This window comes from Rhamphochromis sp. 'chilingali', assembly GCF_963969265.1.
Source record: "Rhamphochromis sp. 'chilingali' genome assembly, chromosome: 17".
Lineage (NCBI taxonomy): Eukaryota > Metazoa > Chordata > Actinopteri > Cichliformes > Cichlidae > Rhamphochromis > Rhamphochromis sp. 'chilingali'.
This window is the reverse complement of record NC_137944.1, coordinates 18,408,075-18,479,502: the sequence shown is the minus strand read 5'-3', so window position 1 is coordinate 18,479,502 and position 71,428 is coordinate 18,408,075. Positions and strand designations below refer to the sequence as shown.

General features: G+C 41.1%; 5 protein-coding genes across 6 annotated transcripts in view; 1 reads left to right on the top strand and 4 right to left on the bottom strand.

The window, feature by feature from the left end:
• The window catches only part of LOC308385125 (zinc finger protein 385D-like), a 16,794-nt gene extending 4,546 nt beyond the window's left edge, over positions 1–12,248 (bottom strand). The window contains exons 1-4 of the mRNA XM_080863899.1: positions 12,125–12,248; positions 9,873–9,988; positions 1,102–1,209; positions 404–566 (exon numbers count right to left, since the gene is read on the bottom strand). Coding sequence (XP_080720025.1) covers positions 404–566; positions 1,102–1,209; positions 9,873–9,988; positions 12,125–12,134 — 397 coding nt within the window. The 5' untranslated portion in view covers positions 12,135–12,248. The remainder of the gene's footprint in view (positions 1–403; positions 567–1,101; positions 1,210–9,872; positions 9,989–12,124) is intronic.
• An 8,745-nt stretch (positions 12,249–20,993) lies between these two features.
• LOC308384942 (ras-related protein Rab-25-like) lies at positions 20,994–23,714 on the bottom strand. Its single transcript, XM_080863618.1, has 5 exons — positions 23,417–23,714; positions 22,687–22,882; positions 22,265–22,458; positions 22,006–22,086; positions 20,994–21,917 (listed from the first exon to the last, which is right to left on the bottom strand). The coding sequence occupies exons 1-5, from the start codon at positions 23,451–23,453 to the stop codon at positions 21,793–21,795; spliced, it is 633 nt and encodes a 210-aa protein (XP_080719744.1). The 5' UTR covers positions 23,454–23,714; the 3' UTR covers positions 20,994–21,792.
• A 2,240-nt stretch (positions 23,715–25,954) lies between these two features.
• LOC308384670 (ubiquilin-4-like) lies at positions 25,955–34,504 on the bottom strand (the record flags this gene model as incomplete). The annotated part of the gene is given in 12 exon segments (XM_080863224.1): positions 25,955–27,402; positions 28,618–28,783; positions 28,862–28,977; positions 30,541–30,624; positions 31,056–31,195; positions 31,351–31,573; positions 31,736–31,894; positions 32,052–32,314; positions 32,414–32,562; positions 32,741–32,892; positions 34,309–34,482; positions 34,484–34,504. Coding segments are annotated over 12 exon segments (1,800 nt in total). The 3' UTR covers positions 25,955–27,249.
• Positions 34,505–36,750: 2,246 nt separating this feature from the next.
• LOC308384864 (lens fiber membrane intrinsic protein-like) lies at positions 36,751–38,953 on the top strand. 2 transcript variants are annotated; one of them, XM_080863497.1, is made up of 5 exons: positions 36,751–37,026; positions 37,644–37,852; positions 38,055–38,204; positions 38,303–38,437; positions 38,554–38,949. In XM_080863497.1, exons 2-5 carry the CDS (start codon positions 37,678–37,680, stop codon positions 38,613–38,615), a joined length of 522 nt encoding a protein of 173 aa, XP_080719623.1. In that variant the 5' UTR covers positions 36,751–37,026; positions 37,644–37,677; the 3' UTR covers positions 38,616–38,949. The 2 variants fall into 2 exon arrangements, with proteins under 2 accessions (XP_080719623.1, XP_080719622.1); XM_080863496.1 differs by lacking the exon at positions 36,751–37,026 and adding an exon at positions 37,090–37,211 and having other exon boundaries at positions 38,554–38,953.
• Positions 38,954–40,711: 1,758 nt separating this feature from the next.
• Positions 40,712–64,297, bottom strand: tinagl1 (tubulointerstitial nephritis antigen-like 1). The gene is made up of 12 exons (XM_080862899.1): positions 63,868–64,297; positions 61,079–61,389; positions 59,271–59,337; positions 53,297–53,389; positions 53,090–53,204; positions 50,602–50,728; positions 50,256–50,406; positions 49,984–50,170; positions 49,021–49,066; positions 48,114–48,237; positions 45,266–45,311; positions 40,712–44,258 (listed from the first exon to the last, which is right to left on the bottom strand). Exons 2-12 carry the CDS (start codon positions 61,380–61,382, stop codon positions 44,091–44,093), a joined length of 1,428 nt encoding a protein of 475 aa, XP_080719025.1. The 5' UTR covers positions 61,383–61,389; positions 63,868–64,297; the 3' UTR covers positions 40,712–44,090.
• Between the last annotated feature and the right edge of the window lie 7,131 nt (positions 64,298–71,428).

The following is a 71,428-nucleotide window of genomic DNA, read 5'->3' as shown; positions in this document are numbered from 1 at the left end:
ATAAACAAACGCTGGAAAGCAGTCTGTGCTTTGACACGCCGCCACACTTGCATGCCTGCAGACGCACATGTGCCCAAGGCCCTTGAGCAAACGTACACTCATACATACATAGTGGAGGAGAGCTACCCACAGATCATATTCAACGCATTTTCAATGCTCTTTTGATCTCAGGAGACCACTGAATGAGGTCAGAAAATGTAGACACGAAGAAGAAGCAGAGGATAATGCCCAACCTTTAATCACTTCACCGTGCAACCCAAAGCAGCAGGTGGTTTATCACATCAAAGAGTTAAGGTCGTGACTAGAAAAAGAAGGTCTGAGCCGTGCATTCATATGGCTAACGGTGTCATGCGCGTGATGTCTGTGCACATGTGTGCATGCATGGTTGCAGAAATGCACTCACCTCCTGATGTTGTGTCAGAGCTGGAGGGCCGTGAGCACGATGACAACAGGACTGCAGTTTCCTTGGAGACCGGTTCACAGGTCCTGATCTTTGAATCTGGGGCGTCCAGAGCTAACAGCTTTTTCGCATGCTTCGTGCCGGTATAATGGGAGGACGCCTGAGCCTTGATGCCCAACAGCAAAAGAAAAAAAAAAGCTTTTGCTTCATGCAGTAAAGTGGCTATCTTTACTTTACACAACAATGCATGACTTGAATATGAATGGAAAAACTGCAGAAAGCTATCATTCTCTGACTTGCTTACTTTTGCCAGTGTAGTAAGTAATCAAGTGGTAAGTCGTTAAAGTAAATAAGTGCAGCACTATGTGCACTTTTTCCACATTTTTACAAAGATTTCCGTACAATACGTGACAGTACTTTGCAGTTGTTGAGTTGCTTTCTTATGAGTCATGCTATGGCACAAATAATACAAAATGATACAGAATTTTCTACCAAGATCAAATATCAGGGGAGTTCACATTTGACCCAGTAATTAAGTAAGAAAGCTTTAAACCTTCAAAACCAGTAAGACAGCCATGTGTAAGGGCAGGTCTTCTCTGTGGTTCAACTGTCATGTAAGGGTGTGTGTGAGAAAAACAAGCGCACCTTGAAAGACAAAAAACTACTGACAAAGCATGTGTTTCCCACACAGCATCGCCCACCTCAGAGTTGAATCTAAGACGACAGACGCCGCAGGAACTGGGCTTTCTTATTAAGTGTGACGTTAGCCCGAAGCCTGGGCCAATCAGAGCTTTATGTATATGATCCATCTGCAACAAGGAAAAGTGAAAAGTTATGTCTGAACTGGTTTTGGATTATGCTCTAACAGACTTGACTGAGTTAGGTAGTAAAAAGTGATCTCCTCTTTAAATGTCATGCTATCAGCAGGTAATTTTATCTTTTAGGACCTACTAAGGGTGTTGGTGCCCATAAACATAACAATATTGATGTTCACACATCTATCAGTGAAATCAACAACACAGCAAACCACGTGCTCTCTGCTGCCTCGGCTTGCCCGAGACAAATACCAACATATCATCTTGACTGACATGATGTAACGTGACTTAGAAAAGCTTTCACAGTGCCGTCTGTTTGGTCATTTCAGCTGGGATTAATTACACTGACACTGAACTGTTTTCATGGGATAGAACAGGATTCAAAATGTTTATATGAAACCTGTCACACCACTCTGCAGCATAACGCACTTGTCTGCTGCCCACAGGTTTTCTCCACATGTTCCAAATGGTCACGTGTGGTAAAGCTTTTTGCCCTTGTGGCCATAAGCACTCTGAAGAGCAAAGCCAATCCTGAAAAATTCAGTGCACTGTGTTTAACGTATTTTATTCACACCACAATATAGAAAACACATCAAATGTTAAACTGAGACATTTGGTATTTCATGAAAAATATAGCAACAGATCTCAAAACAGTTGGCACAGGAGCAAGAAAAGGCTGGAAAAGTAGGTGGTGCTAAAATGAAACAGCTGGAGGAACTTTTTGCTAGTAATTGGGTTAACTGGCAATAAGGCAGTAACATGAGATATCTTAGTGATGCAAAGTTTCTAATCTCTAAAACTGGGCTGCGGTGCACCAACCTGCTGAAAGATGTGTCTACAAATTGAGGAGTAATTTCAGAACAGTGTTACTCAACGTAAAATTGTGAAGGGATTGAATACCACATTATCTACATTGCACAATATCATCAAAAGATTCAGAGAATCTGAAGAAATCTCTGTACAATTTCTGAAGTGGAGGGAGGATGGATGGATGGATGGATGGATGGATGGATGGATGGATGGATGGACAAAAAACCCCACAGAGGACTGTTGAACAGCAGCTACTCTCCTCAGTTCCCAGACATTTACAGACTGTTAAAATAAAAAGGGATGCTGCACAGTGGTAAAATGGCCCTGCCCTTCTTTCTGCACATCACTGTTGCAGTCCACTCAGACCACCTTGAAGCCATGTGCCACAGCCTTTGCTATCCATAACAGAGAAAACACAAAACCTTTTACAGGCACCTTTAAAACCTGCAGGGGTGAGAGTTTTACTCACACAGCCCTGTTCCAGGAAGACTTCATAACACCAAACGTGCAAATGGTCTTTCCAACTGAACAGCGAGAAACCATTACCATATTAAGAAAACTAAGTTAAATAGCTTTAAATTGCGTGCAGCATAATCATGTTTGTGTTGCCTCGTACTGCAGATCAGCTAATGAAGTTTCAGACTTTTTCACCCCCCCAGACTACTTTTATTTATGCGTGTAAGAGAGAGGCAGTAAACCTGTCCATGCCTTTGCATATATGCGTGAACACAATACCATTATCTGACCACACAACACTGTGCACTGCTGGACATTGCTGGAAACTGTAATGAGCAAAACTACTCAGTGTAATAAAACCCAACTGGCCTTTGTGGAGCAAAACAAGACTATTACCTGAGATGAAATGTAGGAGGCCATATAAGCAGCCAAAGTGGGCGGGGAGTGGGGAGTGTGGAGTGGGGGTTTTATGGAAATCTGGTTAGTGGTAAAAGTAAAAATTTATGCATTCTTATGGGTCAGCCAGCTAGTCCTCTAACCCCAGAGAACCCTCAGTATAGCACTGCAGTGGAGATGTACCTTGTTTCTTTAGAGCCAAACCTGAACACGTTCTTCAAAAGTGAAAAACTCAACATTGGGTGTGCGTGTCTGTGTGTGTGTGTTCTCACTACTTTTCTTTGATCATCACTCTGGGCTGCTACACTGGAATGTATCTGTGCAGTCGCAAGTCTCTTATCTCCCTGTTTCCCTGCAGCTGTTTGTCTATAGAAAACTCCAGCAACCTTACATAAAAACAAACATATATCACGTGTATCATGTGTAAAATGCAAAAAGTCGTAGAAATTTAAGAAACAAAGCAAAGGACTAAATCTGTCATGTAACGTGTGACAAACATCTTTATGTGAGAGTATTTTTGACATCTTTTTTATGTTTCTGTGAATGAGATCGAACAGTTTAACATCAGCTAACAGCCTGCTCGCTCCCTCCTTGCTCCACAGCCCCAAGGTTCCTGTATCTCCTCCTGACCTTCCATCACACGTTCCTCACTTCACCCCTCCATCTGCTTACCTCTGAACCCTCTCCCTTCGCCTGCGTCTGATCAAAGTCACCTTCCCGGCTCCCCGTGGAGTCACCCTCTTACCCTCCACTCCCACTCGGCACTACGATGGACTAGCACCTGCAGCAAAGTCAGTTTGCCCTTCTTACTCATTGCCTCTTCAGTTTTGTTTTGCACAAACACTCGCACAAATACATATATCACATGCAGAAACAAATCTGCCACTGTGAGCTCATGAAGAGAAAGGAAAGCAGTACATTCAGTGGATTGTACACTAAATAAAGGCATCACATCCACCACACAGCATCAATTATATCCAGCATATTCCCTCCAGAAACCTCCTCGCACACAGGGTGTCAGCATGTCAGACATGCTCTGCTCCAGGGAGTCAGTTATGGCTGAAACATATGGCCAAGTGAAGTAAAGCAGACTTCTAACTTTATAATGATGAATGCTCCTGGATTTACACTGTGTACCAGCATGACAGGTATGTGTGAATGTCTGACGTTAAACACCTAAAGGGAGTGAGTTCTGACGAATGAGCTGCTGCTTTTGGGCTCTTTGTCATTTCAATTATTTTATTCTTGGAAACAATATCTGGGTTTTTTTGTTTCCAAAACGAAAGAAATAAAAAGAATGCGAGCCAACCAAGCTTCTGAAGTCCAAGTTTTAAAAGCAGAGGTCCCTGAATCACGACAAGCATCCGCACACATGCCTGCAACCCTGTAGTCATGACAACGCACATGTGGGCACCAAACAAACTCCTGTGCAGAGTTTAATGGAGGCCAAAGCACACAAGTGAATGCACTGCTTACACACAAATACACACACACGAAGAACCCACACATAAAGAGACACATTTCAGAAGAAAACACAGGCCGTCAGAGTTCAGCTGCGTGCCCACTTACTTCACACCCACAGGTTCGATTCAGAGGAGCAAGACAATTCTCTGACAAAATACGTTCTAGATGATATTTTATTTTCGTTCAGCTCATTCCAAACACTCAAAAGCAACTGAAGGATATGGGGACCTCAGAGGTTTAATTTATTTAATAAAGACAGCAAAACCGAAAGAGTTCAGCGATTCACAAATGAGATTATGTCTGCATAACCCAAAGGGAGTACAGCAGGATTAGTTCAACTAAAATGACAAAAGAGAAATTAAAATGCTCTGAATTTTTTTTTTTAAAGTACATCTGAACAGATTTGAGAAGAAAAACTAAAATTAACACATAAGTATTAGAAAAAGATATCCAAACTTCATTTATAAATTATGTTAGTTTGTTTCTGCCACTGAAGAAAATTTTAGTTTGTTGTCCAAAGTCAAAATTTAAGGTTTGTACCTTCGAATTTCAACTTAACATCTCGATTTTTGTTACATTTTGAGATAGTGAGCAAGTTGAAATTTTGAGATATTCAGAAATTTAAAATTATCTCTGTATGTCAATTATTTTTTTCCCAGTGGCAGAAACAAGTTTCCATAACAAATGATAATAGATTGTAGAGGTAGCTAAAATTAAAGCTAAAATTTTCCAATCCAAAATTCCAATCCAAGCCGTGTAACGTATACGCACAATTCAGCCTCGAAAAACAGTGAAAAAAATGAAGTGACCATCAAGCAATGATGAATTGGTCATGATGTTTCTAAACAAGGAAAGTAAGAAACTAAGATTCTGGGTTCATCTAATTCTCACAAAAAGACAGCAGCAGGGAGAATTTTATGGTTTGATCCAGGAGTTGAAGCTTTACCACGACTGCTTTCGTACATATTTCAGGATCTCAGTGGGGCCATTTGAGCTCTTGTTGGCAGAGTTGGGGCAGAGTTTGAGGAAGGAGAGAAATAATTTCAGAGAATGATTGACCTGGAGCAGCATCTAGCAGTGTGTCTGTGGTATAATAGAATATTTTAATATTTCCATCTCAAATACATTCAGTACTGGTATTAATTTGAGTTATGAGCGCACATATTGCCAAATGCAGTGATTGGTCAGATTTGGAAAAATAAATGCTACAAAACATCCAGTGAAATTACATGGTCGGTAGGGTTGCCAACCGTCCCTTAAACGGGCGATCGTGGCTCAAGAGTTAGGAGTTCGCCTTGTAATCGGAAGGTTGCCGGTTCGAGCCCCGGCTCGGACAGTCTCGGTCGTTGTGTCCTTGGGCAAGACACTTCACCCGTTGCCTACTGGTGGTGGTCAGAGGGCCCGGTGGCGCCAGTGTCCGGCAGCCTCGCCTCTGTCAGTGCGCCCCAGGGTGGCTGTGGCTACAATGTAGCTGCCATCACCAGTGTGTGAATGTGTGTGTGAATGGGTGGATGACTGGATGTGTAAAGCGCTTTGGGGTCCTTAGGGACTAGTAAAGCGCTATATAAATACAGGCCATTTACCATTTAAAAAACGGAATCGTCCCGTATTTAGAAACAAAAGTACACGTCCCGTATTGAGCTAATAAGGGACGCACTTTGTCCCGTAATACAGTGAGAATCAAAAGTAGTCTATAAATGTTTATGGAATTAACACTTTGTTTGAAAACATAATTCCCAGCCCCTCTCCTGCTTTGTGACCAATGAGCTGACACCACACTTATGACAATTCGAGTATAACAATTCAGATTACCGCTCATCTCATTGGTCGAGGAAAGGTCGCTTACAGAGAAAATACCGGAAGACAACAGATGACCACAACAAGAAGCATGGCCAACAGGGAAACAAACGCCGACACTGCGGTGCAAGTCTCGGATGACAGTACACCTAAAGCTGGGCAGACACTGTGCGATTTTTTCAGTCGCGTTATTCAGCTCCTGCTCAAACTGCACGATTGACTCGCAGGGGTTAGAAGTTCGTATGTCACGATGTACTCTCACACTATACCGCCCGATGCTCTGATGCGACCTGAGTGCGCACACTGTGCCTCCATAACATGAAGGTTATAACAGAAAATCTGTCGCTCGCCCTCTCTGTCTTTCACTCACACAGACACGCACACCACCACCATCAACTTTGCTAAATTGCTAATGAAAAACATTGATCAGGCAGCTGTGACTGAGCAGCAGTGTCGATCCAACTATTTTCACGGTTGTTGTGGTCGTGATCATTTTGTGATGCCACATCGAAAAGGCTCGGATGAGCTTTCCAAAGTTCTCCAAGTTGTGCCTCCGTCGCTTGTGTCCAGATCACACGCTGCACAGCCGTGCTGCTCCATCTTTTACACCAACGTTTACGTGTTTGCGCGTGAGCAGTGAGCCCCTGTGGTGACACCCTCACGAGCGATTGATGATCGGGAGCTGGTCGTGAGGTGTTAATCACTTCTCGTTACCCCAGGTATACTACACGATGCACGATGAAGATCACTCAAAAATCGTCTCAAAATGGGCCTAAAACCGCACAGTGTGAGCCCAGCGTTAGAGCAGCAATGTTTGTTCCCCTCAGAGAAAGGGAAGAATGGGAAAAGGAAAACACCTGGCTGGAAAACGTTAATATGGGCATGTGCAATGAATATCAGCGCTATGTGGCCAGAAGTGTGATAATATAACTTATTTTGTGTAATAAACAACTGCAAGGATAGATGATTACAACAAATTGATGACTAATACATAAAAGTAATACATAGATGAATAATGATGATGAGTTATGATGCGTAATCATGGGAACAAGCAGGTTTACAAACAGGAGCAGCTGATTAGCATTAGAAAAGCTGAAATAATACCTCAAAATAATACCTCGAAATAATTTCCCCCAGGGATCAATAAAGTATTCTGATTCTGATTCTGATTCTGAACTGAAGCCAATTGTACTAAATGCACTAAATGTGCACTGTTACAAGAATATTTTTCTTTCTATTGTTTTCTATTATTTTAAGTTAAGCAGGACAGAGTTCTTTTAAAGAAAGATTTACTTATATTCTCAAAAGTTAAGCATGACAGGCTTCTGTTTAAGAAAGAGACCTGTTTTACTGTGTTAATGTTGTCATTTTGAGCTAAAAATAAATGGCTAAATGATCATTTGTTTCACATGTGTTCATATCACAAAGAATACACATCTACTTAAATCAAATTCAAGTCAAATGGTTAAAAAAATAATTTCACACACAAAAAAAGAGCTAGAAAATTCACCACACTGGGAAGGGTGAAGACAACTGGGTCGCCCGGCCCTGGCCACGAGGTGTCCCTTATTTATTTTTCAGGGAGTTGGCAACCCTAATGGTCGGTGTGAATGGTTACATTAAGAATAGATGAGTCTGAAAAATATTTCTAACGAACAAAACATTTGTTTAAAGGACCTCACTCTGGAAACTGTTAGCGCACAATATGGATGAACTATTGAAGCTACTAGCTACTAACTACAGTCCCTCAACTTCTACTCTCTTTTAATGTTTCTAGTAACTTAACAGTATAGATTAAAAAATGCATAACATAATAAACTGTTAGTGGAATAAACAAAATGAAAAGTTAAACAGTTGAGGAGCTAGCTAACATTATGAATCAAAAGTTATCAATTATAAGCTAAAAAAATAGCTAAACAGTTGAAATTATAAGCGAAACAAGGATGAAGAAACAAGCAAGAGTTTTGTCAAAACATCACTAAGCACTATTAATATCTGTTAAATAGATTAGCGATTAAAAACATTGGCTGCCAGTTATGACTGAACTGTTGACATAATGGCAAGCTAATTAGCTAATGTAAATGCTAAAATGTAATGAGAAGCTAATATTTTAACCACATATCAAATTCTCTTATCATCAGTGAGGGCATTCACTGCTTTCCTCGTCATTTCTGACAGTAAAATTACTATATGTGGGTTTTTGACACTGTCACTATTTTCTTTAACTTTACAGAGATAATGATTAGCAATTAACTGAGATAATAGCCTGTAGCTAATTGCAGATTTCAAGTTTACAGAGGTGGCAAAGAGGGCTTTTAGTGTGGAGATATGCTGGATTTTAAGTTTTTAGCCAATACTCTTTCTCTAACCTTGTTTTCCAAAAAAGGAGTTAAATCTCCAACATTACTCATTCAGCATTAAGAGTAGTGAACAATGTAGCGCTCAGTCACTTTTTACAGGTGTTACACTATTTCTGTGGCTGCCAACTGGGAGATGTGTTGAACATGGGGTAAAATCAAAGAAATGACAGAAAGAGACAAACAGGGAAAAGACAGCAGGGAGAGTATGAGTGAGATATTTAAAAACATTTTTCTGTCCGTGCTATATTAAGGTCACCCAGCAATAGCAACAAATATTGTAATATTAAGTTTCTTATTATGTGCCTTACATTTAGTAGTGAACAGAGGAGTTCAAAGGAAGGTGAAGTGGATCTGAAAGCTGCAAAAGGGAGAAAAAGCGCACAAGAGGATGAGCGAGAGGAAAGATGACAGCAGGGGACAAAGTGGAAAATACATATGAAGAGAGAGCTGAAGTGAAGAGGGCATTGGAGCACAAGCAACACAGAAAGTGGAAGGGGTGGATGAAAGCGAGGTGAAATGGGAGGCAAGAGGGCCGAGACCTAGAGCAGTGTCTCCCTGGGTGGCAGATGGGCTTTTTGACAAAGAGACGGACGCTACACACAATCCCTCACACATGCAAAATAACTGCTACACTGTGAGAGGCCACAAAAGGCAGACAAATACACTCTTTTTGAACCCTCACGTGTCTCTTCTGAGACATCTTCTAAACATCTGACAGCATATCATGGGAAAGAAGAGTAAAGACGAGGGAGGAACAAAAGCACAATTGTCAGCTCTGCTTCCGAGCAGTTATTTGGTCAGACTCAATGGAGTTATGAGCATACTCTTATAGACACAGCCAAGGCATTTAACACCTTGGATTATACGAAGAGATATCACACGATTTCCGTGTAAACCATACATCAACCCTCAGCCTGACACATCTACAGTCCTCTGGGCTTAGACTTGGCCTGCCTTGGTTCTCTCCACCTTCACCTTTCACAAACACCGGGGCAGACAGCTCTAAGAAAAGCTCTGCAGGAGGAATACCAAGGATTCAGCTCCACACCCCCCAGGTTGTGTGGAAATGTCACAGCTCTCTGCATTAGGGATGATATATTTGGAAAGGTGTAGGCAGCGTGCTCATACATCTGTGCATTGAAATTTTACTTCATGCAGGCAGACTATTCCACGAAATTAACTCCTCCGCTTGAGGCAAAACATTGGTATGGTAAAATGAACAATTTTGCTTTTGATAATAATAATAATAATAATAATAATAATAATAATAATAATAATAATAATAATAATAATAATAATAATAATAAAAGGCATGAGAGTGCAGGTGGTGAGAGCTTTGTTGCCATGACAGCTACGATGACTGACAGTACTCACGTCAGTGAATCCAGGCAACAGGTGGAGGGGGAGGAGGGCTTTCGGGTCAGGAGAGGGCTGGGTCCTGCCCAGCGTGGGACGAGCCAGCGGCGGCAGAGTGCTGTGGCACACATTACCTGAGAGACATCACAGGAGGAAGGAGACAGGCAGATAGATAAACATATGGAGCAATGACTCGATGGTGATGAGGTGGTACCTTTGAGATGATGATGATGATGATGATAAAAGCTAATAGACCAGAGCGAACCATTCTGTGCTCAAAAACTTCTCTGGTTGCAGTGTTTTGATACATTTTTTATGCTTTCTTACATCTTTGTCTTGTCTTATTTGAATTTAAACCTTATTACATAAAATGCTTTTCATCATTTGTGTTAATGTTTTCAATTCAAATAAGATGTTGAGCCAATTTGAGTGCATTTGGGATCAGTCCAGCTATATTGTAGCCCAAAACATGAAATTTGCTTTCATGGGCTTTCTAACTGGAAAAAATATACCAATATTTGATCCTAGTGGTCTTCTCTCACTCACAGATCCTGGAAATTACTTAAATAGGCACAGCTTCTGTCTGAACAGCTATAAATCATCTTATGTTGCTTTGAAACACCCACTTTGCTGTAAACTGTAATCAAGTACAACTTCCTAAGTTCTTAGAGTGGCTCAGTGGTCAGTATCTCCATTCTAGCAACAGCAGATGGCCACCCGTCCCTGAACCTGGTTCTGCCGGAGGTTTCTTCCTGTTAAAAGGGAGTTTTTCCTTCCCACTGTTACCAAGTGCTTGCTCACAGAGGGTGGTCTGATTGCTGGAGTTTTCTCTGTATTATGGTTGGGTCCTGACAATGAAATGTGCTTTGAGGCAACTGTTGTTGTGATTTAGTGCTAGATTGAATTGAAATGGATGTCAAAGTGTCCTTGTGTAAGATACTGAACCCTTGTACATGTTTTGTTTTTGTCATCCATAAGTGAAAAATTTAGCTCATTTAGCTCAAATTTTCAAGAACTAACCATCTGAAGAAAAGAACTCAAAACTGAGAAACTAACTTTATCTAACTTATTCAAAATTTTGAGATACTTGCCTTAAATTTGGGTAGCAAAAAGAAATTTAAAAAGAGAGAGAGAGAGAAAACTGCAGAATTTGAGTAAAACTGTACTTTTCATACTTTTCTTCTTTGACTAAATAAAGGCTATGCAGGATTCTTCTACCTCTTGCTGGGGGGATGCATTGTATGCTGTAATTATGCTGGGTACAAATGCGGCCTATTATTTTCTTGACAACCTTCCCAGTTTCATTTTTCTTTGTCATTGGTTTTTTTTTTTTTTTGTTTTTTTTTTTTTTGTTTTTTTGCTTTTAAAATTATTTACTCAAATAAATCATTTTAGAGGGTTTTTTTTTTACACATACGAGCAAGCAATCAGCCCTTTCAAAACACTTTTTGGTGACGGGGGGGGGGGGGGGGGGGGGGGGGGTCTAATCAAAAACAAACTCAAATATATGCCAAGCACGTACATAAGTGCACATGCAACCTGAAAAACAGTGCACGAGTATGTTGAGGCCATGGCTGATAAGGGTCTTGTTTGTTGTGCTGAGTGATTATAGAGCCTTATTTTCTATAGTTTGCATGTTCTCTCAGCTTGATTACAGTTTGATTTAGGACCGTGTGTAATCATCGCAATCACAATCATAACACACCCATCCGCTCTGCCATTACTCTGATTAACTGACTAAAGTCTTGTAGGGTGCACGTGTGAGTGCGCGCACGCAACGTTGCGCGATTGATCTGATTTGCTTTTGGGATGGATTACTTTAAAGAAGTTATTATGCCTTTGAGAAACACGTGACAGACTGCAGTCTGTTAAGAGCAGCGGAGTGACAATCAATAACTTGCAGGCAACGATCAAAAGCAATCAAACAGCCCAATCGTGAAACCCGTTTAAAATGCAAGTTATGAAATCTAAGAAACGCAGTAAAGTAGCTTCTGTCTTCTCTCAGCATGCTGTTACTATATTTTTGCATCTCTTTTATGCATAGACTAATATTTTCGATACTTATTTTTGCGTAAACGGACTTTAAAGTCAAAAACACCGTGATATAACCTGTGCGCTGAGTCCCTCTGTCTATACCGCTGTGCAGGTGACTGACTTCACGAAGCTCACGTCCAATCCAACATAGCAACAGGTGACTCCGCTTATTACCAGCCTATTAAAAAACTAATGTAAAACAACAATAATAATAATAAAAAGCTTCGTTTACATACCAAAATACATTGCGGCACCAAGTGAGATCCGATTGTTCAGTGTGTGATAAAAGTGTCTTTCATCTCCGAGCAGAGATGAGGCTTCGTGTCTTCTGCTCCAGTCTCTCTCCCTCTCTCTCCTTCTTTCCTGCGGCGCCGATGCTGCTCCTTCCCATCTGGATTCCCTCCTCCTCCTCCTCCTCCTCAACTACTCACCCCTCCTCCTCATCTTTACACAATCCGTGTAGAAATCTGTCCGTGTATCTACATCTCCCAGAAGTCTGGTTTTAATTTGGCAAATACCCGGAAATTACCTTAATTGGTACACATTACCACCCAGGATTTGTGTAACCCCCACATACACCACTGCACCCTCAGTGCCAGCATCCACAAACCAACAGGCACATTTTTAACTCGTTGGAACAACAGAAATTATTTAGGTTTAATTTGAACTTCTAGTTGACACATCCACAATAAAAGTGCATGGGAAAGGTGCGCACGGGAAAGGAAAGGAGAGACCTGTGTTCCACTTATTGCTTTGGTAAGTGCTTTCCCATCCTCCTTTTCCTCTCGGGCCTATGGTATTTTTAGATGCATCCTTTCGCTCCATGGAGAGGAAACTGCACACGGACACATACAGTAGGTGAAAACATCACAGTCTGCCACACATACGTGCAAGCACACTTTAATGTGAGCTTGCAAATTCTATAATCATTCATCCTTAAAAAGAACATGGATCGCTCCTGTCTGTCTTTCTGACTTGCATGCACCCGCAAATGCTTAGAGAGCTCAGATGTACTGTATCTTTTGGCAGACTGACTTTCTTGTCCTCGAGCCCAAACATGTTTTCTCCCTGTGCCAATAAAGTGGACAACAACATGTGTTTTCCCACAATCCAAAAACTCTAGGGAGACTTATCTCAGAAAGGCTGTCAGTTCAACAAGTGCTGTCCTGAAACTACACACACACACACACACACACAGAGAGAGAGAGAGAGAGAGAGAGAGAGAGAGAGAGACTTTGTGTGCTCACAGGCTATTTTAATTGGTAATAAACAGACAGGCACACACAAATGTGTGATTAACAAGTGAAGCAAAAAGAAGCCACACAAACCAGGCATTAAGTGAACATAAATAATACAAAAGCGTGGCACGCAACAGGCCTCACTCGGAGTCATTCAGTAGTGTTTATTCAGTGGAACAAAATAGTGTGTGATGTGCTTGTTCGCAAATAAATGCGGTGTCTTTACACTCAGGGCGTATCTCCAGCCTGAGCCATTTCATGTGGACTGCGCCTCCATTCATGAGCCACATGGAACAAAAGCTGAGGAGGAGGAAAATACAGACATGGAAACATCTACTCATAAACTCAATTTCACGCCCCTTTTGTCACTCGCCGTGCTGCCAGGCGTTTTGTGCTCCCCTGAGAAAGAGCCGAGGGCTTTTAGGGGGCTATGTGCGCTAGCTGTTATTGCCTGTCCCATTCTTTTGCTGGAGATGGCTGAAAAGTTTTGCTTCATCTCAGTGTCACACATTTGGAAGCCCGTGGTTTCACATTCTAGTTTTAGCCACGTGGCTTCTTCTCCTCCAGTGTAGGAGTGGTGCCAGGGTGAGAAATCACCTCTGAAATATTGGCGCCAAACTTTTGTCAGGCCACCTTGAAGAAAATGGATCAGTGGAGCTGTGGTCAGAGCAGCAAAACTACACAAAAGTCAGGTGTTATGACTGAGGATAGAAGACTTTATTGTGCTAATATATCAATATGTGGCTTTACAGCTGAAGGCCCCATCCAAAGTTGTGTTTCTTAATGTTTACAGGCCTCCCAAATACTGCACAGACTTTTTTAATGACCTCAGTGAACTGCTGTCTGTGATCTGTGTTGATTTTGACTGTGTAATTATTGCTGGGGATTTTAACATTCATGTGGACAACCCTCAGGACAAAGGGACTAAAGACCTGAGTAACACTCTGGGCAACTTTGGGCTGACTCAGCATGTAACAGAGGCCACACATAATAGAGGACACACTCTTGACCTACTGATCTCCAAAGGCCTGAGCATTTCAAAGGTTACTGTGTCTGATGTGGGCCTGTCTGATCATTACTGTGTTTTCTTTGAAAGTAAAATCTCAGCCCACACAAATATATCAACAACAGTGATCACAAAACGGTGTATAACTGAACACAGTAGTGCAATTTTTAACCAGGTCTTCCCATTAACACCTGACCTGCCCAGAGGGTCAGTCAATGAGCTCGTCAATAGCTTCAATGCTAACATGTTAAATGTAATGGACACTATTGCTCCCATTAAGGTGAAGGTTATCTCTGGAAGGAAAAAGTCTCCATGGAGAAACTCCACACTGGTGAAAAAAGAAAAAAGAGAGTGTAGGAAAGCTGAGCGCAGATGGAGAAAAACAAACCTCCAGGTTCATTATGACATTTATAAAGAGAAACTTCACAATTATAATTTACAACTGAGGAATGCAAGGAGGTCCTACTTCTCTGACATCATCACTAAAAACAGCCATAATGCTCGGGTCTTATTTTCTACAGTTGACAGGCTAACAAACCCTCCTGTGTCAGTGGCAGCTGAACTTCATTCGACCATGGCCTGCAATGACTTTGCCAAATTCTTCACTGAAAAAATCCAAAAAATTAGACAAGCAATTGGTACATCAACAGCAGATCCAGGATATGTACTGTGTCCACCAAAAAACTGTTTAAACACCATGAAACAGTTTCAACCTATTAACAGCAAAGACCTGGAGGACATCTTAGGTAAACTGAACTCCTCCTCCTGCTGTTTAGATGTCCTGCCAACAAGTTTTTTCAAAAAGGTCTCAAAGACTTTAGAGTCAGACCTGTTACAGATCGTCAACTTTTCTTTATTATCAGGTGTGTTTCCAGAATCACTAAAAACTGCTGTAATCAAACCTATACTGAAAAAGGACAATCTTGACAAGACACAAATGAACAACTACAGGCCGATCTCAAATCTCCCGTTTTTAAGTAAGATCATTGAAAAAGCCGTTTCTCAACAGCTCAGTTACTTCTTAAAACAGAATAATTGCTACGATGCCTTCCAGTCAGGTTTTAGACAGAACCACAGCACTGAAACCACTCTGACCAAAGTGTTTAATGACATATGTCTGAATACAGACAGTGGAAAAATGTCAGTCCTAGTTTTACTGGATCTCAGTGCAGCATTTGATACAGTTGACCACAACATATTACTCAAACGACTGGAGAACTGGACAGGTCTTTCAGGAACTGTACTAAACTGGTTCAAAACATACGTAGAAAACAGGAAATACTTTGTATCAATAGGTAACTTCACATCTGAGCAGACAAGTATCACATGTGGAGTTCCCCAAGGTTCCATCTTGGGACCCCTTCTGTTTAACATCTACATGCTCCCACTGGCACAGATTATAAACAACAACAAAATAAACTATCACAGCTATGCAGATGACACACAAATATATATCACTATGTCACCAGGAGACCGAGGCCCTGTACAGGCTCTTGGTAAATGCATTGAGGAAATCAATGACTGGTTGTGCCACAATTTTCTCCAGCTAAACAAAAACAAAACTGAGGTAATAGTCTTTGGCGCCAAAGAAAAACGATTACAGGTCACCAGAGAACTTCAATCTATACATCTAAAAACCACAAACCAGGCGAGAAATTTGGGTGTAGTGATGGATGCAGACCTAAACTTAGAAAAACACATTAAGACAATAACAAAGTCAGCTTACTATCACCTCAAGAATATATCAAGGATAAAAGATCTGATGTCTCAACAGGACCTGGAAAAACTAGTCCATGCATTCATCTTTAGTAGGCTTGATTACTGTAACAGCATCTTTACAGGTCTACCTAAAAAATCAGTCAGACAACTACAGCTCATTCAGAACTCTGCTGCTCGAGTCCTCACTAAGACCAAAAAAGTGGACCACATCAGTCCAGCTCTGAGGTCCTTACACTGGCTGCCTGTCCGTCAGAGGATAGACTTTAAAGTTCTGATGCTGGCCTATAAAGCTCTGAATGGTTTAGGACCAAAATACATCAATGACCTCCTGACCCAGTATGAACCATCCAGATCCCTCAGGTCATCTGGATCCGGTCTTTTATCAGTTCCCAGAGTCAGAACCAGACACGGAGAAGCTGCATTCAGCTTTTATGCTCCTTATATCTGGAACAAACTCCCAGAAAGCCTCAGATCAGCTGAAACACTCAGTTTATTTAAATCCAGGTTGAAGACTCACCTGTTCTCAGCTGCATTTGAATAAAGCACCAAATCCACACTTTAAGCTTAAATTTCAAAATTTACATTTAACTACTGATTTTATCTACTGTTCTGATTTTATCTGTTTTGATTTTATATACTGTTTTGTTTGTTTGTTTGTTTGTTTGTTTGTTAATTAGTTAGTTAGTTTATTTGCTTGTTTTAATCAATTTTAAATCATGCTTTTTATTTGTTCTTGTTTCTAATGTCTCTGTAAAGCACTTTGAATCACCTTGTTGTTGAATTGTGCTATACAAATAAACTTGCCTTGCCTTGCCTTGCCTAATGTGCCAGAACAGCCTTGCCTGCTTCCCACTCTCCAGATGTCATCACTTAAAGCAAAAATTCAAACTTGAGAGCAGGCAGAAAGCTCACCTGTGACAGCAGAGCTAATCTGTTAATGGCACTCCTACTTTACTTTGTTTCTGGACTCAGCTCGAAGCAGCCCACAAATAGCAGATCGATAAATAATTAATAATAGAAATAATAGCTTTACACCTGCAGCTGTTTAGCATCACTGACTCACAGACAAACACTGAGGCTGTCATGGCAACTGAGGTATGTAATATTATGTTAAGTGGACCGATGCTGAGGCTTTCAGCCTCGTTTGTGGCTGTCAACCTGTTTAATTGCATGCTGGAAAGGAATCTTGTGACCCCAGCTGGGCCTTGAGCACAGACAGCCAAGCACAACGGGCTCCGTTATGAAATTAGAGGCTTTTAAAGGAGTTAATTGACTCGAGTATATGGGGAGGCGATACAGCCAAGCACGAGGGGGCAGACAAATGTGCAAACACTAATCTAGAGAACTGAATTATAGGACGTTTTAATTCCACGATAAGCCGAGCCGAGACTAAAACACCTCCGGTCTTCAACAGAGATCGATGAAAGCACTCTTTAACAGTTTGCTTGCGATGAACTCGAGGCAGTAACCCACCTCTCTGCCCATTTTCAGCTTTCTTTTCCTCCACTGCGCCTTTTTATTTTATATTTTTTTGAGAGCACACACAGGCACCCATCAGCTCACCTCTCTTTTTGATTGGTCGCCATAACAACATCACCATGGCAATCAGCGGCATCGACTTGGATTCTATTTATGCGATGATGTCAGCTGATGTGGAAATATCAGTGTGTGCTCTTTGCTGACAGATGCGGGATGATGCAGGAATGTAGGCCGTCACACACACTCACGCCCAGACATTGTTTTCACGTCGTGCACATTTGTAGCTGTGAACCCACACAGTAAGGCGCGAAAAAAAATCTGCAACAGGTGCAAGTTATGTATTTAATGCGTTTTTAAGCATGCCCACATGATGCTGCTATTCAGTGAAAAGCATGTAAGTGGGTGACATGCATTCAAACCACTTTATCTCTTCTTTTGCTCATTCAGGTTCAGTCTTGCTGAATGGCACTTGTACATGTGGAGGCACTAAAGGGCTAAACCTCTGATTAGTGCATGACCTTGTCTGCCACCTGCACAACAGCAAACTAGCATGCATTTCTGTATTTGAATCTCCCCCCCAAAGATAACTAAAAGTCTTCCTTAATGAGTCTAAACATCCTGCTGAATAAACATTAAAAAAAAAAAACTGCTGTCACTCTACTGCAAGCATTGCTGCTTTTCTTGATTCAAAAGCTGACAATTTATTTTTCAAGTCATGTGCATGCGTGTGTGTGTTTGGAGTACTTTAGATGTGAGGAAGTGAAAAAAATCCATTTTTAAAAATGGCTACAGAGGACAGCTGGGGGTTTTTGTTCTGTTTTGTTTTCTCTTTAGATGAAATGTAAATATGAGTGGGATTGTGTTATGATTGTAGGACTTATATCACTGCTGATCATGCGTATAAACAAACAAATACAGGAAGCGGATATAAACAAGTGAAAATGAGCTCTGGACAGGCAGAAACCAAGTGAGAGACACAATTTGCGAAAGCGGGATTTGGAGAGCAGAAGAGAAACTGCAAGGCAACAGAAATGAGAGTTAAAGGTCATAAGAAAAACATAGTTTACAACCCAAACCGTACAGATTTGATGCTCCGACTTAAAACTCCAAGATTTCCCTGCGAAACAAAGTGCTGCAGGGATGGAGAGGGGGGCATCGTAAGCCGGAGATAAACAGATCCATGTTGGGGTCAGAGGTGCCATTGCACTTATCACTTTAGCATATATACGAGTCCTGGTTTAAGACACACTTTTTACAACTTACACATGTCTAGTAGCATGCGAGTAATAGCCACCACATGTTTGTGCTAAATCCATTTCTTTCCAACCATGATGAGAGCCTTACTTTCAAGGTTGGGTCAGAAACACACTGACACACTAGGAAAAAATTGGAACAATCAGCAGAAGGAAATGCTGCTTCCCTGTTCAGCCCTCTTCATTCAGAAAAAATAAAGGAACCTGTATTTTTTTATTTTATTTCTTTTTTAAAAGAGATTTAGTAAGTATAAACCTTCCTTATAGGCATGGGATGAAGCAAAATTTACAGGTTTGGTGACCAGGCTTTCAACCTGTGCAGCTTGCTCAGCCTGTGTGGATTATTACACCAGATGTCTTTCCTCAGCCTATAAAATATCCCCATTCACAAGGTATAATTAAACATTTACTGCCTGGTGCAGAGCCTTCCTATCATATTTTCACGAGAGAAGCTTAATAAAAGCATTTGTGGTCATTTCACTGTAGCAAAATCATCTCCGGCAGAGAAGTCTTGCTTGGGGACACAGCATGCACGCAGCACACACGCACGCTCATACCACAGCAAAGGCTCCTCATGCACATCTGTGAACCAGAGATAGAGCACTATCTGTCCAGAATGTCATTAACTACCACTGCTGTAGATTTATATTCACTCAGTTGTGCCATATGAGCTTGTACAATTACATCCATAGTCTGGAGATCTTCTGCGAGTGGACACGTTGACATAAAATTACCAAGTCTGGGGAAAATGTAAATTAATACCCCACATCATAGGCAGCAAAGGTTGCTAACTTAATATAATGAACGTAAATGTGATGCATAGTAAGAGATGAGACAGGAGTATGAGACATGTAGGCGTTACTAAATGAATGAGAGGGGGAACAAATGTATTTCACTATAGTACCCTCGGGCTGTGGTTTCAACTTGTAACATCGGCAGTGCCATCTACAGGTTGAGAGGAGACATAGCACCTTCAAAGACCATCTCAGGACTATCATTGGGCAAGATCTGAAAACCAATCGTGCTGGTGTGACACCATCTCTCTGCCACTTGGGGAAAAACTACTACTTGACCTATACCTCAAACCTGGAGTTTTGTATATTATATTAATCTCGCCAAGCACTCCAGGTTCCTCCTGCAGTCCAAAGACATCCATGAGTTTAGGTTAACCAGGGGTCCTAAATTAACCATAGAACGTGAGAGTGAATTATTTTATCTATATCTCTGCATTACCCTGGGACAGGCTGACAGATTGTCCAAGGTGTACCCTGCCTCTTGCTTCGTGACAACTAATATAATCTAGAGCACCCTGAAATGATTAGAAAATCAATGGACATAATTCATACTGGTCTATTTCTGAAAATGCTGATCTACTGGATTTTCCTACACAACCATTTCTAGGATTCACAGAAAATGGAATTACAGCGAGAAAATATCCAGTGAGCAGCAGGTCTCTGGGTGCAAATGTCTTGTTGATGGCAGAGAAGAATGGCCAGACTGCTTCAAGCTGATAGGATGTAATAGTAACTCAAATAACCACTCATTACAACCAAGCAGAAATGCATAAAACATTGAAGCAGATGGGCTACAGCAGCAGAAGACCACACTTGGTGCCACTTCTGTCAACTAAGAACAGGAAACTGAGCCTAAAACTCACACAGACAAAAATTAGACAACAGAAAATTGAAAAACCTTGCCTGATCTGACAAGTCTTGATTTCTGCTGCGTCAGTCAGATGGTAGGATCAAAATTTGCATGGCTCCATCCTGCAATGTTGTGGTGCAAGGTTATTAAAGTTAATTTAAAATAGGCTAAAAACTGAAACATTTTGTGACCTTGGAAAACTAACTAACTAAAATAACACATATATAGAGAAAGGAAATGTTCTTACCTTTGGTACCTGTTAATTAAGCAAAAATGTATTATTAACCTGCCTGATGACACATGATAAATGTGTTTATTGAGACTTGTGAGATGTTTACAAGACTGTTAGTCATCTGCTTTCAAAGCATTGTGTTGTTATTGGAATACCAATATCTTGCCTCAGACAATAATAACCATAAAAGACTAAAACTAACACTGAAACTAATGAAAACTAAACTAAAACTAAATCTTTTCCAACAATAAAATCTAAACTGAAACAAGAAAGTACACTCTGTAACCTAGCTGAAACTAAAATAAACAACAAAAAATTAAATAAAACTACTTAGAAAACACAAAACTTTAATAACTCTGGTGTGGGGGATATTCTCTTGGCACACTTTGAGACCCTTATCACCAACTGAGCATTGTTTAAACACCACAGCCTGCAGGAGTACTGTTCCTGACCATGCCCACCCCTTCATGACCACAGCTTACCCATCGTCTGACGCCTTCCTCCAGCAGGATAATGCACCATGTCACAAAACTCTAATCATCTCACACCAGTTTATTGAACAAATCAACAGTGACTTTTGGTTTCAAGTAGGACAACCTGCTCCTTACATTGATTTTGATGCTCTTTTTATTACCTTACTTCTACTTCAGTGTTTGTCAGAAAGCAGTGAAGACAAACTTACCCCACTTCAGTCCCACCCCCCAAAAGTCATATATCTGACAACACATGTGATTGGTCCTAAAATAGCATTAACTATGATGATGTAGGAATACCATCGGTCTCACTGATCCCTCATTTAACTCCACCAATACAATTTTTTAAAGATTAACTTATCTAACAGCATATGAATTGATTCAAACTGGACCAGTCTTATTCAGCTAGTGTGTTAACACTATAACTTTATTTATTTCACCTCCTTTTATCTCCTATTTCCACATAGCTCGAGTCTCATGGAGATGTTTCATGACTTTTTGTTGCAAGTACAAGCAAATAGAAGAAGCATAAATAACTTATTCCAAGACGTTCCCTCTGGATTCCTTTATAAAAGCAATAAAAAATTACAAAGTATTTCTAGAAACATAAAGGAAAAAATGTCATCTAATGCAGAAATTGCCCGTCAGCCATCAAAAGAAATATGTATAAAACATGAAAGTGAATTACCATTTGCAACACTTATTCAGTAAATTAGATACTGTACAGATGGTATACTGAAAGACGCCTGAACACTGAGAGCTCAGTGTCAAGCAGAAGCCTCGCTTGAATGACAGTCAAGCATGGTGATGCTTCAGTATGTACACAGCAGATCTTTCTGGGGAGGTGCCGCAGTCTGTTATTAGCTCCTGCAGCAGCCTTTGCGCTCCTCCTGTGCCTCGCTGCTTGGCCCAAGGGGGCTGGAGAGGGTCACAGCACTGATGGAGCCACGGGTCACCTCTCTGCTGGCCACCTTCTTATGGATCGCTGGAGAAAACGGAGACGAAGAAGATTGGCAATCAACACAGACACAAGTCCAAGTGAGGGTGTGAATGCTCTTTCTGGGCACCTTTACCTGTGAGAACTTCACTGAAAGCTGCTTCAACATTGGTGGAGCCCAACGCTGATGTCTCCATGAACATCAGACCTTTCTTTTCTGAATCGCACCGGGGTTTGAAAAACAAAAAAACATTAATACAGAGCAAAATGTATTCAGCAGTGAAAACACCATTTATGAGAATTTTTGCAAAACATAGAAATAAAATCAGTCTCATATATTAGAAATATTCCAAAACAACATTAAAGAAATAACTATACAACACTACTTAACTTACCTGCAAAGTCTCTGGCCTCATCTGTGGGTACAGTCCTGAGAGTGTCCAGATCGCTTTTGTTTCCCACCAGCATGACCACAATATGAGGGTCTGCGTGGTCGTACAGCTCCTTCAGCCATCTCTCTGCGCTCTCATAGGTCAAGTGCTTGCTAATGTCATAGACCAGCAGCGCTCCAACTGCTCCCCTGTAATACCTGAGGAGGAACACACATGGGCTGGGTGTTACATTCAAACAGGAAACAATTCCTTTAAGTAGGTGTTGTGCATGAAAGAGGTGTGACCGTTAATTAAACACAGTGCAATCAGTGTTACTTAAACTGGCAAACATGTGTGAGCCAACACTGATAATCTCATAATTCCCACCTCAATTGTGTCTGTTACTCATTCGTAAATGGTGTGTGTGCTTATGTGTGTGTACCCACGCTGAGGTGATAGCTCTGTAGCGCTCCAGGCCAGCCGTGTCCCAGATTTGAGCTTTGATGGTGAGGTTATCAATCTGCACGGTCCGTGTGCTGAACTCGACACCGATGGTGGTACGGCTGTCATGGGCGAACTCATTCTTGGTGAAGCGAGACAGAAGGTTGCTCTTTCCTACGCCAGACTCTCCGATCAAAACCACTAAACAAACACACACAACAGGTATTGAAATGGCTCTTAATCCTTTATTTGATTAAAAAACTAGATACCAATAACACTGAGTATTAGAACAAATCAAGGATAAACCTATCTCATGGTAACTTGCTGAAACATATTCTTTTATATCCAGACTTTCTGTCACCCTCAAAAGATACTAGACACTATGACACCACACAGACGTGGCACATCTCCCCTGGGGCTGATTTCACTTTGGAATGGATGGAAGTTTATTTTAATAAGGAACATGCACATGCTCATGAGGCTCTTTGTAAGATTATAACGTGTAGATTATATGTTTCTACAATAGGTCAAAGGTTAAATGGTTTACAGCCGAATGGATACAGAGCGATCACTTCCTACTTTCCCTGCTCTATTCACTTCCTTGGAAATAGCAGCAGGCAGCTACAGCCGGAGTTGTACCTGCCAGCTTCATTGTCTACAAATACGCAATAATACACAGAGAAAAAGACATTCATGTCTTCCTACACAATCACAGCTTAAGCAAACATGACTCACCTTTAAAGACAAAATTGTACGAATCATCAGACCCCATGCTGCACTCAGAGGCGAACGGTTCCTGCTTTGCTAAGTAAATATCCTGAAGGCACTTTAAATATTAGCTCCCAAAGTAGAGTTTAAAAAAGAAAGAAAAACAGAAAGAAAGAAAAAAAATCCAGCCTCAGTCCTGAGTCTCTCTCTCCGATGTGGAGAGAGAGCAAAGGTGAAGAAAAGAATGGAAAGAAAAAAGGGAACTGGTTGAGCCGCTTGCTTCTTTATCTACGCATAGTGGGTAGCTTCAGATTGAGGGCAGGCAGTCCTGAGCTCTCATCAGCTGACACCCAAAGGAGGGCTGGAGGGAGGAGAGCAGGTGGAACAGGTAGAACCACTGGCAGGTAGTCATGAAGCGTCTCCACCCTCTGCTGCTCTATTCACGCACTGATTCTGATCATTTGTGGTGTGACCTCACTTAAAAGGTGGTTTCTGTGTGCAAACACACGTCATCATTCCCCACCTTTCTGATCATTAAACTTGGAGTTAAGAGTGCTTTATAGTGTACTAACTATTATGTAACACACTGCTTAAACAGAATTTAATAAGCATATAGCAATAAGTCAGTTAAACTTCTGGGATATTTAACTGATCAGTTAAGTAGCAGCGGGGATTGTTATTCAGTTTCAGCTGCTTTAGTGTTGATGAGATTAACAACAGATGCACTAGAGAGGCAACAGTGACAGTTGTCCCTCATCTAGTTTTGCATTTGACAGTGTAAATATCTCTGACCGAACGATCAGAAACGGACTTCATGAGGGTGACTGAGGGTTCTCTATGGACTGCGGAGCCGGAGCCCAGCTGGCATTTAGTGTAGAAAACCAGAATTGCCAAGTACACCACTCGTGAATTGTGCTTATCACAGATCAGAGCAGGTTCACCCTGACAGACCAGCTGGAGAAGCTGTGACAAACTTTGTTTCCTGTAACAATGTTTAGCACGACCAGTTTGGTGGTGGGTCAGTGATGTTCTAGGGAGGCATATTCATGGAGGGACAAAGGCTGACTGCCATTAGGTATCAGGAGAAAGTCCTTGGACCTGCCATCTGACCCTAAATTGATGCAGTGGGTCCTGGATTTCTCCTGGTGCACAATACTTGGCCTCATGTGGCGAGAGTACACAGGAAATGGGAAATGGCCTGTATTTGTATAGCACTTTTTACTAGTCCCGCCTAGGGACCCCAAAGCGCTTTACACACCCAGTCATCCACCCATTCACACACTGATGGAGGCAGCTACAGTTGTAGCCACAGCTGCCCTGGGGCAGACTGACAGAAGCGAGGCTGCCATATCGCGCCATCGGCCCTTCTGGCCAACACCAGTAGGCGGTAGGTGAAGTCTTGCCCAAGGACACAACGACCGAGCCAGGGCTCGAACCGGCAACCTTCCAATTACAAGGCGAACTCCCAACTCTTGAGCCACGATCGCCTCTGGGATGTATGAACTGGTATCAGTGACCCCACCCACATTTTCTTGACCCAAATCCAATAAAACACCTCTTGGACATTATTATCATCATTATTATTATTATTTCAGTCCGTCTGACACCATCAGGTTGCACCTCATTCTCCAGATCATGGATGCCCAGATCTAGATCCGAGAGGAGACCATCCAGTCTCATTAGGAGCCTACCCTGACATTGCATTTGCAGTATGCATACCTGATAAACTGAAGCTTTGGTCAAATTGACTAGTCTGCCACATCTTTTTTTCACTTGTGTCTTTAAATTTAGCCACCTGTAGGCTAATAATTACTATTTCCTTTAAAATATCTGGCATCCTTTCATTCCTAACCAATTACCCAGTCTATATCAATGTAGATATCAAGCATTTCCTTTTTTTTCTTCATAGATCTGATGTGTTCAAAATGTTCCTTTACGTTTTTTTAAAGTATATTTTAATTATCGTGATTAGCAGAACACAGCTACAATCGATCCTATATGAATACAAACCAGGAAACACAGTTCAGGCTCACACAGTAATTCATAACTCAGCACTCTAAGAAGATAGCGTGTTATCGTTATAGTGACATGTTTGTCTTACAGACTATTTGTGACTGTATAAAATCTGAATTACCACGTTATTTTTGTAAGAAATACAATATTTGAATCAATAGAAAAGATAAAAATAATATACAGTAAGTTCATTTTTGACAAGACATTTCCTTACAAATAGTGAAAATATTGATTTTAACTGACTAAATTAATATCAGAGATGAAAACACTTCCTGGAACTTTTAAGCATCATTAATAGTAATCTGTGTACTTTTCTGCAAGCTTCCAAGGTATTTAAAATTAAAATATTTAAAATATCATCCAATTAGTGGTACCAAACTAAAACCTTAAAGGATGGCCAACTGTGTTTAAAAACAAAAAAAATAAAAAAACCCTCCAAAAGTAGATTTAATCTTACAGATTTCAACATTTCACATTTAACAAAAAAACAGAAACAAAGTTCAATGACTTCATACAAATTAACTTTCATAATCAACTGACACATGTGTGGGCTGTTTTTAAATCATGTTTTATTTTTTTAGTACAGTACTGTTAAAAGTTAGTTCCAACATGTTCAATTCGGAGATGGATTTTCTTTTTTTCCAGCTGAGGTCAACAGACAAAGCAAAGCTATAGCAGCAGTTGCCAAGGTTACCACAACTACATTGCTGAGAATTTCAAAAGGAAAAAAATAAAAAAAATAAAATATAACAACCTAGGCTTGATTTGAGAAATTTATGATGCCACTGTACCAGAGTTGTTTGTAAAGCCATTCCATCGTTCATTTTTCGTTAATCATTTGATTTCCATTTTATTTTGATGAGACAAATCACCTCTAGGTACTAACTGCACCTTGAAAGAGAAATTAAAATGAAGAATAAGATTAAAACGAAAGGAAAACTTGTTTCATTCTTATTCATTCTAACTGCGCCCTCTGCTTCAGAGACGCTGCGATGTGATATCTGATTATGGCTAAAGTTCTGGATGGTGCGTGAAATTTTCTTAGTTGGGGCAGGGTCCTCAATAACCCACTGAGTGAGGCAATTCACTGATGATAGGGCAGTGGAAGACAGCAGGCACAGCAATGGTGCCTCAGTGGGGAAAAGCCACTGCACCTGTGAGTGGGCACTTTTATCTTGAATGACGTATTATGTCATGTTATTAAGAGCTTGCAATAAATAGTGAAAGCTGTTGGGGAACGACAGCCATTTAAGTAGAATCTTTAGAACAAGGAAAGGAGGAAATAAGGTGGATCATCTGCGTGGACAAGCTACCTTCCTGCTAACACTCAGGTTTGCCACCTGTAATCAGAAAATCTTCATTTATCAATTTGCTAGTTAAATACCAGCAAACCTCACAGTAGCCATGTAGGAAAAAGAGCCAGATGCCAATCACATCACGTGGGTTCAATTTGTATCATGAAAATGTTAACCTGTAGCACTCTACTCCAGTTTTACATGAAGAAAACAATATATAGTGAAAATGGTAGGGAATCCCTTTCCAGGAGAGATTTTCACTCTTATTCTCTGCACCAGAATACCCTTTACGGTAAGAGTGGTTCAGTCCAACTCTACGGCAGCACTCTTGACAGAGATCTGGTTGGATGGTGGCAAAGAGTGAAAGTATGGGAAATGGGGCATGATCTGAGAACAGATGTAGAGTGAAGGTCTTATAGATCCTGCCCACGTTCGTTCCGTTAAGTTGGGGACAATACACTGAAATTTATTTTGGTTCTCTGTAGATGCTGGGTGTTTTTGTGAGTTAGGTATGTATGCGCATGTCTGTGTATCACTAGGTACTGTATGTCTTTACGAGGGCTGTGAGCCCAGAAGTCTCTCGATTGCAGCATTGATGTCTCCTCCAGTAGCTATGAGCGCCTGCAGGTTGGCCTCGCGGTTGATGAAGCCCATAGCATTAAGCTGGTCCAGCTGGGACTGGAACCGAACCTCTGGGGTCTGGGTCTACAACGACAAAATGAGATGCGAGACAAATTATACTAGTACCATACTGTGACCATGTCCATTCCCCCCCCCTTTTTTTCTGTAAAACAGTCATTTCATCTGAGAGCACACATGTTCACAAATTGTACAGTATTGTGCAAAAGTCTTGAGCCACCATTTCTTTATATTTTGCTTAGCCACTTTTCTGTCCTTTTAAAAAGCGTCCTCAAGAAGGCTTTTTGAAGGCCTTTCAATGTTTTTCTTTGGCTGATTTTCCACTCATTTCAGTCCAGTCCTTTTACCTGACCATTTTCACAGGAATGTTATTTGACCACTTAACACAGGCTGATAAATCATCCACCCAAAGATAACAACCTAACTCAAGTGTTCCACCTAGTTATGTTTATGTATGTGACTAGAGAGCTAGAGACCAGTGAAACAAAGCAGCACTTGATGACAAAAAAGTTCAGGATATCCTCAACTCATCACACTATTGCTGTCATTTGCCAGAAGTACGCTTCAGCGACTCATCACCACGCTGTGGACACCTTTTACAAAGTTTATTCGTTATTCATTTCTAAGTGTTGACATTATTCAAATATTTTAAAGTGTAGTGTGTACCCCAGTGCTCACTGTACCTATGATTACACACTTGAATTAAGAGGGGTAAGAAAAATTGAATTCAGTTAACTGCAATTTGCAATCTGACATCTAGTGATATTTTACAGACTTTACCTTTAAGACAAAGGAAAAACTCCAGCAAAGACCTGACACAGGACCAGCAAGGTACATCTGGTCCTTCAGTGGATCGCTCACTGAAGTCTCATCATATATGGTCTAAACGGAAGGCGGCTGTCAAGAAGCCATTTCATAAGGAGGACAAACAGTGAGAAAAGGCTGAGGTATGTCAAAATCCAGTGTGAGATGATCTTGACAGAGGATGGAACAAAAGGCAGCAAACATCCATAGAAGAGCTTTAAATGTCCTTCAAGAAGCCTAGAGATCTATTCCCGAAGACATGACAAAACAGCTGCCTAAGAGAGTTCAGACTATGTTGAAGAATAAAGATAGTGAACCCAAATGTTGACTTTAAACCTTGTTAAAACTGAAAAAAAACTCAGTTTTTATACTTTTCCATGTTTCAATAAAACACTGGAACTATGTCCTATTTTACCACCAAAATATAAAAAGAAATGTGGCTCAAGACACAGTACTGTAATTCCTATGCATGTGTACCGTTGCGCTTCCGCCTCCACCTCCTCCTCCAGCAAACATCTGGAGCATCTGTTGCATCAGCTGCTGCTGGGCAGTGTTTGTTCCAGCACTGCTGGGTGAGGATGCAGGGTTCTCTGTGGGCATGGCCCCTCCTGTGGGTATTCCAGGAATTCCACCTGGCATCAAACTAGGATGAAAGAAAAATTAACAGCAGAGAGTATATCCACCTCAAAAATGAACGATGTTTAAATGTGTGTTAGCATACCTGGGCATGAGGCCTGGTGCTTCTGTCTGCAGTGTCTGTAGGCCCTGCTGGATCTGCATCAGAGCTTGCATGGCCCGTGGATTGGTCATCACTGACAGAGCTTCTGGGTTCTGCATCTGCAACCCAACAGTTCATTGAAATTGTCACAGGATTAGCAGTCTAAATTGTGTGAGCGTTACAGCTGTTTTCACACATGCACTGCAGGTTTGTTCAGCTGACAGAGGTGCATTGGACAACCTAAAAGTCAGACTCAAAGGAGCTTGCAAAGAAAAGCGTCTGGACTTCTTGTTGCTTGAAGACGTTTCACCTCTCATCCGAGAAGCTTCTTCAGTTCTAAGGTCAAATGGTGGGGAGTCCCAGATTTAAACCCAGTGGGAGTAACCCCCCACAGAGGGACAAAAGGACCCCTGATGATCCTCTAATCGCCTGAGCCAAGGTGTGAAAATGGGTGTGGGTCCCAATCAGCCAGAGTTTCGGGTGAGCTCTTTGTGAAACCTGGCCCCACCTTATCATGCGAATTCCTGAGGTCAGATGGCCCAGGATGTGAGTGGGCGTTCAGGCGTCTGGGGAGGGAACTCAAAGCTGGATTATAGATGGCAGACAGTTGGTGTCGTAAACCACTGCCTCTGTTCAAAGATGGTCGCTCACAGTGGACATAGATGTAGCTCAGGCGATTAGAGGATCATCAGGGGGTCCTTTTGTTCCTCTGTGGGGGGATATTCTCCCACTAGGTTTAAATCTGGGACTCCCCACCATTTGACCTTAGAACTGAAGAAGCTTCTCGGATGACAGGTGAAATGTCTTCAAGCAACTTAAAGAAGTCCAGACGCTTTTCTTTGCAAGCCCCTTTGACTACGATGACCTGGATGACTGAGAACCTTCACAGACTAAAAGTCAGACGCAATTACATCAAACATTTTCCAGCTACCTAGTACAAAGTTCATGCTATGTCAAATGGTGCTGCTGTGTCAGCACCACAGGTAATATTCTGCTACATTTACTGTTAGCAAATATTTCCTGCATGCTAGGTCCAGTAGTTCCCTCAAGTGAACCCTGTGAAGTACTGCCAATAGTTTGAAAGCTGACACTTTGCTGTAAATTTGTGACATGTTGTGTGGTACATGTGAGAAAGAAGAACAGTAGAAACTGTATTGATGCAATTATCCAAAAACTGACTCAAGTGGGAAAGCGACTCAACTAACAAATAACAACTATTCAGGAGATTCTTCTAATATTCAGATTTCAGTTTTATTTAAAGAACCTGGGACATTTGCCAGCACTGCTCTAAGTGAGCGCAGCAGCACCTGTGAGGGAGCCGTTTGTGTGCTGTTGTCTTGTGGTTTGGTTGCCCAGATGGAGTCTGTTAACTATGAAACCGACAGTCACTTCCACCCTTCTGGGTGATCATTTGATATACTACTGCCAAATTCACTTCTAATTAAAAATGAAACACGTAATTTCCTCATATTTCAATGTGTTTAATGTATTTTAACTTCTAAATCAGGTATTAAATAGATATTATTTAATGATATAATTCATCATGTACCCTCGGCAGATACATAGACTGAGGCTCATTATGCCACCCTGCAGATCTAATCAGCTCCATTCTTTGTTACAGTCTTTTATAGAAAACATGCAAATCTAGAACTGCGGTACTAAACTAAACAAATATGCTGTACCTGCTGCAGAAAGATAGGCAGCTGAGCTCTGAACTGTTCCTGCAGTTGTTGGTTTCCAGCAAACAAGGGGTTATTCATCAAAACCTGGTAGAGAAAAAGGGAAATACAGTCAAGCAAAATGATCATTCCACATCAGGCTATGCTGCTTACTCACTAAAATAATAGAAAGATTTAAGTAAATTCATTTTAGCACCTCACCACAGCTTTCAAACTGATGCTGTAACCTAATCAATATGTCTTTAGTATCACTCAGCAGCACTTTATCATGAAGCTGCTCTGGTCTAAATATGAGCTTAAAAGACAATCTCTGTATTGTCTTAATGCCAGTGGCTAACCTGATACTGACAGTACATTTAAACCGAGTTGTTCATTATGATCCACTTGTCTATGTATAAACATGTGCACCTGTCTGATGCACATTCTGAACAGAAAAATATTTTAATCTAATTGTTTTCTGCATGGCTGTGCATTATATGTATGTTTAAATGTGTGTGTGTATCCATCTTTAAGCTTACCTGGGAGGCCAACTCTGGGTTTTGAGCCAGTGACTGCATCATGCTGCGCATGTAGGGAGCAGACAGCATGTTCTGCATCAGCTGAGGGTTTTCAGAGATCTGCTGCAGTAGACTCTGCATGCCTGGGCTGTTAAACATGCCTACAATAAAAAAGAAAACAATAGAAAATATAGACAAGAAATTCAAAAAAAAGTAATGTATACATAATTCACTACATCAAAGTATTATTTACAAATAAATAATTTGATAGTTAGATAATATTAAATTTAAGGAATTCAGGCTCGCTCTGGCTTACCATTTCCCAGACTGCCAGGATTGATGCCCAGAGGGTTCGACACACTTGGGGTGGTGCCTGCGGTGGTACTACTGCTCCCCGTGCTGCCCCCTCCACTTTCAGAAGGGTTAGAAGAAGTTGGTGGCCCCCATGGATTTGGTAGGGGCTCTCGGTTCTCTGTCCGTGATGGCTGGGCACCAGACTCGGAGCTCCCTCCCAGAGCTGAGAATGGGTTGCTACCAAACTACAAGGAGGCACATTTGGAAACACAACTGTCAGAATACTACTAGCTATGCAATGCTGACAAAAAAGAGACAACAAATACTACAGAATGAGTGAGAAGTTCAACAAGCACCAACAGTGCACAAAAACAAAACATTTGTCAGCAAGTATTCCTCACAGATACCTGTTCTCTGGCAGCGCTAAACATGGGCTCCTGGATGTCTGTGTACATCCTCCGCAAAGCATTGTATCCTCCTGGGATGCTCTCCAAGTTGCTCAAAGCCCGGTCCTGGTTGCGCATCATTTCTTGCATCATGGCTGGGTTCCTGGCCAGCTCCATGGTCTGTGAGGTGTTATAAGAACAGGAAAGGAAACAACTGAATCAAGGTATCATTTTAAACAGAGCTTGTAAAATCCTTTTAAAAAAGGCAGATAATATAGTGGGAATCTAATATTGTGCTACCTGAATGACACATTCAGCCCTTCTTAGTTCTGTTTACCTGTCTCATAAGCTCAGGGTTGTTGAGCATGTGGGAGATCTCAGGGTTGCGTTCCATCAACTGTTGCATCTGAGGATTAGCCATAATCATCTGTCTCATCAAGTCTGGGTTTGACATCATGTTCTGCACCAGCGGGTTCTCCATAATTTGAGAAAGCATCTCTGGATTGGACATAAGCTGCCTCTGCATCTGCTGCTGCAGCTCCATGAAGTTAGCCGAGCCCATGCCCAGTCCAGCTAGACCACCCAGGTCACCGAAGCCAGCTGAAGGAGGAAAGATTGGAGAGTGCTGGTTAAACACACCACATTTCTCAAACAGTGAAAGGTGTTTGCCTGTATAAAATTACACAAAGTTGCACTTACTCAGTATGTTGGGCGTCTGTGTGGGTGGTGGGGCTGAGCCAGTAGAACCTGTTGTGGTTGAGGGGTTGGTGCCTGGATTTGAAGTGGAGGTACTGCCTGCTTGGGTGGATGTTGAGCTAGAGGCTGATGTGCTACCACCATCTGCCGCCCTACAGAGATGATTTTTTTGGGGGGGAAAAGACAAACTTAGTAATGCTGTGAACGCCTTGTGCTTTGAAGAGAAACATGAATCCAAATGCACAAAAAAGACTGAACTGTAAATCTAATGAATCCTTTTTGAAGACAGACACGAAGCATTTGGTTGAATCAGCATGTTTGTTGACTTACTTGTGTGCTGTTTTTATGACCAAGTGCACTGTCAGGCCATCTTTGATGCCATGTTGGCTGAGGCTGTCGCCATCTTTTAAGATTTTCCCTGCAAAAATCAGAACCAGCTGGTCCTGTTTGGCTTTGAATCGCCTCGAGATCTCTTCTTTAAACTAAAAGACAAGAAAAAAGTAAAAACATAAGAAGTGAACCAGAAAATGTCTTACAAAAAGAGAAGAGATGGAGACAGAAACTGGAAATGAAAATTACAATATAAAGGAAGAGATGATTACTCACGTGACATGCTGCTATTATCTGGTTCTGTTTTGATGCAAACCTCTGGCATTACAGATGCCATTTCTAAATATCCCATTATCTGGGACCATGCACTCTAAATCTATCAGATTACCACTAGTCTTTCAACACTTTGTGAAAATTACATTGATAAAGTACACTTTTGATGAGTATTTTAAGGACAAAGGAAAAAGAAATCACTAGCACCCTATAATCGGCCTTCCTGACTGCAATCAGCCCTTTAGAAAATCAGAATGGTCAATGTCTACCTGTTACTTTTCATCAACTTTACTCTGTTTGATAAAACATGAAAAGCTTTAAGACCGCTTTCTGTAAAAGAAGAATTTAAAAAAGGAATCAGTACCATGGTTTAATAATGGCCCAGAATTGTTGACTACTATCGTTTCGTTCACAGGGGCCTAGCAACCTCTGTGTAAAAGCAGCACAGAATCTACACAAGTAAATACGCATGATTATACAATGCAACTTAAACAATTTAATACTTATACATGTAACCTGGTCATTGCACTAAATGTTATGTACACCAAACAAACACAGGCCCGTGTGCATGAACAGATTAAAAAACATGGCTAGCATGTATGAACAGTGAAACCACAACCATTCAGTGGCAACGCAGCCATAACAAACACATCTGAAGAGATTATCCTTTTATTGTGATTAAAAAGACTGCGTTATGCTTTCAGTGCCCCACGTCGCCAAGCCAACAGTAACACTGAGAAACTGTATATTCCCAAGAAAGCCCAATGACTCAGGGGCAGCACTGAGAATGTTCTAGAGGGAAAGCAAAGTTTAGCTTTCGCTAAAGCCGTCGGGCTGAAACAGAAAATTAAAGTATGTTGTAAATCCGAAACCCCTGTCGTGGTTACATCAACTATCGGTTATATCGGTTCCTACTTGTGGTAGTGGCATAACTAAAGCGTCAGCTGACACTTGTTTGGCTACATAGTTAGCTAATGGCTCTGCTAGCAAGTTGGCTGGCTAACTTGCTAAGTGCTAACACTTAGCAGGCTAACCGGTTCGCAATTTCATCTATTGTGTGGTCATATTCCTCGATTGGATGTCACCAACGTTAATATCACCGAACATTTGTTACCCTAAGCGGCAACATTTCCGCTACACACAGCCCCTTTAATTTCACAAAGCCCCTGGTTGCCGGCTAGAGTGACGACAAATGCTAACAGGGCTAGCTCGTTAGCTTCCTAGCTGAACTTGTGGGCAGAGGCATGACGTTAGAGGCGCAGCAGCTAGCTCCCCACCAGCAAAACCCAACCAACCTGAGTAACAGAGGCATCTTCTGCGATGGCGATTTCTTCTTTGTCTTTAGGAGTTTTCACTGTGACCTTTATAATAGTTCCCTCGGAGGCTTCAGGTTTATTATTGTTGTTATTACCAGGATCTGCGGCGCCTTGGTCAGCCATCTTTACTCCGCCGATGGAACAGCTCGGGTCTTGGCGTCGGCTTCCGGATCATGAGAGGTCAAAACCTCTTTCCAGAACGAATTTCACAAGCTCCCGTATGTACGCTGTCTCTGCCTGGTCATCATTGGTCATCACATGTATCACCAGAGGAAACGGATGTTCTAAAACATCACACGTGTGATTAACATCCCCACCCCCCAAATAAACAAAATCGGAAATGATTTTCTAAAACATGTCTGCACTATAATCAGGCTTTTGGCAGCACATCGGGTATCTTACATACATTCTTTATTTTAGACCGGCGTATTCTTATTTATTTATTTAGGTATTAGGTGAGAGATAAGCCACCCAAGCTTTCATACATTTATCGATTTTCTCTATTCAAACTTTACAAAAACAAAACAAAATTTATTTAAACTTAAAGCATGTAGAAACAAAACGTTCTGTTTTTAAAAGTACAGTGCTGAGCCATATTCGTCCATGGAAATACAATATATACGGAAAAAAACAAACTTTGTAAATAGGAAAAGTAATAGTAAACAAATCAAGTGAAGGTCCAGATGCATCTCTCAGGTTCTGTATCAGGGCTTTACTGGATTTTTTCCTGTCCCTTAAGGACGTGACTTTCATCCATCATCTGCTGTGTTTTCAGCAGTTTAGCTCTTTGGTAATCAACTTTTTATTGCAAAACTGCTGTCTTATGCCGATCAAATTGTGTCATCTTTGGCCCTTTTCACAGATTCAGCTATAGAAATGTAAAACAATCATGTGTTTTTGTGATAGCCTGTGCCTAAAATAATATGTAAGGTATCTATTAAGTGTAGACAAAACAGCGATTACTCTCGTGAGTTTAGGTGCCTCTTTAAGCTTTAATGATTCATAGGTCAGTGTTAGGTGGCTTAAAAAATGGCCAGGCACTATGGCTGGACTGAAAATGAGAGAAAAAACCATCAACGTTCAAAGAATAAGTTAGAAAGGCCTCCAGAAAGCCTGTAGAATTATTGCTCAAGACCACTTATAAATTTACAGGAAGGTCTGGCTCTCTGGAAGCAAAATATAAAGACACGATAGGGTGATCGATACTTTTGCACAGTGCTATAGGTTTTTGTTAATTAATTAACCCTTGTGATGAACCTTTATGCAGTGTTTTTTATTTATTTATTTTAGGTAAAGTCCTTTAACATTTCCTTTATCTGTTGGTTTAGTGTTTTGTCTATTAAGGATATGAACTCTGTCAGCAGTATTGTTAACACCTGCTTCAAAGTCACAGGGGCCAAGCAGAGACATCTGTGCTCACTCTTTGGGAAATCAGATAATGAAGCAGGCAATAAAAATTATTAACATATTTTTCATCTGATTTCAGGAAGTTCCTCCTAGGTCACCATTTCTGTGTACCCCAGAGTGGATCAAATGTATACTTTAAATCCTTCACTCCCGCGGCTATTAGATTACTCAACACTGACAGGGTCCATTTAGATTATTTTTTTCTATGATTGTTCATTTTTAGATACTTGTCCTGTTTATTTATTTTATGTTTAATGTATTTATTTTAATTCTTTTCCCATGACCTCATTCTTTGTTGATCTCTGCCTTGACATGCAACAGTGTTTGTGTTTAAGGACTAGGTTGTGTGAGCAGGTTGTGTCCGTAAGATGCAAACAAATAGTCCTTTTTTGGCATTAATAAAGTGATCTGAATCTCAATCGACTAAGCATAGATGATTTTCATGTATGTACCCCTTTTCCAATATACATGTAACTGTATCTAGAAAAAGTGGACAGATTTTCTAAAAAGCATCATAGGTTCGTCATAGGTAGGTTTAGGATAAGGGTGTGTGGGTGTGATAAGGTTTATAGTGAGAGTACAGAAATTCCCTACGTCAGTGAGTATTTTCACAGTGACCAAACATCCAAGTGTGTGGTGTGTTTTTTCCTATTTCATTTTGTGAACCATATAAGTTGTTTTTAAAATGTTTCAGACTAGTTAAAAATCTCCTTTATAACCTTGTCTGCAGGGTAGAGCTCGTGATCTGAACATATACTGTATCAGGTTTAAATTGTGACAGAGATACGGCTTGTATAGAGCGCTGCCTCTATATGTGTCTGTACATGCTGCCACAGGGGGTAAGAGCTGAAAGAAAAGTGTTTGCTTCAGCATGTTGCATTGACACTGACAGTCCTGCATACCTATGCACATCCCCAGTTCTAGAGCAAGCCATTTACAAACAAACAAAACCCCCCAAAAGGAACACCCCTTCTCTAAGGGCACACGAATGCCAGAGACTGCGCACACACACACGCACAAACACACACACACGCACACGCGTGTCATTTGCACCGTGGCCCCTGTGGTGTTTCATTCAAGTGTATCTCACTGAGCGAGACTCATGGCAGCAAAAGATTTTGCTTTCCTCAACAAAAAATCAGAGGGGACAACTTTACAGTTGTAGTATTGTCTCTGACTCTCTCGCTCTCTTTCCAGCCTGCTCTCTCTTCTCCCCCTCTGCCTGTTCGTATTTACTCTATCTACCTCTGGAAGGCGGGCAGTAGAGAAAGGTGCATTTCCAGAAACGAGGTAAGGGATCAGATTTAACTGCTATTTTTGAGTGTTTATCCTCCAGTGTCACGTTTGCGTTCATGGTCACTTACTGCTGAAGAAGAACCGGCGTAACATGAGAAACAAACTGCGGCATCACACAGAGTAGCTGTTACACATATTTTGCTTGTTCAAGTCACAGTAATGTTTCCTCTAAAGAACAGGTAATGTTAACTGCTAATCAAATGCTGGATTTCTGTAAAAGACAGCTAAAAATGTGATTGTTCTAAGATTGTATATAGAGTAATATTTTCAATCAGATTCATGTTGTTCCAGTGTACTTGTTGTGGATTGGTTGGCTTTATGTGCTGTTTTCAAACTGGGCTAAAAAATTCATAATTAGCTCCCTTTCCCCTTTTTTTCCTGTCGCCTTTGTGTAGTTTTGGGATAATTTGAATGATCGTGAACATTTAATTTTCTGTTTAACGTATTTTAGGTTGGGTAATGTTCTACTATCACATATGCACAGAGCAAAGGCAGAAACACACTGCAGGTGTTTGTTTCAGCTGTGACATATTTAACCTTTTCTTTGCAGGTTTTGATCAAACGGGCTTTTACAGTGTAAGAAAAATGTCTATCGTTTTCTGTTTTTACAGGTGCTCTACAGCGGCCCCATTATCTCTGCTCAAAATGTACAGCTTCATGGGAGGGGGTCTGTTCTGTGCCATAGTGGGTAATATCCTGTTAGTGGTCTCCACTGCCACGGACTACTGGATGCAGTATCGACTCTCTGGAAATTATGCCCACCAGGGTCTCTGGAGGTACTGCATGTCCAACAAGTGCTACATGCAGACCGACAGCATAGGTAAGAGATCCAGGGTGTCTTCAGCCCATTGGACCACCACAGTATTTGTAACAAATCAAAGGAGTGTGTACATTTATATGTCTGTTTTTCATTTTTGGATATTGACATGGCTGTGAAATAAAATCAATTGAATTTCTTTGGCTCAACAATCAAAACAATCCTGTCATACATGCCTTGTTCATTTCTGTCTGTTTTCACCCAGCTTACTGGAATGCCACCAGGGCCTTCATGATCCTTTCAGGGATGTCGTGCTTTGCAGGCATCATTGCTGGCATCATGTCCTTTGCGCACTTTTCCTCCTTTGAAAGGTTCAACCGCTCCTTTGCCGCAGGAATCATGTTTTTCGTCTCAAGTGAGTTGTCTTTCTTTTGAGTCGGCAAAAACACACCAACAGAAACAGTAATAATGGCACTAGAATCACTGACATGTGCATCCCAATCGCCCTCTCAGCTTTCTTTGTTCTCCTGGCGATGGCCATCTACACTGGGGTGACAATCAACTTCCTGGGAAAGCGATTCGGTGACTGGCGTTTCTCTTGGTCATATATACTCGGCTGGGTGGCGATGCTCATGACCTTCTTTGCAGGTGAGAAAGGACATCCAGTTGCAAAAGTCAATAACTGCTTAAGTTACCATTAAATACCTAAAATCCGACCATTTGAATATATTTGATGATCAAAGCCTCATCTCGGCCTGTTGCAGGTATTTTCTACATATGTGCCTACAGAATGTGTGAATGCAGGAGAGGAACCGGACCACGCTAGAGCGAGACAGGCAGCTTGTTTGAGAAAATAAAGACATGCTGCCTCTTCGAATACACGAAAGGCAGAAAGGTGGCCTTGACTGATCTACTGAAGAGATTATGTCTTATACCGATGCTGGAGGTCTTTGATGGTCTGTTTAGCATGTTTTTAAAAAGTCACTGCAGTACAGACTTTCTTTTAGTCACAGTAACAATATAGAGGACAAACGAAACTAATAAAGCTATAACATGACTGATGCTGTTTTTACTAGTGTAATTTGTTACTGGCTTAAGTTTTGTGTGGAAATCTCACCAGGAGATGGCAGCACTAAAACACCACGGAAGTCCTATCTTAGTCAGATTTGATGAGGAATGTAGGGCCACTATATTAAACATCAAATCAGGGATTAAATACCTGGTAAGGTTGTCGTTTTTGTAGATCAGATTTTTATACAGTCACTCCTTTAACTTTCAGCACCGCAGACTAATGGAAATACTTTTTATTAATAAGCAAACTCTACTGGAGGAATGTATGTAATGCAAAAATATTAATCCACAAAGCAAAGAACAGCACATCAAACCTCTGTGGGGAATATTCTTGTCTCGGGGTTCCCCCTGAAGCTATCAGATTCAATACAGCTGACAAAGATTTCCCCAAAGTAATAGAAAAATATATGATCTTTTTTGGGCTGTTGTTTAAAGGCAGAGCTTTGCCTTTGATTTTTGACATCCCCTTAAGGCTTGACAGCTCATGGAAAACTAGAGGGAGATTGTTTGTGTTTGTGTGTCAAACAGGCTACAAACAGCAGAATAGATTTTGAGAGGAACGCCAAGCTCCCAGACCGGGGCACACATCAGGGCAGGGTCCACAGCAAGCGATTGTTTTACTGCCTTTATCTTTACTAACTGCTTCCGTCTTTTTCTTGGTACTCATCCACTTCTCGAATCAGCTGAAAGGAAGAGAGCAGGAGCTGTTCAGGTAATGAATGCTTGGCTACTCAATGACGCAGAAACAATGGGAGAAATGTAAACAGTCGGTGGAAAGGTCCCTTGGTCCAAGTTTCCATACTTGGTCACCCGTGGCTGCTGTAGAGAGAGAAGCTTTGTAATATTGTGTGCTTTTCTCCAGATTCTTTCATAACCCTCTGTGAACCTTTCACCAGAGTCTGGGTTTACAGTCTGTGGTATGACTTGGCAATTTTTTCAATTTTGTTTTTATTTTAAGGACTTAATACAGTCCTGCAATAAGACATTTTTATAGCAGCAGAGTGAAACAAAGTAACAGAGTAAAGGGTACTGACATATTTTTATTCATCTATCTGTACACACATTTAAGATTTAAGGTTAACATTAGTGTTTTGTTTTTGATTTGTAACCAGAATCAAGAGAGGTTTATTATCAAATGAAAAGGTTATTAACTGGCAACTACACACGGTGGAAACACAAAAATGCAGGGGAGGTCGCCCTTCTAAGAGGTCTGCTCATAAATGTTTGCTGCTGTCACTGAGAGCACCTGGAAGGTTTTAGGTTTCACTGACACAACCTGATGATTTATGTGACAACATCTCTAGTAAATCTGACTTTGCAGACGTGTTATTTTTCTCACATCAAACACGCCATCCTTGTGCTGTCAGTCTGTTGGGGGATTTTGAAGACTTTTTTTTGGTTTTGGCACAAAGAGGTATCAAGAACAAGGCAAGGGGGTCCAACAGGTAATCAGAATATTTGATTTAAAAAAAAAGCAGTGCAGAAAAGTGGCATGCAAAATAGTGAGCACATTTGTAAATTAATGTCTAGCCACATTACATGAAAAGTGATGCTACACAAGAGCTTGAAATGTCTATTTGTACTGAATCATCATTTTTTAAGTGGTGAAAGAAGTATTCAGACCCTCCACTTAACTAAAAGTCATAATACTTAAAAAAATATATATTTATAGCATGAAGGTCAAGATCAAAATGTACTTTATATGTACCCAAAATGTATGTAGGTTTAATGCAAAATCTTATCCATTAGATTATTGGATCAGAAACATTGATTCATTAATGGTCATGTCTCTTTAATGATGGCAATTGTCTAACCAACAGTAAAACTTTATATTAACATGTGAAACAAATGTAGTATAAACAGACATTCCGGTTTTTATTGGGCCATTTGACAAAAAAGCTTTTTAGATAACAAAAAAACCAAAACATTAAAATACACATTCATATATTATTCTGAAATTTTTTTTTTAATGTTCTGTGGATTTTGGCTTCAAATTAAACAAGATGGAGCATATGAGCAAGAGCCAAACGTCTCTTTGCCCGGGTCGTCCACCGACTGATTAGTTATTGCCCTCGGAGATGGAAGAGTACGCTGACACAGCGCGACCTTATAAAAACTGTCCTCGTCCCACCCCGGCACATCGTGTGGAGATTCATCCTAAACACCCTGTGCCAGGTTCCTGCTATTGCTGCTCACTCATTACTTTCACCATCAGCTTATAGTCACGCGTGCACAGTAAGTATGAAACGAGACGTGTTTTTGATCGCTTCTCGGTCCCTGAATGCATCTATTTTTATTACACTGTGATATTTCAGGGGCAAGTTACATGGACGTGGTTTTAGAAAGACTTTATTATGTAAGTGAACACAACACGAGACAAAGAAATAATGAAACATTTCACAGGCAAATAAAGAAGAAAAAACTATATAATTTAAACAACTTGTATAAATAAAAGTCTACACAGCAGTGAATATGAAATGGTTCATTTTACACTAAATACACATTTTCTGAGTGAAAGTCTGCTGCTCGTGTAATTGGAGAAAGCATTTTGGTTAAAAGTAGGATCAGTTTCTGTGGCACATATTTGGAGTTTGCAGTGAACCTTCTGCAACTGTAATTGGTCCCACATGAACCTTGATAATATATCAACAAAATCACAACGTTAACGTTTTGAACATCTTCATGTGATAAGAGGGTTTTTAATATTTTATGTTTTCTATATATTCAGTGTCATCTATTGCATTTTGGTTAAAGCTAACAACTAATCCAAAGAACCACTAAGTGAAAGTAATGCAGGAAAACGAGCATGACGACAGGTTTCTGGTCAACAGAAAAAGAAAAAAAAAAAAATCCAGCTTTGGTCAAATTCCACTGCTCTCTCTGCTTTTTTGTTTCTTTTTTTAAAATCAAGCCACTGATATGCACCTTTTCACACTGAGACCTGTTACTGACAGGTAGCGAGGACTACAACACACCTATATATAACAATTTAGCAGCTAGCGGCTTTTATTAAATCAATCCTTCCTCCCGTGTAAAGGATTTGTCCACAAGCAAAAATGTAGACTTGATTGATCCTTCTTTGTGTTAATGACATAATCACTTCCACCCCAGGACAAGAAGCCCAGTTTCATACTGTTTTTGGTGTATTTTTATTTACTGTCAACCTCCTGTGCAGCTCATGTCTCTTGATCCTTTCTGGAAAGCAACGATTCTTTGTGGGGGGATTGTTTTGTTGTTGTTTTTTTACAATGAACGAGGAACACGCAATTGACTGCTAATCTCTACCCTCTCCACCACATTGCACATTGCTTGAGCATCCAGACATTTCTCTTTGCTTTTATATTCATCCGCCAGTTCACGCCTGAAGGAATCAACGGAAAGGCCTTAAAGATCACAAGACGTGACGATGTAAAAAATGAAAAATCCTTTTGAAATTGTTACTGAAGCAAACCAGGGTGTAATTTCAGGCATGCGGTAATAACACGCTGTGCTTTGCTTTTCAAGTGAGCCTATGATAACAATGAAACTGAAAAGAAAAACATATATTTCAAATGGAGCTAGCTCAGTTTGATCTTACAGTTCCAGCAGAAAACAATAAAAAAAAAAAAAAAAAAAAAAAAAAAAAGTCACAACAAATAATGAGAACATAAAGTCATACAGCTTTGAATCCGTGTTACAGTGTTACTCTGAAGTGGCTTCATATGTTTATTACCTATCAGATGCACGAAGCTAAACACAAACAGCGCAGCGCAGACTGGCCTTTAGCAGCATTATCGCACGTCGCTCAAGCTACTCACCGTGTTCAGTTTCAAGAATGCAGAAGAAGAAAAGCAACAGAGTCATGAGGGGGTTAAGAGAATTTCTACATACAGTACATTGTAAAACAAGTAGTTAAAAAAATGTAAATGTACACAGAACAGAGTACATTAAGAACATTATACATACTTCCTATTTTCTTCTGCAGTGATCAACTCTGTTTTATTTTTGTGTCTGGTTTTTTTTTTTTTTAAGTAATACAATCTTTAAACTCTGCAGACATCAGTTTTTAATTTAGTAAAATATTAGGACTGGGGAAAGCAGCATGGCTTTTTAAATCTTAATAACTGTCACAGAGACTTAACCTAATTTTATCTCTGCCACACAAAAAAAAAACCCCCAAAAGACAAATTATCCACAAAGTTTGACTTAGTAGCTCAAAACTCAAAAACTTGCCATTTTGGTCACGCTTTTTAATAATGTTACACTATTCAGGATTAAGAAGGTATTAGAAAGTGCTTGATTCACCATTTATATAGTAAATATAATAGATATATATGATATGACCATTAGTATAATTATGCTTATTACCAGTGTCTGTGCATGGTGTTAACACATCTGTATTTATAAATGACATAATAAGGAGGAGTAAAAATATATAAATGATGAATTAAGCACTTGCTAGTAGCGTACTAAAGAGCCAGGATTGTGCCCGTTTCATTGATATTTCTTTAAAAGATTTCATAGTTTTAGGAGGAACTGTGACTTTCCTTGTAATCTTACACTTTTAAGTCACCTTGTGTTTCCAGTGTCAGATTCTACCTTTTTACTGGAATGTGTGAGAAACCCTACAGCCTCCAGCTACTAACTCTTTACAAGTGCCCTCTCTGAAAACAAGAGAACGGGTCAAGCTACACCTCTGTTTAGCTGACAGGTAAATGTCAGTAAGGTCATCAGTGATATATTATTGAGTTACATGGTTTAGAAGGGTGTGTCTTGACATCTGGTATTTTAGCTCTCAGATTCCCTCTTTTCCAAGCCTGTCTGGTTAATACAGGTTTTGAGTTAGAAAAAACCGAAGAATAAAAAGATCACATCCTTCGTCGCCAGACATGATATGACATGATCACCAGATATTATACTGGGGATTCTGGGATGTGTGGTCTTTGGAGCAGTAGGTACCTGAGTTGCCTGATTGCAAGGCAAAGTGAAAGAACTTTAGCTTAGTTTGTCTTAGTTTTTGGTGCCATGAATCTTGAGATACACAGTCGTTCTATTAAAAGGCTACAGAGGGTGGAGAACAAGGTTCTGTATCGATCCCCAGAATAAACTAAAGTGTAAAAAAAGAGGACTAGGGCTCACTTTATGGCCAGTAGAGGGGATGCGATGGCCTGCGACGCAGCTGCATAGAAAGACCAACTGTAGTTTGGACAATAATACAGGTTTTAATAGGGTTTTAAGATCTGCAGTGTCTTTAAATGTGCCTGCGGTGATGGTGGTGATGGTGGTTGTGCATGTCTTCCATTGAGATTCTGCCCCACGCGCCGATCACAAATGTTTCAATCTCACACTCGTTTTCCCCACGAGCGATCCGGAAGTAGCCGTTTTCACCCCAGTTCTTTCCCCAGGAGTTGGCAGCAATCTGGGGGAAATAAGATCACACTAACTGTAAAATACAATAAGACTTAAAGATGACAAGGTTTTATTTACTTTCCCCTACACCTCACCAATCAGGGGGGGAAAAAAACAGCTTTTTACAACAGACTTTTTATTTTAATATCGAATAATCACTTATAGTAATTAAGATACTGTTTTTAAAATTTAATCATATTGAAAAGAAGCTTTAACTGTTTAATCGTTAAAACATATTGCCTGTGCTACAGCAGCAGGGTTTTTCAGTCAATCTTTTTAAAAGGGACCTATTACACTTTTCCTTATTTTCTGCTGCTCAGTTTGAAACTCATTTTCTACTCTTGTGTCGAGCTGACATCAGCCTGAAACAGACATCCTTATATGATCATTTCAAGCTGGGATGAGGACTTGCAAACACTATAAGAACTCAATTTGTGGAAGCCACGAGAGGGGCAGCCAATCAGAAAACAGCGGCCTTTTAGAGTGGGAGGATAGAGAGTAGATTTAAAAGTAGTCATTTTTATTTTAAGTCCATCCATCCATCCATCCATTCGCTTCCGCTTGTCCTTTTCAGGGTCGCGGGGGGCGCTGGAGCCTATCCCAGCTGTCATAGGGCGAGAGGCGGGGTACACCCTGGACAGGTCGCCAGTCTGTCGCAGGGCCAACACACAGGGACAGACAACCATTCGCACTCACATTCATTCGCACATTCACACCTAGTGACAATTTGGATTATCCAATTAACCTATCCCCACAAGCTGCATGTCTTTGGACGGTGGGAGGAAGCCGGAGTACCCGGAGGGAACCCACGCAAGCACGGGGAGAACATGCAAACTCCACACAGAAAGACCCCGGCCTGATGTTGGAATTGAACTCAGGACCTTCTTGCTGTGCGGCAACAGTGCTAACCACCGTGCTGCCCTATTTTAAGTCTAAAAAACAAAAATAAGGAACTGGAAATAAGCATAATAGGCCACCTTGAACTACTGGTAAAGAAGGTGTAAAGTGAAAACTTACCCAATATTTTCTTGATGTTCCATCAACATTTCTCTCTTCTCCCCACCTAGTGCACAGATCAGAGATGATAGTGAATTAAAGCGCATAAAAATTAAAGTATAGCTACGTCTTATTAGAGCTGTAAAAATAATTTAAGACATGTAATGCATTACTTTGCCTCAGATGTGCTCAGTGAAAAGCAGATATGCAGGGTTCAAATGTTTAAAAAAAAAAAAAAAAAAAAAAAAAAAAAAAAAAAACCAACTTTCCCCTTGTTAACAACATCCTGAGTATTTATAGCTGGACATCATTTTGTTGCACTTTTGCATTCCAATACAAAGAAACACGGAGTTCCCCTCTTCATCGGGCGTAGGTCACAGGGAAGAGGAACAGCACCTCAGCTTCGTCAGAGCACCAACACTGCAAAAAACGAGCAGCCCACAGGGACACTGAACTTTATCTTTACCTTCTCTGGTGGCTGTGTTCTCAGGAAACCCTGGCAAAGGTCCATAAATTCCCACCATGCCATACACTTTGGTCTTAGCATAGCTGCTGCCAACCCCTGCAGTTTCTGCTCGTCATGATCAAAACAGACCTAAAGCCAATTCCCATCCTGTTTTTCCACACCCGGCCTTTCATTTCCAAAGAGACTCCCGGTCCGCAATCGGTTGTTATCTTTTATAAAGTAAAGGAATGCTGGGAAATACACTGGACGGCCTCAGGCCCTGCCAACTCAGTAGCCTGCCACCAAAACACTGGCAAACTGTGCCAGGCTTCATTCAGCGAGTGACTTTATTAGGCCACTACTCTCCCAAGTGGATTATAACGTCACATTGACCAGGAGCAGACACATTAAAAGCAGCTGTGTAAATACAACATCCCAGCCAGCGTCTAAAGTAGACCCTGGCTGGTGTTTGTGAGCATTGTTCACACCTGTATACAAGTGTGTGACCCCGTGTTTACTTGTGTGCATATTTATTGGTATAGAGACAGGCAGACAGAATCGGACCACTGCTGATCTCTTATCGGTCTTCCAATCAACTCACTTGCTCACTTGGGGACAATGATGGACATGCCCCTGTGCCCATGTACCCCCGCCCTTGCCCAGCGCCCCTCATCCCAGCTCTGACCTCTCCTCTCGGGCACTGATCCCCCTCTCTCTGTCCAGTGCAGTCAGGATCAGCACCCCAGACAATGCTCTTTCCGCCACAGTGGACCTCAATGCTATCTCCACAAACTTTCCCAGGCCCTGGGCTTAAATGAATACACAGCTATGGGATTTAGCCTATGTAAACATACTGAAGCCTGTGGCTGGCAGGTTTGGAGCTCAAAACAGTGCCTTTCACAGCCTCCATCCATCTCTAAACCTGCACCGCAGCTAAAGCCTCCATCCAGCCAAACCACATACAAAGCAGTCAGAAATCACAGTAGTTGTAGAAGGAGGCTGTATCTTCATCCTCACCATCATCTCACACTGTGCATACCTCCACAGTTTACTGACAATGAAGCTGCAGAGAAGTAATTACACTCCAGAGGGTGTGGTTCTAACACGAGCGTGATAAGCAAACACGAATGCACTTGAAGAAAACTGAGAAAACTGTATAGGATTTAAATAAGCCAAGTACAGGTTGGAGGATGAGAAGTGTTTGGGTTTTTTTTGTTTGTTTGTTTGCTTTTTATCCTACATGTGCTTATGCATGAAAGAAAAACTACAGACAGTGAAAGCTTCGAATAAAGAGATTTGTGTTTTATCCTTATCAGATAAAAGCAGAGAAGTTGCTTCTGTCATAATGCAGGACTTGCATGTTTGCTGTTTTTTGACACTCAGGTAAATGTTTACCTACAGTATGACACAAACCCACACGTCATTGGATGAATTAGCCGGTAATTGGGGTTTTATTATCTCACATAAAAACTGGAGGAGCCGGGGATCGATCAGACAACGTTCCAATTACTACCCATCTCTGACAGTCAAATGTTACCAAATACCAATTACTCAGAACCACTGTCACAGTTTAAAAATGTAAACTGAGCCAAATATATCAGTGACATATGTCAAAGGGAGCTGGATGAACTACAGCCTGTAAAATATTTAAAAGCAAAGAGCGGTTTATTCATCTTAAAGGTCAGAATATTTAAAAAAAAAAAAAAAACAAAAAAAACAAACAAACCATAAAACAGTATCAGTCTGTCTGGAGTCTAAAATGATAAGAGGAATATTTTGGCTTAAATGTTAAGAGGAGTAAAAGAAAGGAAGTGGGACAGTCTGACGGCCAGATGAAGAGTGATGATGGAGACATCACAGAGCCAGAGAAACGCACGGCAGTGGGTGTGGGCAGGCAATCCAGGTGCGTCAGCCGTCTACCTGCCTGCATATTTGCGGTTGTTAAAGTGACTAGATGGGGGGGCAGGGGGGACTGTCTGGGGCAGATGAAGGAGTGGAGCCAAGGTGTGTCTCCGAGAGCAATAGTCTGGAAGGGAGGGAACGCTTATTCACAAGCAGACAGCTGGCTGTGTGCAAACACACGTGCAAGTGGAGCTTTGAATCAACAAGGACTCAATTAAAACCCTGATTCATCCTTATTAAACAACTTCTGAAGAGATAGGGCCACTGCTAAGCATGTAGCAACAGTTAAACCAGACACACTCGGGTTAAAGATGAAGAAAAGGTGAAAGCTTTTGTCTAAACAGGAGTCAGGTAAAGAAAAAAAATAAAAATAGGAAATTAAAACCTGGTGAGTTTATTTTAAGCCCAATCAGGTCTGTATATGCATGTCTCCGAGCCACGTTGTGACAAAGCATGTTGGTTCACTAAATGGGGGCAAAAATATGAACTGTTTTGGATTGTCTCGGTATTCTGGTAACTTACCCGGTGATCCTGACTGAGTGTGTGCCATGTTTACGGTATTGCGGTGGTTTAGTGAAACTGGCATCTGTGTGTTTGTAGATCCCAGTCTTATAGACAAAGAAGTCCTCGTGGACCTCCATAATAGCTGCAAGAACAAACAAGCACGGAGAATTAGAAGGTGGAAATAACCTGCATGAGTACACGCGCACGCACACACACTTTGATTAGCCATTTCCCAAAACTATTAAGCAATTTCACCAAACAAATTCTGATTTCCCCCCTGAGTCACACACCCAAACATCAGAGCAGGTTTGTGTGCGTGTGTCAGTGTAAGCTGCACATCTAAGCTATGTGTGACTTTGTTTTTCCAGCAGCTGTTTATGGATAGAAGAAGTTTTTAAAGCTGTATCAGCACTAGATGCAGTGTTCCCTGGTTGAGAATATAATGCAAACTTTCACTCTTATTAGAATCTCTTCAGCAGACACACACAAAGGACCACACACACTCATGCAGCTCTCCACGACTTTCTCAAAACTCTTCCTCCCTGGACTGTTGAACAATAAGTTGGCACACGCTCCCATACACACATGCACACATCCTTCGACATGTGACTCCTTTATTCAAGTGTACTTGAAGGCATTCCAGATGGGCTCCAGGCAGCTAGCCACGCTAATATAGCAAAGTTAGATCAACCCTAGCAAGCCGCGGAGGCCGCTCATTTCTGACAGGGTGACTGGGGTCAGAGTTAAAACTCTGGTTAAAACCCATTCAGATGAAAAGGTTAAATATGACATCAGTCTAGGTCAGATACTTCAAGCTGTGTGTGTTTTAATTCGTGAAAAGTCACACCCACGTGGGAGCAATGTTGACAATAAAATACAAGCATATTTAAGGAAGACATACACACACAGAAAGGCATTGCGTTACCTTGCACGGGGCCATTATCCATAATCTCCTTCATAATCTCCTTTTCCTAAGTGAGACGATAGAGAGAACGATTTATAGGCAAAGGAGAGTGAGACAGACAGAATGATCGTTACATGTCAGTGAAACGGAGAGGATGAAAACAACCCCCTGGAAGTTAAAAGTCAGATAACAAGATTGAGTTCAGCAGGGCCCCTTGGTCTTAATGCCTGGCTTATTGACTTCACAGGCTATCAAGAGACAGGAACAACAGGCTGTAATGATTTTGAGAAGCATTAGCCGTCACTTAGCCCTGACGGATAGCTTCTGGTGAAACCACATGTTGGCTGCTGCTCAGCGGTTGTCTGATTTGCAGAAGATCCATGCAGCAGCGTGGAGACACCGCTTCGGGAGGCAGTTTGTGCAAATGTTACATGATACTAGTGCATGGATTGCAGAGAGGGCGGAGATAATGTCTCCATGAAGTCATTTAGATTCATCCACCCATATTAGCAACCAAAATAGAGATATTTTACGGTTTTTATTGTTCGATTGAAGGATGAGGGCTTATGTAACTCACTTCTGTCTCTGAGCAGAAAGTAGAAACACTAATATGAGGAGGAAATCTCATTTCGGATTAACCCGCTGGTCCTGAAATGATAGCAGACAATGAGTGTTGTCTTTAAATTGGTGTAATTCACTCACTGCGGTGTTTCTCAAAGACAGCCTTTCTAAGTCATCGTACTAGAATAGTTTATAATTTAGTTTTATACACAAAGCTAACTCCTCAGTCCTGAATCCTACCTCCTGAGATATGGAAAACAAGTGGGTAAAAAACAAAACAAAAAAAAAAAAGCACATCCCACTGCCCTTCTACAATCTCAGACTCATTCCCAGGTGAGCCAGGCACACCATGGCTGATCAGTGTAGTTTTGTGAGCGAGAGTGGACGTTTTTGTGTACACTTGTGCAGCTTTCTTTCACTTACATTGGATGAGAGCCTGTAGGGCGGCGTGGACTGGTAGATGTCGTTGTGGTAGTTTTGCGTGTTGGGACATCGCTGCGTGGCTTGCCTCTTCCCCCGTCCAACCGAGCGGCTCTGCATCATGCAGCGACCCACCTCTGCCGGCGTTTGCTGCGGAGGTTGATATGGGTAACAGTCTTCTGTCACAACTCTGTCGGGAGGGATGGGAAGATGTAAGTCACCCATCATTCATTCACGAGCAGTAATAACTTTGTCTGAGATGAAGGGGGGCTTACCCCCTACGCCGAAGATACCACCAGGCTCCATCTATGCGTCCTCCGGCACAGCCTCCCTGGTTGCGTGTGTCACAGGAAATAAGATTTTGGGGAGACAGCCGAGGAGTCATGTGGCCCATAGACTGGATGGAGATTCTGTCTGATGCCACAGCTGGTGGCAACAAAGCAAACGCATAAACACGTAACTAAAATTTCATGGTGGAAGCTTCACTTCAAGAAGAAACTTGAGAACTAAAGAACTTCTATTTCCTAGAGTTCATGCACGTTTGCATGTGACACATTTTAAGGATATTTCCCTACAGTTCCCCCATTAGCCCTACAGATGTCATTTTCCCTAAGACAGCACCTGCTGTTGAGAAGGCCCAGGAAGCAGCGCAGTTGCCCTGATCCAGCGGTTCATGAATCTTCCCCGGCCACTTCTCTGCTGAATTGAAGTAGGGCGGCAGATTGTCGGTCTGAGGATCCATGTTCATCTGCAAGAGGGAAAGAAGTTTGTTCGTTCTTGCTTCAACTCCATCTTTTGCAGCAACCCACGAAGAAAACATTTATAGTTCTCAGTAAAAACAGTCATTATTACCAACTGACAGTCCAAGATGTGTGACATGAATTTATAGGGAAAAGAAAGGAAACGGTATTTAAAAACAGGCTAACATTTACGTGCAGCAGCACGGGTTGCTTGAATGTGGTGTCAGGTAGTGTAGTGCAACTGTTTGGCCACAGCAGAACACAAACTGAAGGGTGCAATTAAAATACTTGTGGGCAGCTTCGTAATACAAGCTTGGATCATGGGCAGATTACATAAGTCTACTAATCAAAGGCCACATTTAAAAAAAAAGAAAAAAAAAAAAAAAAAAAAAAAAAAGAGGATTTCTTTACAACCATTTGAACCAGAATCCATTTCTAACGTTGCAGAATAGACAGGACCCTCTGAAGCCACTCCTCTTTGTGAAACAACAAGTCTCTTTGGTTATATTAGGGTTTCATCATGATGGTAAACTTCTGTTATAGAGTGTAACTGTCTCCCTGATAGAGCGCTTTCACTCAGACGTGCTCCATCATTTAATCGCCAGCTATTGTCGGATACTCTATTCATATCTCCTGGTATTATGTGATGAACATACACTACAGATAGCTTCATCTCTCTCTCTCTGACAAAGACTCTGGCTGCCCGCGGTGCATTCCACTGCTTAATAGTGAAGCATTCAGAGCACAGACGGCCACCTGATACATCACTAAGGAATGTGCTGCTGCTCAGAGATTTGGAGCTCTGGCAGGTCAAAGTGCAAAAAACGCACCTGATCCAAAAGGCATCTAAAATGTTGCATTAAGTGCATTTGACACGAGTCTGCAGAAACAACAGGAAAGGGGAGAGACTGAGAGTTTTGTGAATGGGCTGTGATCTGATTTGTGGCACAGGCAGGGACACGCTGACGGCGGAAGGAGTAGGGGGTGTTACAAAATTTCGAGGTGGAATGAATGCACGCAGAGCAAAGTGGGGATGCGCAGACCCAAGAGGAAGTCTTGTCTTTATTCTCAAAGCCGCCACCATCCTTTCCGTCTTCTCTATGTGATGTTTTGGTTGCGTCTTATGTAATCTTTCTGGGGTAAAAATGTAAACAAAGACAGAGCAGGCTGAGGTCTCCAAACAGAGAGGCCGTTACATACCAGCAGGCCACCATAATTAAGTGAAGCAGGTTTTGATCAGTGCTCACTTGTTTGTAATAGGTTTCAAGCGTGCAAGAGCTTGTAAAAAAAGAAAAGTTGAAAAGTAAAGATATGAGTAACTTTTTCTTTTTATTCTCACCTGTCTGTAAAACTTCCTGCTTCCACCCACATCTCTCCTCTTTATGTCATACACTCACACAAGTGGGAAACAGTTTGTGACTAATTCAGCATATGTTCCTATCGTGACTACAGAATAGAAACAATAGTTCTTTAAATTCAGCGTTGATCAAATTTCATATACTCTGATTTTAAAAACTATTTCTATGTAATATTTCAAATGTCTGTGTTTAAATACAAAAATAAGCAAAAGCAGATGTATACAATACCAATGATTTCTGTTGAATATTATTTCCCATGAATGTAAATCTCTATGTTACTTTTTTCCTGCTATTCATGAGTGAAGAAAGACATGATGGTCCAGCCAACCGGTAATCCAACGAGTCACTGCTCAGGGAACCTGAGTATGCACGCCAACCACTTGGTTATCAAATCACTCCATCGTACAATTCTGAAAATATCTAAAGACATCATTTTGGTTTTCTCTCCATAGTTGTAGTATTAGTGGAAACAGGAGATGAATGATATGTTATCCGTATGTTATGCCTTTTGTCGTTTTTAAGTGGAAACAGAGTTTAAGAAGTTACACCTAGTGGCGACCAGTACAGTTATATTCTTACACTTCCTGTATGGATATATCAAGGGCACCTAAGTGAATTTAATTTAATTTTATGTAAAACTCAGCCAACAGCTCAATGTGTTTTATATTGCAAAGTAAAGATCCTACAATATTAGAAAGAAATCCTAGCAATCACACAACCTTCTATGAGCAAGCATCTGGTGAAAGTGGGAAGGAAAAACTCCCTTTTAACAGGAAGAAACCTCTGGCAGAACCAGGCTCAGGGAGGGGCGGAAATCTGCTGCAACTAATTGGAGGAGAGAGGAAAAAGAAGAAAGGGCAGAGAGAGGCAGGACAAGAGCCAGACTACAGGTGAGAGATTTAAATAAGGAGTCCAATCAGTGAAGTTTTGTATCTAAGCCTTTAGAAAGTTCACCCATATATTTATTTTCTAACGATGATTTGATGATTCAATGAACGAAGAGTCCTGTACCTGAATCTCATTCATGTTCATGACTGTTCTTGATGGTCTTTGTGTGCCCAGTCGGTAGCGGATGCCTTCGTTTAAAGTCATGCCATACAACTCACTGTGGTTAGCTGCCCTCCACCTAAAAACAATATGAAAGAGGCAGAAATCATATGTGTTTTTAACTACAAACAGAGTATTGTAAGTACGTGTCTATATTTATTTGTTTCTTACCCATAGTTTCCTCTGTTGACAGCTTGGATAATGTCCGGCTCAATGAGACAGGCGTTCTGCTCACACTCCCAACGTCCAGAAGTCCCACATGTGCTACAGGAGAGAGAGAAAAAAGTTAGTAGGGGACATTCAAAGAAACTACAAGTGCCTGAAAAAATGTGTATTTTTATGCTACAGTCACTAAAGTCTATTAAACAAAGGCAAGTGAGCAGAGGCTGAGTGGATTTCCCAAATAAGACATCAATTGAAAGAAGAATGTTAGCAGCCGGAAAAGGCTGGAGAAATTATGGAGTGGGATGGTTAAAAATAAAAAGCTTAGATTATTCAGCCTTTTAAGGCTGCAGAATGCAGATCCGTTTTTATTCGGCAAAACGGAAAATAAGTGAGCAGGATATTAACGATGACACACAGATGTTTACTTTGGAGATGCTCAGAAACAGAGGATTTACTTTCTGATGACTCACTGCCGAGAAGAGTGCCTTTGTGTGTTTGTGTGTGTGGTAATACAACATCAGAATGGAAAGGCTTTAAAAAAAACAAAAAAAAAACAAACACACATATATATACACAAGCAGTCCCCATCGCTATCACGCGTATTATAGTTGACAATTTGCAATGCACAGGTAGCCCTCCTGTATGTGTGCTCCCCTCCACCCCAATCATACCTCAGTCAGCAGTATTTCTCACTGGGTTATCGCTTCAATCACTTGCCTCAAAGCTGAGATAACACTAAACAGATCCACTCTGCATTATCTTTTTACTTGTACATCCAGTATGCACCAGTGGGTGTTTTAGTTATTTCTAATATATTTTCATGCACATGACATGTTTCAGATTATTATTTTAAACAGAAAACCCCCGCACAAATCCTGCATAAATGAAACGGAGAAAACAACTTCACATTTCCCTATGAAACATAGAAAAGCACAAAAAAGAAATGCATTCTCAAATGTATTGCAGATTTTCAATGATAAATGTATTATTGCTACTTATTAATATTAAACACACTTTATATGTCTTAGAACCATTGCCTGTTTTGTGCAAACCTTGTTTTATACATGCTATAAATAGCTCTGTGTAGCATACAACACATTGAGCTTACTCGTTTTTTTGTTCTTGTGACAAACTCAGTTTTAAAAATACATCAAATGTGCTAAAACTATAAACTGCCTGTGCAATTTTAAACAGACGGATCCACACATGAGTAGACGGTAAAATCTAGACACTTAATTTAAACCTAGGTGACATATACATTAAAACAAAACCAGGAACATAAAGCTAAAGCAGCTAAAGTTCAACTGCTAGTCTGGCAGGGAACAGCGGAAGCGTATGAGACAGACAGGTAATTAGGTGATAAGACACAGTGAAACAAGACAGAGGGATGTAAGTAAAGCCAACAGAAGTGAAACAATGTGATCTTAAAGTCAAATTGAAACAGAAAGAAGAATGAGTTTGTGTATAAAGTGACTATATTTTTGTTTTTAACAGTCACATGATCAGCAGCAGTGTTGAGGATGTGAGCCAAACAATAACAGGGGTGTTTCTCAGATAATTATGTAGCTAGCATGAATTGTGCATGAAATGTTTTTACTACCCAGGACCATCACTAAACAAATGCGATGTGTGTGACTGAAGAGGAATTTGACCTCTTCAGTCACACAGAAACCCATGGACGGTATTCCCCTCTCAAATGGCTCACTTTCCTGCTGGGACACATGTGCCACGTTCATGTTACATTAAAAGGTTACACCAGTGTGTTTCTGCTCAGCATCCTACAGGGACCATCTGATGGCTTTTGATTGGTTCAAAGCAACTGTGACCTTTCACCTCTTCCACCCTCCAGCAGGAATACAGGCATGCAGCAGCACAGTGCCAGTAGGTCTGCGATAAACACACAGGGATAGGCTTGATTTATGGAGATTGAGGGACAGAGTGGGACTGAATATAAAATATAAGGGATGTGAGGACATATTTAACATTCCCCGTCACAGTCCCAATTTAAGATCTACTCGCCTGAGAGAGCATGGATAACAGCTAGACAACACAAGGTGTAGTATCTCACCATATCTGGCCATTGATGCTTCCAGATCAGTCGGAGCAGAGCCATGTTTGTGTGTGTGTGTCTGAAGATACGGCGCATCTACAATATCTGAGCAAATAAATAAACTTAGAAAGTCTATGCTGGCATTGGCTGTTGTCCCATCTGACATAACGAGCCAACAGACGAAAGCAGCTGCCAAATCAAATTAGAGATCAACTGTTCCTTCAGACTGCTACCCCAGAGACCATCTTTGAAAGGAGAAGTCGCCGAGGTTCAGATCTTTCGGGACAGATAACATGTTATCGGGATGGCAGCAGATCTGTAAATAACCAAATTAGCTAGAAATCCCATTAACAAGACAAAAAGCTGACACATACTGTATTACACGTTAACACTCACAACAGTAAATATAAGCGCAGGCTGAATACACGACACTTAGTCTGTTCTAAAAACCAATCTGCGGATGATTAATTTTGTGCTGCACAGACAGATGACGTTTATACTGATTGTGGTGCTGATGTCAAAGTGCATTAAGTGCAGCTGTTAAACCAGTTAGTCATTAGAACAGTTTCCCTTTCCTGTTCAAATCAGTAAAGAAACATAGGCGGTACAGATAAGAGAGTGCAGGGGCGCTGCTAATGAGAGCCTCGGGAGGGGGAAAAGGGCGAGAGCCGATTTCTGAAAGAGCTGGGAGGACACGCATTTGGGAAATTAATAAGTGGAGGGAGTGGGAGTAGGAGAAGCATGTCCGCGTGTATCCGTCCGAGCCTAAGTTGTGGCGCAAATTTTCAAACTCCTGTGTGTATTGGTTTGATAAGCACGTGTGAGAGCACGTGATACCGAGACTCTCTTGTTTTCAGAGCGAACGGGGGAGTTAGCACATTATTGTTGGTTTTTAGGAACTGGAACACCAGAGGCTATTTTTAAACAACCTCCACAAGTCTTTCCTCAAGATAAAAACAGGACCCCCGCCTTTTATCAACTTCCATCAACTGTATTCCTTTCTTAATTGCTCCCGTGATAAGACTGAGTGACACACACACACACACACACACACACACACACACACACACACACACACACTTACTTTAAAGAGCAACAATTGACACAGACGTGAGAAACCAGCGTGGAGGACAGATGCGGAATTCAATTTCCGCTGCTCCTGCTTTCACTCACTTAACCTCCCTCCAGACTCTTGGGAACTACTACACAGCTCCTTGACTGCAGCTTATGTCATGCAGAAAAATGGCAGCCGTCGCACACGGGTTCTGTTCCCCTCAGGGTGCTGAAAATCACTGAGACAGAGATACTTTCCTGTCACTTAGAGTTAATCCACAATGCTCTTTGTAGAAGCTCTTGACTTCATGTCACGGTAGTAAAGTGAATTAGAAACACACTGAATTGGAAAAATAATGCAGGACTGCCAAGGAGATTTACTCAAGGAGTCAATTACAGAGAGCTGTATTACAGTGTACAGACTTATTATAATGTATTCAAGCAGAGTGGTTTTCTATCTCTATTGAAGTAGACTCAAACTCAACTGGAAAACTGTTTCAGTTCAGATTCAGTCTATCAAGTCACGCAGAAAGGCAAATGCAAACCTCTCTTCTTCCCTAGGGAGAAAAATAATTCGCATAAGGGCTGTCTAAGCTTACCACTAGGCTATCCTATAATTTATAATAACAGAAAAGCCTTTGGAGGACAGGCAGTAGAAAGTTTGAGAACAAGGATCTACACCTCAAAAACATGACATAAAGCAATGATTTTGAGTAAAATGCAACTCAAATATATAAAATCAAAGGTGTATTTATTCAAATAATTAATCATTAAGGGAAAAAATGCTTGGTATACACTCAGCTACAGCAATCGAGTTAATTATCTTTTGTGCTCACGTACAAAATTACATGGGAAATTTACATGTTATCAAATTATTTAAAGTCAGCATTTTGGGGCATAAATACATTTCTGAGTGTGTAACAGAGTGCTTAGCAGGTGTGGTTTGTAGACTATATACAAAAGATGAACACCATGAAATCCTTTGGTTTGACTGAGAGGTGTCAATAGACCAAGTAGCCTAAAAATACCCTGCTTTTTCTACTATTTTCCACCAGATGGGACCAAAATTTACAAAATAAACTGCTTTTGGTATCAAGTAACACTTTAAGCGAGGGATTGAGAGTAAAATCTGAAGTTGAACAACAAGACAGACATCTCTACAACTGGGCTTCTATCCGGTTGTTCAGTCTGACGTCACTAGCCGTGTCTGGGTCTAAACTCCGCTGCAGGTCCATATATCAAACGATCACTGTGGCATTACTGAGAGTTGAAAAACTGTCTAAAGTCTTTCATCTTTAATAAAATGATCAGCGTTCTGCTCTACCAGGTGTAACAATTGAGTTTAACATCCAGGCATCCATGAAAACGGAATTTATGACATTTAACGGAGTTAGAAGTTAGCAGGGAGTTAGCTCGCTAGCTTCTATCTAAATACAATATAGCATGTCCTGACTGCGGGGTTTTGGAAACAAATTAAAACGTACAGCTCTGTTATCACTTCCAGCATAAATGAAGACAGAAAACTAAACAGCAGTGACGCTTGTAGGGTTACTGAAGTTGGGCTAGCTGGTATATAATGATGTGCTACGTGACCGCTAGCGACACAGCTATGTTAGCATAATATAAACAAGCTAACTTTTTTTTCCACTGGATAAAAGTTAACGTGAGTGTTCTCGGTGGTCAGAAACAAATGTAATCACATGGCAGGATGCTGTAAAAGGACCAAACTTCAGCCAGGAGAACAACTGAGATAATCCATCCACAATACGAGGTTAGTCATTCATATACTGTTGCATGGGCTGGGCTGTAGTTACATCCTAAGGTTTTAAAAACTGAGCTTAAATAAATGATTAGTGGTAATAAAAGCCGAGGGAGGTCAACAGGGATCACTGACTGTTTTAGGAGCTTTTTGAGATCAAATAGAAGAAAATACATAACATTAAACATGTTAACAACACAAAAGCCATATTAAACGCAGACTACTTTAGACCCGGAAGTAGGATTCGTCGCGTCATCACTGAACAACCGGATTTGCAGCCAGAGCAGTCACCCCCTGCTGGCCATTAGACAGAATGCAGCATTAAAACACAGATTCACATTTCAGCCCCAGAGGCTACAGCCATCTTTTATATACAGTTTATGATGGAGGTGTGATGGAGAATCACCAGAAGTTATTACAAGGAATCCTAAAGTGGAAATGATCTCTAAACAAAATATCATAATGAGCTGAGATATTTTATTTTTCAGGCCTAAAGTAATTTCTCCTATTTGGACAAACTAACACGGCTTATCTGTCATCTTATCTTATCTATACCTGCACATTTCTTACAGGCATTTAAAAAACTCAACAAAATTATGCACGCAGAGCTGGGCAGAAGGAGGCAGACAGAGTTTCAGGTGCAGGTGACTAAAGCTCATATGTGAGTAAGGATCATGTGATCAGCGAAAGATTTTCACTCAAAACAAGGATATAAAAATGAATAATGAACATTACTCCACAAAGCCACCAGCATAGTTAGAAACACATGCTGTGCAAAGGCACATTTTGCAACCTACAGCTTCATTTTAAACTGTGCAAATCCCCACAGCTTTTAGGAATACCAAGCGCTGTACGTCAGAGAGGGAGTCAGAGAAACTTGATGGTAAAAACAGATTTTTCAGCTTTTGTAAAGCCAAATCCATAAAAAAAATTCCCCTCCAAATTATAAAAAAATATTACATGCATATTTATATAATGCTTAGTGTTTACACAGGTAAAAAAAACAAACTGGGAACCTGAAAATGTTCGAACTTAAAGATACTTCAGGGGGAAATTAAAGGGAAAACCCTTGATTTAAAAGGCAGAAAGAATGCATGGAAAAGGCGGGGTGTACATACCATAAATTGCAATTTTCTTTGTATGTTTGCCCCGTCAAGAACGTGTTTCCATTTCTTTCACAGGTGCCTGAGAAAAGACAAAGAGTGGCAATTTAATATACGCAGGTTTGATGTGGCTAAACAATAAAGATCCTATCGCTAATCTCAACAAAAGCTACGCACAGTCTCAATCACTGAGACACAAATGAGACACATGCTGTACACGGAGGCTTAAAAGCACACATACACACTTGATATTAATAACACAGTAACCACATTCCTTCACTTGCAACCACAGTAAAAGTTAACAGCAACTAGTCTTAGTATTAACACACAGAATATGTGAGGTCTAAGGAGCTCTAAGCCAGTAATCCTGTGTAGGAATGTGGCGTTAGCTTCTTTCCTGCCTTCCCAGGCTTCCCGGGCTCTCGTCATGCTTTAACCAGCTTACGCCCCACTGCACCAACTCTACTGAGATAGCATGGAAAGCCCCCACTTCCATCTATAATTAAACATCAAAAATTTTACAAAATTTGTGAGTTGCACACCCTGCGCTGTCACGACCCCAAAAGTGGCCCATCTTACTCGACTGTTAAAACGTTGGTGTTTTGGTGACAAGCTTACGTAAAGTGGAAGATGCTGTCAGAGGGGACTCCATGTGGAATTTAAGGCATAATCTGGCTGAGAATTTACAGTGTGAGCAGGTTTTCCCGGCCTCTGGTGTGAGGCCCCGTGCTGACAGTGTGATCTATGACTGATGCTCTCACAGCTGTCTCGCCCGGTCTATCGTAATTCAAATTACTGCAGAGCTTCGGCAAGTGGCAAGTTACACATTAATACAGAAGGAATGTGTGCAGACTGAACATATGCAATGGTTACCGTGACATTTTTTGTATAGCATTCCTTCAGCGCAGACCGAGTGAAAAAACAGTAGCAGTTAAGAGGAAAGACCTATCATAACAAGCTGTCTTTCAGTGGCTTCCCTCCGCTGACTGTGTGATCAAACATGCTTGCGTGCACATGCTTGTACGTCGGACCTCCTGAGTGCCAAACCTTATCGAGCACGACCCACATACCTGCATCGACCTCTCTAACTTTGTAGTCCTGTACCCATTGTCTGGCCGCATACCCCACATTCTTTCTCCTGACCTCCATTCATCCCTCTACACACCCCTCCTCCCACCGTCTCGGTTAATAAGAAGCCTACTGTTCCCTACGCTGCTCTCAGGTAGCCCTTTGCCTTTGCTGGCACATTTCACACTTCGGCAGAGAGGATGGTGCTAGAACTGTGAGGGAGTCCAAATGTAGTCAACCAACCAGTAACACAGGTGAACGAACAGGAGTTTAATCTGCAATACAATCAGATGCTATATGTAGATGATTTAAGGGACAGGGAACGTACAGATAATCATTATGTATGCTGAAATATAGTTTGACTTTCTATTATTATTATTATTATTATTATTATTAAATCCATTATATTAATACTGTCGTTTACCCTGTAACTCTGTGATTAATCACACAGAAGAAATCAAAGAGACATTAGAAAGATCAAAGGTTTCTGTCCAAGTAAGAAACATTGGTATGATCACTTCATATAAATGCAGTAACAAGCTGAAGCTTTTAAAAGCAGGTATGCAATTCTAATCCATTTTCAGCATATTAGGGGCGTCACGCTGCTTTCCATCGTGGCCCAGCGTGGAGCTTGTCAGTGGGGTTTCCTGCAGCTCTCTGACAGAGTTTAACTAACAAAGACATGCCCACACGCTCACACACATGGCTGCAACACTTTCTGATGCCCCCCAAAACACATTTGTACCTTCACATACCAATGAAAGGCGGCTGCACGCCAAGACAGTGACCCCAGAAGTCGGGGCAGCAGTCGGACACCGTGCGGTTGCAGAACAGGTCACAGTAGCAGATCGTGTCCAGGTACGGCACGGTGCACAGGTCGTCCCTGCCAGGACAGCAGCCTCCTCGTCTCTGGCAGTAGGAGCCGAATGGGTCTCTGATGCCGCCAACATGAAGTGGACTGGCAAGCTCCCTCTTGGTCCTTCTGGAAAGGATTCTGTCTGCAGTGCCTTCTCCCACCACCAGGAGTAGCACGGTCACAGTCAACAGGATGAGCTTCATGATAAACCTGCGACAGGGAGGCGACAGAAATTAAACATTTAAGAGTTGTGGATAAAGCCAGTGTTATCCAAGGCATACCTCTGTATGATGCTCAAGAAGACACACTTAAAATGCTCCACTCTGCAGGGGGAAGAGCAGCAGAGTGTAGCAGAGGAATTGGGCATTACTGCTGCCAACTTCTGAGCAGTTCATATAAACAATGAGGCACACACACACACACACACACACACACACACACACACACACACACACACACACACACACACACACACACACACACACACACACACACACACACACACACACACACACACACACACACACACACACACAAGTTTAAACAGACTTGGCAGCACATGGTTTAAATAGAAACCCATGTGATCCTTGGAGATTGTCTATTTATTTCCTCAACTTTCCTTTTAAACCGCCAAGACAAACAGCAGCTAAATATGAAAATACACACAGCGTGATGGAGAACATCGTCTCAGTGGCAAAAGTTATGTTATCAAATATGTTGAACGGTGCATGATGGGCAGGTTCTCTGACATGTCTATATGCACATGTAATATCCTCAATGCCCACGTTTAGTTTGTTTGTCCCTGCTCAAGGTCTCGGGATTATTAAAGGTCAAACAATCCCACGCATTGTTTTTTTGTTTGTGTTGGTCTCAGGTCACTGGATAGGGGAGTCTCTGCAGGGTCGGACCAAGAGGAGGGCTCGCCCCCGCTGCTTACATAAACAGCATCATTAATTATCCAATCAGATCTCTCGGCACAATGGACCCTGTGCACATAAAGCACAGCTCTGGAAAAGGCCTTTGCTCTGCTGTTTTCTGCATGACTGTGCCTTTACTTGGTGCGCACACACACACACACACACACACACACACACACACACACACACACACACACACACACACACACACACACACACACACACAGTAACATATGGCAGCATGGGATGGGCAGGTCTTGTCCTTTACACAAGTGTTTTGTTGTGTCAGACTTTGAGCAGCAGTGCAATAAAACACCAGCCAGTGTGCTCATCATGCTGGTGATGTCTTTAGGTCAATCTAAAGCTAAAAAAACCCACTTCTGCAGAGATCATAATGCAGTTGTCTTCAGAGGCTCTTCTTTATCATCTGTAGCTTCTTTTCACATATTAGATTAGATTGTTAAGCGATAAGAAAGTATTTTGCTCAATTGCTTACTTAAATGAGACAGTATTTATAGATTTAGTCCATATTACTGTGTAAAATATCCTGTTAACACCCAATATTTCAATCATACGATCCTGAGAAAAAGATCTTAAAGCTTTCAGTAATGTCACAGATGGCATATGGTCCATCAGGGCTCCAGACAGCTGTAGCCAAGCTACTGATCCTCCACTTCAGCTACAGGACAGATGAACCCTCAGTAAGGGTTACCCGCTCACTTTCTAACACACACACTATAGCGCATGGACACATAACACAGTGGCAGATGAGACATGCGGAGTCAGTGTCAGCAGCTTCAGGACCACAGTTATGAACAGTGAGTTCATAAATCTGAGCAGTATTTCATTGCACGGCAGCACTTTTTTTTTTTTTAAATGGGAACATTATAAACCACAAATACATTAATGCATCAACGTACTTTTCATTTTTATGCTTCACTGCTAATGAACAAGAAATTAAAACCTATCATCCAGTGATTTGTGGTTAAAGTAACTCATACAACCTTTTCAGTAGCGAAGCAAAAGAACATCCAAGGCTAGAAATATTTTTTAAGAAAAAACCCACACACAAAAAACCCACAACAACAACAAAAACATAAAAACAAGGGCCAAATCTTGAACTGTAATTAAGGTGAACCAAACTTTTAGCTGCTTACACACGTGACTTGATCACTTTCCTTCCCAAGACTGAACTTTGACACATTGTTGCAACACCCAGCAGATAATTCATTCTTCAGTGCGTCTCTATAAAAGCCCTCTCAGCACCATTTTTCCTGTGTTACACAGTCCTGACTATTCTCTCAAACTAAAAAACATTAAGCTCGATTTTTAAGGGGGAGTGGGTTGGATCATGTAGAACACCTTACAGGTGTCCAGTGAGGACTGCACCTCAGCAGGTGAGTGAAGAGATTACTGGTGTCTGGAGCGGCCACTCCACCTGAACCCAACAACCCTCCATTAAAAAAAAAAAGACAAAACAGCCTTCCGTTGATATTAATGTAGCTCTAATGTGCCCAACACACCCTTAAGATACATATGTCGTAACAGCAAAGGCTTGACTAACCAATGCTCTACAATACATCTAAATAATTATACAGAGAAAGACTAAAAACATGGAAGGTGATGACAATCCTCTGAAAGAGAGCTTAAAAGTTTCCTCTTCTTCTGTTTAAAGTAACTTGATAATAGTGTAAGCCAGACTATGACGCTCAGGCTGCACCTGCCTGAGAGCTGCTGCTGAAAAGTGCAGAGAAACAGAAACTGCTGTTACCTTGAGTTTAGAGAGAAATCCTGGTTTTGTAATCCAGTAAGAAACAGCTTATTTACTGCTGGTGTGCTGCTCAGGAAGTCCCTCACAGGTAGAGAGAGTTTAGGTAAAAGGTCAGGCTCCTTTTCTCTGTTCCAAACTCTCTCACAGGATCTGCTCTGTCAGTCTCGGTCTTCTCTATATACAGGCAACAAGCAAGCGTAACCACTCCCCCCTCCAGCCTCTGGCTTGTCCCCTGCTTCACTGCCTCTCCCTCAGCAGCTCACATTCACGCACGCCTTTCCCTGTGACTCCCACAGGTTGACTATCTCTGCGTGCTTTTCCTCTTCTTATCAGACTGGAGCCTGTATAGTGAACTGGCTCTCTGTTCACGTCACTGCTTCTCTCATATTTTCTTCCCACTGTCGCTATCAGTAGCCATGACTTCCCCCTTCTTTATCTGCGACTTTTCCCCAATCCCCACACAGGGCCAAATCCACTTGAGGTGGACGCCATTGCACGCCCCCTAGCGGCCGCAGGTTGAGTAGCTCCACCTATCAGCCACGAAATTATGGAGGAGCCAGAGAGAAACCTCCCATCTTCTAGAAAGTTACAGAGGAGTCTCTGGAGATGCGGTTTTGGTACGCATTGTCGGAATGTGAGAAATATTGCGGATGTTTTTTTGTAAGATGATGAATCTGTTTGTATCATCAGCCTCTTGTTGTGTAACATCTCCCCCTTTCCAAACAAAATCATTTCAGTGAAGGAATTTGAACAGGACACATTACACAGCTGCAGTGAGCGAATGACAGAGAATATCAGCTGTCAAATGTTTAACCCTCTTCTATATTTGGTAACCAGTGTGCTGAAAGTCCGCTTTCCTTAAGTTTATGAAAGTACATAAATGACATAAATGCTTCTGCAGAAGAAGACTGAATAAGGTTTTACTGAAGTGTTGCTGTGGCCCAGAAAGACCCAGCTGACCACTTTTGGGCTGATCAATAAGCTAAAAGCTGAATCAATAACTGTGACACCACATGGTGTTGGACAGGGTGGGTGAGGCTTCCCCAGAAAATGAAAGAAAACACTGAACACACAAAAGCTATGCTTTGCTTTGCATACATTTATTATTGAATATTTAGAAAAACAAATGAAAACATTGCTTTATTACTTAAAAATATTCATAAAACATACAATCGTTTCCCATTTATTAAGTAAGTAAGAAAAGATAAATCAAAGAACCTTCTATTAGTACAATAACAACTACTAATATAATATATAATATAATAATGATGATGATGATTATGATGATGATGATGATGATGATGATAATGATGCCTGTTAGCTACAGAGGCGCTGCTTGCTGCCAGATGAAGCAGGTAACTACTTAGGGCTCCAGGCCATTTTTGAAGGGTTTGGGACTGATATAATTAAAAGTACAGCAGTGGCATGTGTAAAGTTTTCTGTGACAATAGGAGAGCCCTGACCTCCCTAAGGAGGTCATTCCAGCTGCAAGTGGCATGTGCGATTCTGTTTACACAAACCCAATGACAAAAACAAAAGCTATTCAGTGAAAATGAAGAGGAGTGATCCATCTGGGAGTGAGAAAGAAAGAGGGTCAACAGAGGAAGAGGAGAGAAAAGCAAGACAGAGGCGAGCGAAGGAGACAATAATGATTAAATTTAAGGTTAGATAACTAAATGCTGCTAGTTTAGCCTTTACTGTGGAGGAGAGACGCTCGCGTGTACGGAGGAGTGTTGGAATGAATGTGAGGCTGTATGTGTGTCTGCAAGCTGGAACATGTTAAATCTGTGGTCTTATTCAAACTGTGAAACACTGTAACTATATGATTTTTAATAGTGCCATACGAATAAAGTTATTATTATTATTATTACCAAAATAAAGAATAAATGGTCTCTGCCATTTACAGTGTACTTTTTACATGTTTTTTCATAAGACTCTTCTTGTTTTTGGTAATGTTTGCATCAGGTTACTTACTAAATAAATGTGGTGAATGCTGCTCCGAGGGGCCACTGTAAACTTTTGCCTAGATGGCCAAAAGGGCTCTAGACTCATCACTGGTTAGCTGCTGAGCTGCAACAGTTAACTTAATCAAATAATCAGTCCAAAGGGAAACTTCAGCATAATTTAATAACTGTTTCATAAGACAAATAAGCTAATCCTCTCTCAATATAAATATTAACTGGTTTACTAAAACAAATTATTATTATTATTATTATTATTACATTAGACTGTAGAGAAAAGTGATTACTGTCTAATTTAAATAATTTAATTAAAAAAATGATCCGGGTAAGCCTCAGCAGAAAGCCCACTGGGATGGTTTTCTTTATTACATAATATGCTGTAGGATTACCTCACTTGGCAAATTAACATTTATAGTCATAAGAAAAATTAAGAATTTAGAAAGCAATAAAACACAAAGTTAATCACCACTAAAACAAAGCAATTCATGTTGCATTTTGAAAAATAGCTTGGGGCATCTTTGAATGTGAGCCAAACGTGGCTTTTACAGTTTCTTTGAAAAACATTTTTTACTGACTTCAGAGATTTTTGTCAGCCTTTACTTCCTGATTGGAGCGTGTCTATGCGCACGCCATAGTCTTTTGTCCAGCCTGTGCCAGTCATCCCCAAGATTCAAAGCGGCTTCTCTAAATTACACATCATATCTGAAAAGCTTTCAGACGGCTTCTGTCACTGATGTGAGCAAAGATGAGGCCGTTCTGCTTCTGCTTTCCAGACAACTCGGTAATTATAGCTATAACATCTCTTACACAACCTCATACCTTCTGAAGAAAGGTGCTCAGAGCGATGTATACCTCTGTTTCACAGTCATCGCCTTCTCAGTCATTATCATACCTCTTTACTGTACATGCTGTTTGCCTTTTAGTGATGACTGACTCATTGGCGCTAACATGCAAGGAATGCTGTTTTGCACACATATTGGTAGCTGCAGAGTAGCATACAAAAGCTTGACTGTAGCAATCTCCAAGAGAAGGTGTGCATGTGTGTGTGTGTGTGTGTGTGTGTGTGTGTGTGTGTGTGTGTGTGTGTGTGTGTGTGTGCGTGTGTGTGTGTGGACCTCCCTGAAAATAAGACCCCTGAGTCAGGCATCAATAGATGAGGAAGCTTGCGTGTGATTCATCAGTGAAGGCGAGGATACTAAATCATCTTGGACGGTTGTTGGAAATGTATTTCACAAGATCTGTAGGTGGTGTGTTGCAAGCCTCGTGTACGCGTGTACATTTAACACAAAGGCCTGACCCAGACTGCAGTGACTCAGGCCTTAAGGAGACCTCTAGATGTTTAACCGTGACACATAATCTGTCAGAGGAAGAAGCAGAAAAAAGCAACCCTAAACCGATCAGCAGTGCTTCTGTTTGTGAGGTCATTTCCCGAAAATAGACTGAACTGTGGAGGCTGAGGCCACACGTGTTAACAATAGAGGCTATACATACTCACGGAGCTGTCAGAGCGCGCAGTCAAGGGGAAAGCAGCACGTTTGCACACATGCTGACACACACAATCAAACACGCACTCACAAAAAGGAGTTGTGTGTGCATTTTGAGCGATTTGCTCTGTATTTTCCTGACAAGAACCTTCAGGAAGAATCAATGATGCTGGAGCTGACAGGCGCATGACAGCAGCCAGTCACAGACGCATGCACACATGCTCATCCTGAGGAACAATCCCCCTCTTGAGCTTTGCCTCATAATCCTCCCATGACACTACGCAGCAAGGCCAGATATACCAGCTGCACTGTGTCGGGGTGGAGGTCTGCACTTCTGACCCTGCGAAGGAGTGGACATGTATCCATCTCCATTTCTCTGGAGCATTTCCTGTTCCAGGAAGGAGCAGGACATGTGGTTGATAGTAAACAAGAATGGGCGTGCTGGCAGCACACATCAGCGAAGTACAGAGTGTGTCAGCAGTGTCTCTGGGTGTTTTTGAGGCAGTTAGTCGTAGGTGTATGGAAAAATCACCCACATGTCAGTGTTGATGAGAAGCACAGACGCTTGGAAGAATTTCACTGTACTGTTTGTTCTTCTCTGCAGCTGCACAGGGAGCATTGGACGTATCTTTGTTCGGTGGCTACGTATCTTACAGAGCTTGAAGATTATGATTCTACTGGTTCGGGTCACTTTCAGTCTCAGATTCCTGCTCGTGTAAAACAGATCTGGAGGGATCTATATCTCCATTTGCACTAAAACACTGGCTCACGGTCAGCTGGTGTTGGAGCAACAAGGGTGAAAAAGGAAGACATTTACTGACATTTAAGTTTTTAACTGTGGAAACTGTGGAAAGAGGATGTGAAAACGATTGACTTTAAATGAACAGCAACTATTGTCCATGTTCCCATTACTAGATTGATTTGACTCAAATATGAAGCCCTTTAAAAAAACTCATATTAAGAGTTACCTGAGGAGCTCTTTCCAGAGATTTTTAAAATTAGAATAATTTCTCCACAAATGGAGGTAAATATAAGTTTTACAATCAGCTCAAAAATTTCTCCTGAGGGGAATGAGAAACTTCCCAATAAAATTTGTTCACTGTCCTAAATTTCTTGGTAATATATCTGATAGCTACCAAGAAATGTCTCCAAATTAGGAGAACCACAGATATCTGGAAAAAACAAATCATATCAAATCAAATAGCTGTTCAGACTCACAGTCAGGAAAATCGGAGCGACCCCCCCGCTGGCACGACAGAAGGATGTAAAGTTCAGCCTGTCTGTTACCCTCACATGTCTGTCACCTCTGATTCATATTGATTGTGAAAACACTGACTTCCATATTGATTATTGCTGACTGAGATTGAGAGATTCTGAATCATTCAGTTAGACTAAAAACTAAACTGCTGAAAATCTAGAAGCTCTTTTAATGTCAGCAGAGTAACTTCTGCTTAATACAATTCAGCAGTGACTGCATATGTCTTTATGTCCTGGAATAAGCAAGTCTAGCAGAATTTCAGCGGTGATAATCACTTTTCTATAGAACAAAGTGCAAGAAAATGTGTGGCTCATGCATCATGAATCATGAAAATCATGAAACTGTTCACATGCTAACAAAAAAAGATTATTGAATCAAACATTTCCTGCTTAAATATGGGACAGATCTGGACCTGCAGTCACTTTAAATGCGTTCAGGGCCAACAGTTACATATTATGGAACAAAGTCGTAGCCTCGAGGTGTTTCTGTATAATCAAATAAAAATCTCCTTCATTTTTCTTGCCACATGAAAAGGTGGAGGTGACTGCAGGCTGCATGCAGGGGCTTGTCGTTTTATTTCCTTTTTATTAGTCCTGATGCATGAGAAGTGTTTTCATGGAGCTTTTCAGATATCATGGATTAATTGGTTACATTGTATTGCAAGCGCTACATCTTATGTAATAAAAACTGATTTTTTTTCCTACCAAAGTAAGGAAAAAAACAGGGGATAGCGAAGGAGGAGCTGGATAGATCTGTGTCCGCTGTGAGTAGAGAGGAAACGCACCCTCGAATACACACCCCTTTCCCTTGTTGATGATGTCATCTTTGGTGTTTAAAAAGAAAAAGGGAGGCCTCAGGTGGACCTTTATACACCCTTCTCCTCCAAACCCTCCCCCAGCCATATTCCATCTATGCATCTCCACAGGGACTGACCCTCGCTCAATACCTGTCACCCATCCCTGTGTTCATCCATCTGAAGGCAATCATCTCTACTAATGGAGAATACATCCCAGGGCTGCTCTCTGGACCTCTTTGAAAATTCCAGCTTTTAAACAATATTCCCTTTGAATTACTTCAGTTTGTAGCTTCACTCACCGGCCCAAAATACATTTTTACTTTGACACTTAAATTCACACAAACCAAATTATCACAAACCAAACTGAAAGCACGCAAAGAAGAAGTGTTTAGGGGTACTTAAGCCTACCTACAGCGGCAGCTGTCACTGAAAAGCACTTTAAAACTCACCCCACCCCATTTAATGCTGTCTGTTATTTACCCAAGAGCTTCTACAGCACCAGTGTCAAACATAAGGCCTGTAAAGAAGGTCGTCTTTATTAGTCAGATAAACATGAGTGATTTTAATATTTATATTAAAGAAAAGGGCACTCATATAAAAGTTTGTGGTTTTTTTGTGGGGGGGGGGGGGGGGGGGGGGGGGGTTGTTTGTTTTTTTTGCTTATTTGGCTATAGGTTTTCCTTGTGGGCAGTCTTCCAGCTGGTACTGTTTAATGTCTGCCTAGGAAAGAAAATTTCCATTAGTACGAAGAGTTTGGTTAAGTTGGTGGAAGCCAACACTTTAACACTTACCTTTTGAATAAGATTATCTTACCTGTGTTTGCTCTTAATGGTGAAGAAGGGATTGAACAGCTACATTAGTTTAATGTAGATTGTACAATAAACTAACTACTAAACTAAGGTTGTGGATTGTTGTCGTTGGGCCAAGTGGGCAATATTTAATGGATGTTATCATGGTTGTCTGGAATATTGATTTGATATTAATATAGTTTATTAGGTAAGCAACATGTGTGCAGTTTAGTTCAGTATATAACCCCAGATAGTGGTATGTCTTCAGGGCCAGATAGCAGCAGTTTATAAAGGGCTGCCAGTTAACATCAGAGGCTGTTGTTGGAAACAAGTCCCACCACTGGGCTACATTTTTTTTTATTTTGTGTTATGTGTCTGAAATTTTAATGTTGCTGAACAAACACATGGCTGGTCATCGCCTCATCATCTCACCTCTGCCTCAAGCCTCCTGTTTGAACCCAGCTGCTACAGGCTATCCTAACAGGCCCAGGGCCAGAACGGGCCCACCAAAGACTCTAATGCACCCCACTGGAAAATAGAAAACAAATAGTTTTTACTTTAGAAATTTCTATTTTAGTGGATCCACAGAGAAAAAAAGCAGGAAAAAAAGAGAAAATAGGACATTTTCTGTGAATTAACCAAAACTTTGCTACCAGCCTTGGTTCTGTGTGTTTACACTTCCTCTACTTTTATGATTAACCTTTAAAACTTTTGTTTCTGATAAAGTCTATAGTTAGAGCTATATCAGGTAACCCTGACAGCTGCGGGACTTCCTCTGATTCATTGCGATGCATCAAGCATCTCGTCCCCACTCACCTCTTGTCACTCCCCACATGTTTATATACCACTGTAGCAATCATTAACTCTTTCTCTTCTTCCCTTAGTCAGTGTTTTGTTCTGTCCTTTTCTATGCTCTTTGTTTTGTCTTGTCTTTCTTCTTTTCTCTCACCCCAACTGGTTGCGGCACATGGCTGTCCATCCCTGAGCCTGGTTTTGCCGGAGGTTTCTTCCTGTTAAAAGAGAGTTTTTCCTTCCCACCGTCTCAAAGTGCCTGCTCATACAAGGTCACTTCGTTCTTGGGGTTTTCTCTAAAATATTATAGAGTACAAAACAAAGTCCTTTGGAATGACCGTTGCTGTGATTTGTTGCTTTATTAATGACAGTCTTGGAAACAAAGTAACAGTCTATGAGAATAAACCCTGCAAGGAGCAGGATAAAAGAAACACAAGTTTGTGAGTAGGGATGTTTCTTAATTACTAAATGTAGCCCTACAA

Coding starts and splice junctions, on each gene's coding strand:
- LOC308384942 (XM_080863618.1), bottom strand. CDS start 23,453: ATGGGGTCTGATGATTCGTACAATTTTGTCTTTAAAG. Junction 22,459..22,686: donor TACAGAGCTATCACCTCAGC/GTGGGTACACAC, acceptor GTTCCTCCTCAG/GTATTACAGGGGAGCAGTTG. Junction 22,087..22,264: donor TGAGGCCAGAGACTTTGCAG/GTAAGTTAAGTA, acceptor GGTGCGATTCAG/AAAAGAAAGGTCTGATGTTC.
- LOC308384864 (XM_080863496.1), top strand. CDS start 37,192: ATGTTTCCTCTAAAGAACAG. Junction 37,853..38,054: donor CATGCAGACCGACAGCATAG/GTAAGAGATCCA, acceptor GTTTTCACCCAG/CTTACTGGAATGCCACCAGG. Junction 38,205..38,302: donor AATCATGTTTTTCGTCTCAA/GTGAGTTGTCTT, acceptor TCGCCCTCTCAG/CTTTCTTTGTTCTCCTGGCG.
- tinagl1 (XM_080862899.1), bottom strand. CDS start 61,382: ATGAAGCTCATCCTGTTGACTGTGACCGTGCTACTCCTGGTGGTGGGA. Junction 59,338..61,078: donor CGTGCAGCCGCCTTTCATTG/GTATGTGAAGGT, acceptor GTCTTTTCTCAG/GCACCTGTGAAAGAAATGGA. Junction 50,407..50,601: donor CTGGGCCTTCTCAACAGCAG/GTGCTGTCTTAG, acceptor TGTTGCCACCAG/CTGTGGCATCAGACAGAATC.